Here is a 72,089-nt window from a genome sequence, read left to right on the forward strand (position 1 = left end):
AAGGGCATGTCTTATTTGAAGATATTTATAAAACCACTCCTTGGGGATATTAAATTCCTGCTGCAGGCTTTGAAATGACTTACATGTCTTGTCCTTAATTAATTGTCCAATTCTCGTCACTCCATAAGTTTCCCAGTTCCTAAGTCCTGGTATGGCCAATAGTTCTGGCAACAAGTGGTTCTTTCCAATAGGTGAAAGTTCACTAATACCTCCCACTCCTCTTAGCAGCTTCACTTTTGCCCAAACTTTTTTCATGAGTTCAATCAGAGGAAGTTTTTCCCTCCCTGCATGCATTCCTAAACCTTCCAGAATGCCCATGAGGTCACGACTGCCCAGCCAATGCTGCAATATCTGCCCAGTCATATCCGGTGCTTGTAGATCAATCCATCCCTTAAAATGCTGACATTGGGAAGCCAAAAAATAAATCCATGCGTTAGGGACAGCTAAGCCCCCTTCCGACTTAGAATACTGCAATGTCTCCAGTTTGATCCTAGCCTGTCCATACTTCCAAGTAAGATCTCTAAATATAGAGTGAATTTTCTTAAATCTATCCAGAGGGATCCAAACTGGAGCATTATTCAGTATATATAACAGTTGGGGCATCATAACCATTTTTAAAAGGTTAACTCTACCTACCACCGAAAGAAAGAGCCTACACCATGACCTCACTTTAAGCCTAAAAGTAGCTAGCAAAGGGGATAGATTTAGTTCTTCAAAATCCGCTAGTCTCGGTGTTATATGTAATCCCAGATATTTAAATTTATCCACCCAGGGCACCAAACTATCTACTTGTCTGCCTACCAGGGCCTGCCCGTCAATTGGCATCAAAGAGGATTTCTGCCAGTTTATCCGTAGTCCGGAAAAGCTACCAAATCTGTCAATCAATGCCATGGCCGCATCCAGGGACGCACCAGTATCGCCCAAGAAAAGTAGGGTATCATCAGCGTACATAGCCACTTTATTATGCAGTTCACCATATCTAAACCCCTCTATACTTGTAGATAAGCGAATATGCGCCGCCAACGGCTCTATTGCAAGAGCAAACAATAAGGGCGACAGTGGGCATCCCTGTCTGGAACCCCTGGCGAGGGGGAAAACAGTCTGATAATCCTCCATTAGCTCTAATTCTCGCCTTAGGGCTAGAATACAGAACCTGTACCCACTGAATGAACCGTTCACCAAAGCCCATAATTCTCAGGACCCCCCACAAATACCTCCATTCCACACTATCAAACGCCTTAGCGGCGTCAAGCGCAAGCAAGGCCCTGTCACCACCATTATCCGCCGGAATATTTAAGCTAGTGTACAGCCTACGAAGGTTAATAGCCGTTGATTTTCCTGGCATAAATCCCGTCTGATCCGGATGTACTATGGTCAGAATTACCTTGGACAGCCTGTTCGCAAGGAGTTGACTTTTTGAGGTTTTTTCGGCAACTCCCCCCCCCCTCCTGGGCAGACCTACATAATACTTACCTGCTTCAGGGTCCTGGCTACTTTGCTGCCCGGCCTCGGCTGTCTCCCTCCGATCCCTTGCTGTCAACATCCGCTTTAACACCACTGCAGCCAAAGACTGGCTGCAGAAGTGACCTGGTTCCCCTTGCGTCACGTGACCAGTCGGCGTGACCCAAGGGAAGTGGGTCACCGCTGCTGCCAGTCATTGGCTGCAGGGGCATCAAAGCGGATGTTGACAGCAGTGTAACCGAGGCCAGTGAGCAAATAAGAATTCTTCCCTTTGCAGGTCTGGCCACACACACAAAAAGGTGGCCTATCCCTTTAGAGGAGTAATCCCATGGCATAAAATGATGTCACATCAATTGGACCACTGGGAACCACCACAGCGGTGGTCCGGCCTCTGGGAACCCAATGCAGTATGGCATCACTTCTGGTGCAAAAAGGAAAAAAACTGCCATAAAAATGACCCTGGAGTCTGATCACATGACCAGAAATCTGATGGATCGGCAGTGGACACCTTACCTCTAGGCACCGATTCTCTCCGCCTACACATACCCTATAGACACCTGCAGGTGGATCCACTATAGCACTACAAGTCCCAGCATCACTAGGAGGCCCGTACCTTGTCATCCCAGGCTGCGTCTGCCCGCAATGCTTTGCTCCAGGGAGACTGTTTCACCTTCACACCCCCATTGGACACCGGGTGCTCGTCTTTCCGCTTCGCGCTGCTCATTCTCCGGGCCCTGTGGGGTGCACCCCGTGCTGGGGCCTGTTACTCGGGTCACACTGCTGGGAGATCCTAGGACCTCACACTACTTCGGATGACGAGCTCGTCCTCAGCTTCACCCGGAAGTGACGACACGGACAGACCGGAAGTGTACCCCGTGGCTAGGGTGTAAACGTCATGCGCTGGATAGACTTGGAAGCCATTTTCCTGGAGACTGCTTATACCGACGACGTGCGAGCTCCAGCTCAGGGGTGTGCAGCATGGCCTTGTACTACAACTCCCAGTATTCTCTGCCGCCTGCGCAGAGGACAGCGAGGCCTGGGAGTTGTAGTTTTACAATCTCCACCGATTGCGGCCTATAGTCGCGGTGTATGATTGCTATGTAAAAACACGCATGTACTACTATTTTGCGGTGTGGAGATAAACGCCAGGGAAGCACTCCGTAGTGCGTCTGTGGGGTTCCTTCCACACTGGACATTGCGGAGCCCTCGTGGTATTTCATAATATATATCACACTCCCGAAGTATAAAATATATTGGGGCACATTTACTAATGGACTTATGACACTTTTAGATGTAAAAAGTGTGGCGTGTGACACGATTTTGGGCCTTGCACGCCAGTTGGGCGTGATAAGTAGGGATGATCGAATTTCATATTTTGAACTTCGAGTTCGTGTTTTGGTATCAGCTGAATTGCATTATGGATTCCGTTACCACGGACCGTAACGGAATGCCTTTAGAGGCATTCCGTTATTCATTCCGTCATAAAAGAAGTCTACGGCCTGCAAAACGGATCCGTCCGGTTTCCGTTATGACAAGGCAGGGGCATGTCACATGTATGCTAAAAAGTGCGCCAGCCAGGGTCTGGCGTAGTGTTTACTCCAGGCGCACAGACTGCCACAGATGCGCCTAATTTATGACGAGGAGCATGCTTCGCCTAAATAAGACGTGTCTATCGGCAGTGCAGCGTAAAAAAAATGGCCTTAGTAAATGTGCCCTATCAAGTTCTTCATAGGGTTATGAGTAGAAACATACAGTTGCAAGAAAAAGTATTTGAACCCTTTGGAATAATACGGATTTCTGCACAAATTGGTCCTAAAATGTGATCTGATCTTCATCTAAGTCACAACAATAGACAATCACAGTCTGCTTAAACTAATAACACACAAAGAATTAAATGTTACCATGTCTTTATTGAACACACCATGTAAACATTCACAGTGCAGGTGGAAAAAGTATGTGAACCCTTGGATTAAATAACTGGTTGAACCTCCTTTGGCAGCAATAACTTCAACCAAATGTTTCTTGTAGTTGCAGATCAGACGTGCACAACGGTCAGGAGTAATTCTTGACCATTCTTCTTTACTGAACTGTTTCAGTTCAGGAATATTCTTGGGATGTCTGGTGTGAATCGCTTTCTTGAGGTCATGCCACAGCATCTCAATCGGGTTGAGGTTAGGTCTCTGACTGGGCCACTCCAGAAGGCGTATTTTCTTCTGTTTAAGCCATTCTGTTGTTGATTTACTTCTATGCTTTGGGTCATTGTCCTGTTGCAACACCCATCTTCTGTTGAGCTTCAGCTGGTGGACAGATGGCCTTAAGTTCTCCTGCAAAATGTCTTGATAAACTTGGGAATTCATTTTTCCTTCGATGATAGCAATCCGTCCAGGCCCTGACGCAGCAAAGCAGCCCCAAACCATGATGCCCCCACCACCATACTTCACAGTTGGGATGAGGTTTTGATGTTGGTGTGCTGTGCCTCTTTTTCTCCACACATAGTGTTGTGTGTTTCTTCCAAACAACTCAACTCTGGTTTCATCTGTCCACAGAATATTTTGCCAGTACTGCTGTGGAACATCCAGATGCTCTTGTGCAAACTGTAATCGTGCAGCAATGTTTTTTTTGGACAGCAATGACTTCCTCTGTGGTATCCTCCCATGAAATCCATTCTTGTTTAGTGTTTTACGTATCGTAGAGTCGCTAACAGGGATGTTAGCATATGCCAGAGACTTTTGTAAGTCTTTAGCTGACACTCTAGGATTCTTCTTCACCTCATTGAGCAGTCTGCGCTGTGATCTTGCAGTCATCTTTACAGGACGGCCACTCCTAGAGATAGTAGCAGCAGTGCTGAACTTTCTCCATTTATAGACAATTTGTCTTACCGTGGACTGATGAACAGCAAGGCTTTTGGAGATACTTTTATAACCCTTTCCACAAGTCAACAATTCTTAATCGTAGGTCTTCTGAGAGCTCTTTTGTGTGAGGCATCATTCACATCAGGCAATGCTTCTTGTGAAAAAGCAAACCCAGAACTGGTGTGTGTTTTTTATAGGGCAGGGCAGCTGTAACCAACACCTCCAATCTCATCTCATTGATTGGACTCCAGTTGGCTGACACCTCACTCCAATTAGCTCTTGGAGATGTCATTAGTCTAGGGGTTCACATACTTTTCCACCTGCACTGTGAATGTTTACATGGTGTGTTCAATAAAAACATGGTAACATTTAATTCTTTGTGTGTTATTAGTTTAAGCAGACTGTGATTGTCTATTGTTGTGACTTAGATGAAGATCAGATCACATTTTATGACCAATTTGTGCAGAAATCCATATAATTCCAAAGGGTTCACATACTTTTTCTTGCAACTGTATATCCAGTTGATGTAGTGATGTAATTGATTGAAATTAGATATACTTCCTTTGACCGTTAGGCCTCATGCACACGAGCGTTTTTTTTTTGCGGTCTGCAAAAACGGGTCCCGTTTTTCCGTGATCCGTGACCGTTTTTTCGTCCGTGGGTCTTCCTTGATTTTTGAATGGGTCCGTGAACCGTTGTCAGTCAAAAAAATAGGACAGGTCATATTTTTTTGACGGACAGGAAACACGGATCACGGATGCGGCTGCAAAACGGTTCATTTTCCGATTTTTCCACAGACCCATTGAAAGTCAATGGGTCAGCGAAAAAAAAACGGAAAACAGCACAACGGCCACGGATGCACACAACGGTCGTGTGCATGAGGCCTTAGAATAAGAAAAATTGCGAATTCGCAAAACATGGATACCGACAGTGTTCATTGTGCAATTTGGGGGACGGAATGGCAGGCCTCTATTAGAACAGTCCTATCCTTGTCCGTAAAACAGACTAGAATAGGACATGTTCTGTTTTTTGCGGGGCCGGAGAACGGACATACAGATGCGGACAGCACACGGTATGCTGTCTGCATCTTTTGTGGCCCCATTGAAGTGAATTGGTTTGCATCAGACCCGCAAAAAAACAGATGTGGACCAAAATACGTTTTGTGTGCATGAGACCTTAGGGTGCATTCACACAACATACATACATAAAATACATACGGTCGTGTGAATGACCCCTTAATCCAGTTTCCACAAATGTCTTATCAGACATCACTTGGATATAATGGGGGTCATTTATGATGAGCGCTATGCCTGTTTTTGGTGTAAAAAAAAGGTCCCTTTTTGCGACTTTTTAAACGCATGGGCGTTTTTACGCTGTCCTCACAACTTGGGAGTTGCAAGGGAGTGATGGGTGAATGGCAGGGGCTAGGACATCGGGTCAGACACATTTACAAATTTTTACGCATTTATCAAGCTCACCTTTTTTTTGGAGTAAAAAAAAACATACGTATTGGCAATACTTTTCTTTAAATTGTAACTAATTTATTATCCCTTAATAAGGGCACATGCACACGGTAGCATTTTTTGGCCGTGTCCATTTCAGTTTTTTTGCGGCCCGTATTCAGAACCATTTGTTTCAATGGTGCCGCAAAAAAATGGAAATGAGTGTGCATTGAGTATCCATATGTCCACAAGTCCGTTCGGCAAAAATAAATAGAACGTCCTATTCCTGTCCGTTTTTCGGACAAGGACAGGCATTGTTACAATAGATCTGCAAAAAAGCAGAATGGATCCGTGTTTTGCAGACCACAAAATACACACGGTCGTGTGCATGAGCCCCAAGGGTACTTTCACACTAGCGTGTAGCACTGAGTTCCGTCCTAGGGGCTCTATACCGGAAAATAACTGATCAGGTATATCCCCATGCATTCTGAATGGAGAGAAATCCGTTCAGGATGTCTTCAGTTCAGTCACTGAACAGCGTTTTGGACGGAGGAAATACCGCAGCATGCTGCGGTATTATCTCCATCCAAAATTCCGGATCATTTGTAATGTATTAGTGAAATGTAATACCGCAATGTCGGATCCGTCCTTCCGGTCTGCGAATGCGCACACCGGTAAAAATGTAAAATGAAATCCGGAGAGACGGATCCGTTCTTGCAATGCATTTGTAAGACGTATCCGTCTACAAATGCTGTCCGTTTGCATGCAGATTGCCGGATCTGGCAGGCAGTTCCAACGACGGAACTGCTTGCCGGATCACTCTGCTGCAAGTGTGAAAGTAGCCTTCGGCCTCATGCACAAGACCGTTCCGTTTTTTGCAGTCCGCAAACCGCGGATCCACAAAAACCGGAAGCCGTCCGTGTGCCTTCCGCAATTTGCGGAACGGAACGGGCGGCCCATTGTAGACATGCCTATTCTTGTCTGCAAAACGGACAAGAATAGGACATGCTATATTTTTTTTGCTGAGCCTCGGAACGGAGCAACGGATGCGGACAGCACACGGAGTGCTGTCCGCATCTTTTGCGGCCCCATTGAAGTGAATGGGTCCGCACCCGAGCCGCAAAAACTGCGGCTCGGATGCGGACCTGAAAAACGGTCGTGTGCATAAGGCCTAAATCAGGTTTTTCTTTTTTGACTTAAGTGGGACATCTAGTGGTCGTTTTCTTGTAAGACAGGTTCATAATCACTAAGGCCTCTTGCACACGGCCGTTGTGGTTCCGTTCCGTGCATTGGGGACCGCAATTTGTGGTCCCCAATGCACGGGCAACGTCCGTGCGGCGGCATGGATGGATCCAGACTCATTCAACTTGAATGGGTCCGTGATCCATCCGTTCCGCAAAAAGATAGAACAAGTTATATTTTTTTGCGGAATGGAAGCACTCCCCAGTGCTTCCATGCGGTTCCGTGCTTCCGTTCCGCACCACATCTCCAGATTTGTGGACCCTTTCAAGTGAATGGGTCCGCATCCGTGATGTGGAATGCACACGGCTGGTGCCCCGTGTACTGCGGAACCGCCGTATGCGGCCCGCAATACGGCCACGGGAGCACAACGGCCATGTGCAAGAGGCATAAAACTGGTCTAATTAGTATGCACATGAAAATGTGGCGCCAGTGAGCTGAACCTCTCCATGAAAGTAGGCAAAATGTGCCGCAACTCACCACTCAAAACAGAGACAGAAAAGTACACCAGCTCTGGGGCGGCATAGAAATTAGACGGTTTTTTAGACAAAATCTGGCACGACATAAGGCGCACCTACATAAATAGGACAGAAATTAGGCGCGAAAGTTAGAAAACTTCAGAATTTGTCTTAAGACTCAAAATAAACGCACAGGCGCAAATGTCTTCAAAACAGGCGAAAAAAAACTGTTGGTAAATGAGACTTAAAAAATAAGACAGTCGTAAACAGGCTTTTTTCTAATGAAAACAGGCGCAGACACTATAGTAAGTGGGCTTGTCATAAGGCCTCATGCACATGGCCGTTGGGCCGTGTGATACACGCATCACGGATGTGGACCCATTCACTTGAAAGAGTGCGCAATTCCGGAGATGCGGAACGGAGTCACGGAACGGTCTTTCTTTCCGTTGTTCCGCACCGCAAATAAATATGACATGTCATATTTTTTGTGGTGCGGACAGACCACGGACCCATTCAAGTTGAATGGGTCCGGCTTGCTGCATGGATGTTGCAATTGCGGTCCCCAATGCACGGAACGGCCGCACAATGGCCTAGTGCATGCGGCCTAAATCAGAAGAATCCTCTGGCAGGGCAGAGGGGAAACAAAGACTGGAATAAAAAGACTGATTTCCAGCTGCTTGTTCGATTGTACATATGGAGGAGATTTATCAAAAAAGGTGTAAAGGAAAACTGGCTTAGGCCTCATGCACACGAACGCAGGCCGTCTGTGCCCGTATTGCAGTCCGCAAATAGCATTCCGCAGTGCACAGGCACCGTACATGTGCACGCTGTTTGCGGATGCGGACCCATTGACTTAAATGGGTCCATGATCTGCAAGATATGGTCCTCGCCGCACAAAAAATAGGACTTTTTTTTGCGGTGCGAAGGCACAGACCGAAATCCCACAGAAGCGGTTCACAGTGGATGTAGTGCATAGAACATGTCCGATTCTTTTGCGTTGCCAACCGTATCTTGCGGATAGCGGACTCATTCCAGTTAATGGGTCCGTATCTGTGATACGGAGTGCACTCGGCCAGTGCCTGTATATTGTGGACCGGCCGCTTGCAGTCCACAATATGGGCACGGATGGCCTGCGTTTGTGTGCATGAGGTCTAAGTTGCAGGTGGAATCTTTAGAAAATTGTAAAGAGGGACAAGATGTCTTTTTTTTCATACTAGGCCACGCCTCTAACTCCGCCCAAACTGTACACACAGTCCCCTAAAAGTCCTCACATAGTAATTATTCCCTCTTTGTGCCAGCACACAGTAGTAATGCCTACACTGTGCCCCTTTCACAGTTGTCATGCCCATATGCATACTTACCAACATTTGAGTTGATAAAATCGGGGCATATAAGCCCACACCCCAGAACCGCCCAGAAACAAACAATTGTGGGCAGGGGTTGCATTAGCCCTGCTCCATTTTTTGGTCCGGGACAGCGCAAATTTACCGGGACTGTCTCTGAAAATCAGAACAGCCCCCGACACATTCCCACCACTGTCAAGCCCAATTGGCGTACAAGGTCCAAAACCAGCCGTGCGCCAAAATTGTGTCGGACAGAAAAAGGTACTTGCAACACTTTTTACGTCTAAAAGTGTCACCAATCCATTAGTAAATGTGCCCCAATGAATCAGAATGAGCATCCTGTTCGCAAAGGCTTACAATCACATTTATGATGTCACAGCAGTTACAGTAACACAGCTGTGATGTCACAAAATCTCACGGGAACCCACTTGTAATGTCACAACAGCTTTCCTGAGGGAAACAGACTTGTGATGTCACAGCGGATTACTGGACAGAAACACATTTGTGATGTCATAAGAGTATACTGCGAGTCTCCCACCCCCATAGCACAACGTGTCATACATTGCAAGTCTAAACAGGCTGCAAATGTCAATACATTAAAAGGCTACATGTGGGGGTGCTGATATCACATAATAACACACTGTTCGTCCCATGAAAACTGTTTATTAACAAAATAGTGCTATAAAATAAAGCACTGAACGGACTACTGTTATACTAACATAGCAGTGGATTACAAATGTGTAGGTGATAGTGCATCAAACAATCAATATCGCAGTTGAATTATGCTGCTGCTAAGTGTGCTGTTACATGCGCACTGATTGTACACTCTGCTCGCTCACATATGCTATGTGGATTGGGATTTCAAGCACTGAGCGGATTGGTCACATACACAGATCACTACACACACAACACACTATCCATCTGACAAGATCTCACAGAAATGCTTCGTAATGCTTCCGCTCCACACCGTATCTTGCGGAGAGCTAACCTATTCAAGTTTGCGGTCCGCACACATTCGTGTGCATGAGCCCTAATGGAGATATGAACGTAGCCTTACTTGTTCTGCTACATTGTTTGTGTAGATTTTGTTCCCTTTCACTACAATGGGAGTTACAGAAACATTGGCGCTTAGTACCATCTCAATGGGGAGATGAGACAACCCCTTTAAAGGGGTTGTCTGGGTTCAGAGCTGAACCCGGACAAACCTCTATTTTCACCCAGACAGCCCCCCTGACTCGAGCATCGGAACAGTTCATGCTCCGATGCTCTCCTTTGCGCTGCGCTAAATCACGCAGGGCAAAGGCTCTTTTGTTTACAATAACACACTGCCGGGCGGAGGCTTCCACCCGGCAGTGTGTTCGGTGACGTGACCGGCTCTGATGGGCGGGCTTTAGCGCTGCCCTAGCTGTTTTACTGGCTAGAGCAGCGTTAAAGCCCGCCCATCAGAGCCGGTCACGTCACCGGGCTCCCTGAGCAGCCGGAAGAAGAGGCTTCAGCGCTCCTGCAAGGGACCAGGTACGTCACTGAGTCTAAGAAAACTTCCCTTCCGGTGAAGAATTTCCTATAAGAAAACAGGTTTCAGAAACATTTGGAAAGGGTAGGACATGGATGTATGTTATATGTATGTCTGTCTTGTACTAATGGAACAGGGTCCTCAATCCCGGACAACCCCTTTAAGTGGCTCTGTCACCAGGATCAACCCTATTAAACCAGATATACTGGCCGGTAGGGCTCATCATGCTGATTACAACTGTATCTTTCTTTTGTCTGTATGCTGTATGCCAGCTCCAGATCAACGTGGGCAAAACCAAGGAGCTGGTGGTTGGTTTCCGCAGACACAGGCCCTCTGCTTTGGTTCTGGTGAACATGCAGGGAACGGACATTGAGGTGGTGGACTCTTATAAGTAGGGTTGTCCCGATACCGATACTAGTATCGGTATCGGGACCGATTCCGAGTTTTCTCGGCGGTACTCAGCCGCCGATACCCCGCCCCGATACATAAATAGAATACTATGGGCGTAACTATGGGCGGGGCCCGGTGCAGTCACTGTACTCTTACACCGGGCCCCGCCGCTCACCGAAGTATTTATAAACGTGAATCCTTATCCTGTTGTTAAGTTGAACTAACGCTGCCCTCTCCCATGTTCCCCTGTATCCCCACAGCACTTACTTAAGCTTCCATAGCAGGCAGAGCGGACGGCAGCAGTAACGTCACTCACTGACGTAGAGCGCCTGCTCCGCCCACTTTATGAGTGAAGCAGGCGGAGCAGGCGCGCGACGTCAGTGAGTGACGTTACTGGTGCCGTCCGCTCTGCCTGCTATGGAAGCTTAAGTAAGTGCTATGGGGATACAGGGGAACATGGGAACATGGGAGAGGGCAGCGTTAGTTCAACTTAACAACAGGATAAGGATTCACGTTTATAAATACTTCGGTGAGCGGCGGGGCCCGGTGTATTGGGGGACACTGTTATGAGGGGGATCTGTGGATGACATATAGCAGTGTCATCCACAGATCCTCCCCATAACAGTTCCATCCACAGATCCCCTATAACAGCACCATCCACAGATCCCCCACCAAATAACAATGCCATCCTCAGATCCCCCCACCCCATAACAATGCCATCCACAGATATCCCACCCCATAGCAGTACCATCCACAGATCCCCCATAACAGTGCCATCCACAGATCCCCCATAACAGTGCCATCCACAGATCCCCCATAACAGTGCCATCCACAGATCCCCCATAACAGTGCCATCCACAGATCCCCATAACAGTGCCATCCACAGATCCCCCATAACAGCACCATCCACAGATCCCCCATAACAGTGCCATCCACAGATCCCCCATAACAGTGCCATCCACAGATCCCCATAACAGTGCCATCCACAGATCCCCATAACAGTGCCATCCACAGATCCCCATAACAGTGCCATCCACAGATCCCCATAACAGCGCCATCCACAGATCCCCCATAACAGTGCCATCCACAGATCCCCCATAACAGTGCCATCCACAGATCCCCCATAACAGTGCCATCCACAGATCCCCCATAACAGTGCCATCCACAGATCCCCCATAACAGTGCCATCCACAGATCCCCCATAACAGTGCCATCCACAGATCCCCCATAACAGTGCCATCCACAGATCCCCCATAACAGTGCCATCCACAGATCCCCCATAACAGTGCCATCCACAGGTCCCCCATAACAGTGCCATCCACAGATCCCCCACATGACAGTGCGTCATCCACAGATCCCCCAAAACGGTCACATGACATTTAAAAAAAGTATCGGTATTCGGTATCGGTGACTACTTGAAAAAAAGTATCGGTACTTGTACTCGGTCCTAAAAAAGTGGTATCGGGACAACCCTACTTATAAGTACCTGGGTGTTCACCTGAACAACAAACTGGACTGGAGCCATAACACTGATGCTCTTTTCAAAAAGGGTCAGAGCAGACTCTATCTATTGAGGAGACTGAGGTCCTTTGGAGTGCAGGGGACGCTCCTAAAGACCTTCTTAGACTCAGTGGTGGCATCAGCCATATTCTATGGTGTGGTTTGTTGAGGGAGCAGCTTATCTGTGGCTGAGAGACAGAGGTTAGATAAGCTCATTAAGAAGGCCAGCTCTGTCCTAGGTTGTCCCCTTCATCCAGTGCAGGAGGTGGGTGACAGAAGAACTGTAGCAAAATTAACATCATTGTTAGACAATGTCTCCGACCCCATGCACAAAGCTGTTGTGGAGCTGGAGAGCTCCTTCAGTGACAGACTGCTACATCCTAGGTGCACGAAGGAACCTTATCGGAGGTCCTTCCTCCCAGCAGTGGTTAGGATTTATAACCACCACTGTTCCCGGAAACCCAGTAGTGAATTTTTAAAGTAAATTCTGTGTTATGTTTTTCTTGTATTTTACTCTTATTTTTGCTCCTGTTGGGTAATGTGATTGCTGCTTTTATGTCAAAATTTCCCTACTGAGGGACAATAAAGGGATTTTCTTCTTCTTCTTCTAAACAGTTGCAGAGGAATCAGCGTTTTTATTCATATGCAAATGAGAAGTTTGAGCTCTCAAAGGCAGGGCTGAATATTCTGAGCACTGCTTGTAACACCTCTTGTGCTCTGCACACGCCCGCCTTTCATTGATTGACAGGGCTAGACATGCTGAGGGCAGAGCAGTGTGATCTGCTCAGAAGGTTACTCTACATATTACTGCTTTATTCACAGGCAAATATATTATTATTAAAGGGGTTCTCCAGGAATTAAAAAAATGAAAATACCTAAATATTACTTTATCATTAATATCAGGGAACAGCGGATGTGAACCCACTGTGCCACTGACTAGCAATACTCCAGAGGGGCGTGACTAAGCAACTACCCGGATTTCACTAGAGCCTCTGATGGTGAGGATAGGCTTGACCATCAGTAGTTGCCAGGGGCTACTCTGGAACGTAAACCAGTCAGTGACAGCTGGTCCAGGCAGACCAGGAGATACCTGCGAAGGTACCGACAGTACAGACGTAGTAAACCAGGCAGGGTCGTGACCAGGAGCAACAAGACAGGAACCGGAGGATGACGCAGAGACGTAGTCAGGACAAGCAAAGGGTCAAGGCAGGCGGTACAGGAGCAAGGTCAGACAATCCGGGTCGGCAACAGGAGAGGCGATGCAACCAGGCTGGGATAGGAGATAAACGAAGTCCAGGAATGAAGCGCGAAGTCAGGAACACAAGTGGTAAGCAAGCTCTTTAGCACAAGATTTGGACCTTGACACTGAGGCGTCTGGCTAGAGGGGTGAGCTGCTAAAGTACCTGCAGGAGAGCCAGGATAGATTAACGAGATCACCTGACACAACTCAGCCCCGCCCAGGGAGTGATGCGTACTGCCACAACCGAAGCCGAGTTCAAGCAGTGTTCAGGTTGAATGGGAGTTGTGGGGCGGAATCTTCAAAGGTAATATTAACCACACAGGCAGAACCCAAAGCTGCAGCAGAGACAGGGAAGCACAGACCACGATCACAGATGAGCACGTTGCCCGGAACCGCGGCAGTAAGCAGGGGGACAGCGTCGCACAGAGGATGCTGTTACAGGACCTCTTTTCTGGACCAAATCCTTTCTAGTCCACAAGATAATAGGTCTTCCTGCCCCGCTTCTTGACATCCAGGATGTCCTTGACTTCAAAGACCTCGTCAGTATTTTCAGACACTGGAGTAGGAGTAGAAGGAGCCTTTGAGAAACGGTTAAAGGGGTTCTGCACTTTGTTTAAACTGATCGGCGGGGGTCCGACACCCGGGACCCCTGCCAATCAGCTGTTTGAGAAGGCAGCGGCGCTCCAGCAGCGCCACGGCCTTCTCAATGTTTACCGTTGGCCCAGTGACTAGTATCAACTTGCCTGGGCGGGGCTAAGCTCCGTTCAAGTGAAACCACGCATGCGGCTCCTTGCCTTTTTATATGCGTCTCGCAGGGGAGCGGTCCGGCCAGCTCTTGCTCTCCTCTGTCTACATATGCGGCTCGTAGGGGAGCGGGCCAGCTATTCCTCTACTTTGTGCTTCTCTCAGCAGCGCTCTGCAGTGGTGTGCCAGGGGGTGGGGGTGGTCTGTCCTGGGTGCCGCTCTCAGGAGGTGCCCGAACACAGAAGCAATGAGCGCTTCCATCAATACAGATGAAAGCGCTCATTGCTGGAGCGCAGGGAGCTGTAGTCCTGTCACTCACCGCTCTGCTCCCTGCGCTCCTCCCCTCCTTCAGGCCGGCGTTGCTGTGAATGGTGGAGCAGGAAGACTTCTCCCCGCTCCACCATTCAGCCTGCAGACATGGATCGCGCTGCTGTCTTGTGTGGGCGGAGCCTGTAGCCCAGTAATCTGCATAAGCTCCACCTACACATTGCTGCAGAGCGATCTGTGCCTGCAGGGGAGAGAGGACTGTGAGCTTCAGGAGCGGGACAAGGTGAGTAGTTATGTGTTTTTGTTTTTAATACAGAGGGGGCACAGAGGACTTTATTACTATGGAGGGAGCACAGAGGGCATTACTAATGTAAAGGGGGCACAATTAGCATTTCTACTATGGAGGGGGCACATAGCCAGAGGGCATTATTACTGTGAAGGGGGCACAGAGGGCATTATTACTGTGAAGGGGGCACAGTGGGCATTATTACTGTGAAGGGGCACAGTGGGCATTATTACTGTGAAGGGGGCACAATGGGGATTTCTACTATGGAGGGGGCACAGAGGGCATTACTAGCACAGTGGGCATTACAACTATTAAGGGGGCACAATGGGCATTATTACAATGAAGGGGGCACAATGGGGATTATTACTGTGAAGGGGGCACAAAGAGGGCATTACAACTGTGAAAGTGGCACACAGGGCATAACTACTATATGTGGGTATAATTACTGTGAGGGGGCACACATCTATACAAAACTACTGTGAAGGTTGTACAATCAGGGCAATACTAAAATGATGGGGTACAATTTTTTTTACAGTATGGGGGGTGCCAGTTCAGATAAGACCCCCAAATCCTCATCAGACCCCCAAAATAACCCCCCCCCCCCCCGTGCTCACATAAGACACCTAAAATCAGACCCCCTATGCTCACATCTCCGCTATGTCAAATCACACATGATCTCAGGATGGGGGTGAGAGGGTCATTCGAGCATGAGGGTGTCATCTGTGCATGAGGGTGTCATCTGTGCATGGGGCGGACTGAATACAAGCCATTGTGAAAAACAAAGAAGTCTCACTAAAGCTGTCTACATTACAGATAGGAAAGGTGGTTTAAATACACTTTTAAATGTTTGAAAACTCATTTGCGGTAATACTGTCGTGTGCATGCATATTTGTGTAAATGTATAGCTTGTGGCTCCTGGCAGTCATACTTTTTTTTTTCTGGCTCTTTGTGTCTGTAAGGTTGGCCACACCTGTAGTAGACTCACTACTGTGGTTGTTGTAGGAGAATTCTGCCCAAGGTAGCAGTGATACCCAGTTGTCGTGTTGCATAGAAACAAAATGTCGAAGATAGTTCTCCAAAATCTGATTGACCCGCTCTACTTGCCGGTTGGTTTGAGGGTGATAACCGGAAGAGAAGTCCAGGTCTATTTCCAGCAGACGACAGAGGGCTCTCCAGAGCTTGGATGTAAACTGGACTCCTCGATCGCAAACAATATGCCCAGGCAAACCATGTAGTAGTCGAAATATATGTTTTATGAACAGCTTGGCAAGTTCCACAGCCGAGGGCAATCCATGGAATAGAACGAAGTGCACCATCTTAGAGAAGCGGTCCACCACTACCCAAATCACGGTACATTCAGCTGAAGAAGGCAGATCCGTAATAAAGTCCATTGCAATGTGTTGCCATGGAACATCAGGAACAGGCAGGGGTAGCAACAGGCTGTAATCGGGCGGCCAAGGCAGGTTCTAGCGAAGTGCGCCGGCCGGCGAAATGCGCACTTCGCATAACGAGGCCGCTGCCAGGATTGAACGACGAACTGAGGTAGGCGGCTCTAATGGAAGGGAGGGTGGAGATTTCAATTCAGAAGGCGGCGCTGGGCACCAAAAGGAGATGGCTGCAGCCGGGCACCCTGCATCGTGAGACGTCCCCTTGGACACATTTTGACGTGAGTGACAGGTTATATAAACCTGTTTTATATGATAATAGAGCCACAGGCGCATTTGATAAGGTCACTTTAGGATTCTGTGTATTAGTAGGGACCTCGCCATATGTTTAGGTTATAGGCCTAAATTCTGATGACAGAATCCCTTTAAAAGGTGAAACTAACATATGAGATAGACTCATTACATGCAAAGCGAGATATTTCAAGCCTTTATTTGTTATAATTTGGATGATTATGGCTTACAGTTTATGAAACCCCAAAGTCACAATCTCAGGTCCCCTTTGCTCAGGGGGTATGGATTAATTAGCTGACTAGAGTGTGACACTCTGAGTCTAGAATATTGAACCTTTTCACTAAATTCTAATTTTAAGTTGCATTACTGAAATAAATGAACTTTTGCACAATATTCAAATTTTTTGAGTTTCAACCGGTAATACCTGACAAGCAGAGCAGAAAGGAGGATGAGGCAGCTCTTTAGCTCAGTGTTGTGAAGTAACTTGTCCTCCTGTGTGATTAGGACAGGTTTTGTGTGTACTAGGACAGCGTCCATTTTGTTTCCCCTGATGATTGCTTCCCAGACAAAATGAGCCATTAACGCTTTGTTCACATCACCGTTCAGCCTTTCCGTTCTCCTGCTCCGTTTAGAAGCAGGAGAATGGAAAGGACGGAGAAGGCACATAACTGAGCCAAACGGAGCCCTTAGGACCCCATAGGCTATAATGGGGTCCGTTATGTTTCCGCTCAGAAGATGATTTTGAAGCGGAGACAAAAGTCCTGCGCGCACAACTTTTGTCTGCGCTCCAAAATCATCTTCTAAGCGGAAACATAACGGACACATTAGAGTCTATGGGGTCCTTAGGCTCCGTTTGGCTCAGTTTTGTGCCTTCTCCGTTCTTTCCGTTCTCCTGCTCCTAAACGGAGCAGGAGAACGGAAAGGCTGAACAGTGATGTGAATGAAGCCTAACTAATGTAAGGTATTTGGGAATATATTTATAATTTTCATTTTTTCTTAATTCCCGGAGAACCCCTTTAAGGCTTCGTTCATATCACCGTTTTCCGCTCTCCTGCTCCGTTTAGGAGCAGGAGAACGGATAGTACGGATTCGGCACATAACTGAGCAGAACGGAACCTAAGGACCCCATAGACTATAATGGGGTCCGTTAGGTTTCCGCTCAGAAGATGATTTTGGAGCGGAGACAAAAGTCGTGCATGCAGGACTTTTGTCTCTGCTTCAAAAATCTTCCTTTGAGCGGAAACCTAACGGACCCCATTATAATCGATGGGGTCTTTAGGTTCCGTTCTGCTCAGTTATGTGCCGAATCCGTCATTTCCGTTCTCGCATAACTTCATAAATTAATTTCTACTGTAAAAAAAACATTTCCCGAGCTCGGGTTCGGTTCCAAGGTACCACTTGGAACTGAACCCAAATTCGGGAAAAGGTTTTTAACAGTAGAAATCTATTTTTGAAATTATTACCCAAAGTCTCGCGAGACTTCGCGAAGTAATAACTTCAGCTCATCGGAGCCAATAGATTTTAATACTGTTTGGATTGCTCACTCCGTACAGTATTCAAACAAAGTATTATGTGAATGGACTTCGGATATTTCATCCGAAGTCGATTCGCTCATCCATACTCATAAGCATCGAAAAGACATAAATCTTTATGTGGTAATGTTATACCTTGATGGTTAAGTGATTCATTTTGTATGTAGAGATCCCAGGTCTAAATCTTGGGAGAGGTGTCAAATTTTTTTTCTTCTGATATTTTTTCTTCTTCCTCATTTATCCCATAAGAAAAGTCTATGTCCTTATTATAATGAAAATAATGTTGTTTTTTTTAAAGCTAATAAATATTAATGGTTGGTTTCTTTATAGCCATAAATTATGTCTGTGAATTAGGCCTCATGCACACGACCGTATGTATTTTGCTGTCCGCTAAAAACGGATCCGCAAAAAATACGGATGACGTCTGTGTGCATTCCGTTTTTTGCGGAACGGAACAGCTGGCCCCTAAAAGAACATTACTATCCTTGTCCATAATGCGGACAATAATAGGACATGTTCTATTATTTTGGAGAACGGAAATACGAACATACGGAAACGAAATGCACACAGAGTTCTGTTTTTTTTTGTGGACCCATTGAAATGAATGGTTCCGCATATGGTCCGCAAAAAAAAAACTGAACTGACACGGAAAGAAAATACGTTCATGTGCATGAGGCCTAAAGCAGTAATAGGTTTTAGCAAAAAAAAACAAAAAACACTATTCTCAATATATTAAGGCCTTATATTATGATATATTATTTATTATAGTATAGCCTTTTAATATGGTTTTGAATCAAAGGGAAAAAAATAAGGGCTCATGCACAAGAACGTATTTTCTTTCCGCTTCCGTTCCGGGTTTTTTGCGGACCGTATGCGGAACCATTCACTTTAATGGGTCCACAAAAACAACGGAAGGTACTCCGTGTGCATTCCGATTCCTTATTCCCGTATTTCCGTTCTGCAAAAAAGTAGTGCATGTCCTATTATTGTCCGCAAATCACGGTCCGAGGCCCCATTCAAGTCAATGGGTCCGCAAAAAATCTGTATGTCACACGTATTTGATCCGTATTTTTGCGGATCCATACTGTAGAAATGCTATGCCCAGCCTATATTGCTCATGTGTTTGGTGATTAATAAGTTACTGTTTCTGTTTACGATCCACAAAAAACGGATCGCATACAGAAAACATACCGATATGTTTTGTGGAATAACGGAACGGATAAGGGCTTAAATCAGAGAAAAATAAACCTCAGATACAGAACAACGGATCCTTGAAAAACAGACTGCAAAACAACAACGGTCATGTGCATGGGCCCTAACAGAAAGAAAAATTATATATTTTCTGGGATGTGAATCTAGGATCTCTATATATAATGCAGACCATTATAGCACTAACCTATAGCATTACCACATAGAAATGCATGTCTTTTCCATACACCTCCCCAACGGCACTAAGCAGGAGGATACCCCGCCTCCCAGTGACAGGAAAGTGGAGAACAATCATTTAAAAGCCTCCTACCCTTTACCTTCTACAGTTGTTTCCTGTCCCTCCGGGGATGAAGTGGAGACTAGAACAGGGGTTCCCTCCTGCTTTGGAAGATGTTGCGCAGCCTTTTTTTGGGGGTCCGTCCGTTCCCCTGGCTAAATAGTCAGGAGGGCTGCAGCAGGGCACCGGGGCCCGGGGCAAGATACAGGCCCTTCCGGCATCTAGGCATAAGTCCTGCGAATCGCAGGCAACCCCGGGCGATACCGCGCCTCCATGCGGGGCAGCTAAGGGAGGAAGTGGCATTACGAGACTCTGGGCCGGAGTCTCGCGAGAATAGGTCACATGGACGCACGCGTGTCGGCATGCGCACCGTGCCATGTGACCCGGAAGTAGTACTGAAAATGCCGGCCGGATAAAGAATGGTGTTCCTCATCAGCGTGGAAGCATTGGTGTGTTGGAGCAGCCATGTCCCTGCCTGCTGATATGGCCGCAGACCCTCCAAAGGCCCTAAGCCCGGTAAGCCTCCTCCTTAGTGATGCGTCTTTTTTTTTTGCTAAGTTTCTTTTGTACACCATTGGGGTTTTCATGGTGAAAGTTCCCACTTAAATTAATCACTCTAAAGCTCTTCCTGAAAGGGGTTATTTTTATTGCAGGGCAGAGCCAGCAAAAGTGGGGAACCTTCATTAAAGAAAAAATGTGCCATCTGTAAAAAACAGCTTGCCGGCCACATAAAGAAACCCCTTTGCCAGAGATGTACAGATAAGATTATGGCTGAAGAGACCCCATCTTTAATGGACAGCCTGAAATCTATCATTAAAGAGGAAGTCAGCTCCGCCATTGAAGCTAAAATGGCGGTGATTCCTCAGAGACCCTCTACCTCCAGATCTATTCCTAACGCACCTCTGGATGTTGATTTTGACTTTGATGAAGGAGAAGTCTCCTCCGATTCCGACTCGGTTTCTTCAGATGATGAATCGGGTAGACCTATGTGTTCTATTGAAGACACCGATTCACTCCTAAAAAAAATCAGGGCTACCATGAACATTGAGCAGTCAAAAGAGCCCCAGTCAATTCAGGACCAGATGTTTAAAGGTCTAGATCTAGAATCTCTAGGGTATTCAAACGAAAATACCCTTTTAGTGAGGGGGATTCGGCCCATTGGGATAAAACTCCCAGGGTAGACGCCCCAGTAGCCAGAATATCTAAGAAGTCCTCCCTCCACTTAGAGGATGTAGGCCTCTTACGGGACTGTATGGATAAAAAAATGTGAGTCTATTCTGAAGAAGTCTTGGGAAACATGTACCTCCATGTTAAGGCCCAGTATTGCTGCTACCTACCAGTGGTGTGCCTAGGGTTTTGGCACCCGGGGCGGGTCCTTTCTCTGGCACCCCCCACCAATACTTTAAAAAAATTGTACCCCCTTACAGTAGTATCGCCCTCATTGTACATCTTTCACAGTAGTTTTGTCCAGATGTGTGCCCTCTCATGGTTGTTATGCCCATATTGTGCCCCTTCAAGGTAGTTATGATTTCACTGTACAACTTTCACAGTAGTTATGCCCACATTGTGCCCCTTTAAAGTACTTATCCCTTCATTGTGCCCCCTTCACAGTTGTAATGCCCTCTTTGTGCCTCCCTCACAGTAGTTATGCCCTCTCTGTGCCCATTTCAAAGTAGTAATGCCCTATATGTGCACCCTTCACAGTTGTAATGCCGTTTCTGTGCCCCTTCAGAGTAGTTATGCCCTCACTGTGCCCCCATACCAGTAATAATGCCATTTGTGCCCCTTCATAGTAATAGTGCCCCATAACAGTTATGCCCACCCACTTTACAAGAGTAAGGCTTTCTGTGCCCCCTTCACAGTAGTAATGGAATCTGTGCTCCCTTCATAGTAATGCCCATTGTGCACCTTCATAGTAGTAATGCCCACTGTGCCTCCTTAATAGTAGTAATGCTCATTGTGCCCCCTTCATACTAATAGTGCTCACTGTGCCTCCTTCACAATAGTAATGCCCATTGTGCCCACTTCATAGTTATAATGCCCATTGTATCTTATTTATAGTAGTAACGCCCATTGTGCTGCCTCCATAGTAGTAATGCCCATTGTGCCCCCTAATACTAGTAATGCCCTTTGTAGTAGCAATGCCCTCTGTGTAGTAGTAATGCCCTCTGTGCCCCCACCATGGTAGAAATGCCCTCTGTTAAATAAATTTAAAAAACACAGTAACTTCTCACCTTGTCCCATTCCTGAAGCTCACAGTCCTCTCTCCCCTACAGACACAGATCGCTCTGCAGCACAGTGTGGGCGGAGCTTATGCAGATTACCGGGCTACAGGGTTCGCCCACACATGCCAGCAGCGCGATCCGTGTCTGCAGGCTGAATGGTGGAGCGGGGAGAAGTCTTCCTGCTTCACCATTCAGTGCAAGAGAGACAGAGCACAGGGAGCTGAGTGGCTAAGGTCCTGGTCTGTGGACAACACTTCAAAAAGCAAGCTATGTAGTATTCCCTGTGAGGGGGACAGGCTTTTTGGTTTTGTATTAGATGACATCTTAGACAAGGCATCTGATAGAAAGAAGGGCTTCCCATCAGAATCCAGATTTTTTTCAGCATCGCCGCTCCTTTCGTACCCAAAGAAGGGGCAGGCCTGACCAAAAAAAGAAAGAGAACTCAGGCTCCTGGCAGCCCTCAAGAGGCAGAGGTAGGGGTTTCCTATTGAACCCTGACAAATCCACCAAGCAGCCAAATCAATGATGCCAGGAAACTGGTAGGGGGAAGACGAAAAAAACTTCTTTTAGCTTGGGAAAGGGTTTCAAAATCCCCCTGGGTTCTATATCTGATACGTTACGGTTACAGTATAGAATTCTATTCCCCCCACCCCCTCCAGGAAGGTTCTTATTAAACAGAAAATTTAAAGAAGAAAAGCAATTACTTCTAGAATCCCAGGTTCAGACCCTCCTGTTAAAACAAGCTGTTGTTCCAGTATCACCGGATCAGAAAGGGAAAGGGTTCTATTCACCAATCTTCTTAGTAAAAGAAAACAAACGGCAAACATGTCAAATACAAAAAATTCGAAATGGAAACAGTCAAATCAACAATCAGTCTGTTATTTCAGGACTGTTTCATGATAACTCGTATGCCTATTATCACGTTCCCATTCACAGCGATCATCAGAAATACCTGCGGTTTGCAATTTACCTGGAAGATCGCCTGACCCATCTACAGTTTCAAGTCCTCCCTTTCGGTCTTTCATCTGCTCCCAGAGTTTTTACAAAGATCATGGCAGAAGTTTTGGGGTACTTACATCAGCAAGAGATGCTATTTATCCTATCTAGACGATTTCCTGATTACGTCTCATTCATCAGAGATTCTCCTCAGAAAATTCCAGATAGTCAGAGATGTCATTCAGTCCCTAGGCTGGAAATTAAACCTGGAGAAGTCTGATTTGATCCCCACCAAGAAGAAGATCTTCCTGGGGATACTTCTGGATTCCCGCCTTATGACGGCCTCTCTCCCAGAACAGAAGATCCATAATATAATAACAAAAATCTCGGTTTTCAGGTCCCACCCAAGGGTGTCCTTCAGAGAAATTATGGTAGTCCTGGGCTTAATGACCTCAGCCATCCCAGCAGTCAGCTGGGCACAGTTCCGCAGCAGAATACTACAGGCTTTTCTTCTTTCCACCTGGAACAAAAGTTGCTTATCTCTAGACAGGAGGGTGCCTCTTCCTCCTCAGGTGAAAGCCTCTCTACAGTGGTGGCTACGAAAGGAAAATCTAAACCAAGGAGTTCAGGAAAGATCCCCAGACCCAATTGTGATAACAACAGATGCAAGCGAGTCGGGTTGGGGGGCTCACAGCGGAGATCAGCTAGTCCAAGGAGTATGGGGTCAAGAATTACATCCTCTATCCTCAAACTCGAAGGAACTTGCAGTATTCCTAAGCCTTTCGTCCAGCCATCCATCAAAGAGATGTGAAGATTTTGTCCGACAACAGTACAACTGTTGCCTATATAAACAAACAGGGCGGCACAAAAAGCAGAAAACTATGTCAGACAGTGTTCCATTTATTCTCCTGGGCCCAAAATCACATAAACTCAATTTCAGCCGTACATCTGCAGGGAAAAGAAAACGCTCTGGCAGATTTTCTGAGCAGAAAACCTCTAAAATCAGGAGTGTGGTCCTTGAACAAGATGATATTTCAGTCAATATGTGACAGATGGGGATTCCCAGTCCTGGACATCTTTGCCTCCAGAATAAACAGACAGTTGGATCGTTTCTACTCCCTATCTTACGAGGACAGACCACTAAGAGTAGATGCGTTCTCGGGTCCTTGGCCGGAGGGCCTGCTATATGAATTTCCCCCAATATCCCTGATTCCCAGAGTCTTGACAAAAATAATGGAGGACAAATGCCGGGTAATCCTGACAGCCCCATATTGGCCCAAAAGAACATGGTTCCCCCTTCTGCTAAGCCTCTCGAGCGGGAAGTTCTGGTTTCTCCCTCAGATTCCGGATCTTCTTCTTCAGGGCCTGGCCCAACATCCGGATGTGCGACAGTTGAATCTGACAGCATGGATGTTGAACGTTTAATCTAAGAGCCAAAGGACTGTTAGACGCGAATATTAACACCCTACTAAATAGTAGGAAGCCTGTCACGTCTAAGATTTATCTTAGGATCAGGAATGCTTTCCTCCATTTCACAAAAGATGCCTAGAATCCCACTGTCTTGCCAGATGTCAAGATAATTCTTGATTTCCTACAAAGAGGCCTAGAAGACGGATTAAGGGTCAGTACTCTGAAGGTCCAGGTAGCGGCCCCAGTGCTTTCCTGGAAGTTAAGTTAGCTGATGAAGCTTTAATCAGGCGTTTCTTTAAAGGTGCCCATAGATTAAACCCAGCAGTTAGATCCACGGTGCCTCCCTGGGACCTTAATCTTTTACTTTCTGTACTTATGGATCCTCCTTTTGAGCCTCTAAGTGAGATCCCTCTTAGGTTACTCTCCCTAAAGACGGCCTATTTAATTGTGATTACCTCGGCCAGGAGGGTGGGAGAGATCCAGGCCTTATCTTGCCGTCCACCATATTTAACTATTCTGGATGACAGAATAATTTTAAAAGCATGAGCCTTCTTATTTACCTAAAGTATTTACAAAATTCCATTGTCAGCAGGAAATTTCATTACCTACCTTCTGTCCACAGGCCAGGTCCGACAAGGAGGTTCAGTACCACAATCTAAACGTCAGGAGATGCGTCTTGGCTTACCTAGACGCCACTAAGGACATAAGAAAATCAAATCGCCTACTAGTCCAGTATGCAGGAAGAAACAAAGGTCAAGGAGCTTCAAAAATAACTATTTCCCGCTGGATTAAGAAAACCATTGCCAGGGCATATAGAGAGAAGGGTGCTATTCCTCCCCTGGAGTTAAAAGCCCATTTGACTAGAGCAATTTCTACCTCCTGGCCGGAAGGTGCCTCGGCTTGCCTGGCCCAAATATGCCAGACTGCGACAAAAAATAGGCTCGGGCATTTTTGACTGAGCAGCCCAATCACATGACCCCCAACAGGCCCCACCCCCTTGCAGTCTAGGGGCGGAGCCAAAACCGGAAGCACAATTGAGAGGCAGGGCCAGCCACCAGTAAGATAGGAAGGCTTCAGCCAACACACAAGCTTCTTTGGGGGTCCCCAGGTGACATTAGGGGTCTTAGTACGATCCGGCCACCTAATCCGGCAGAAAATGCAAGGAATCGACTGGACACAAAGCACAGCATGCAGTGGTTTATGTCCCGCTGATTCTCTGCATTTTTCCCAGATTGTGGCCGGATCTCTGCTGTACCCCATTATAGTTAATGGGGCTGGCGGGCATTCTGTCTGCATCCAGCAGTGCAGGTCCAGTGAATTCTCAGCTGGAACAGCGTGCCAGGATCACTAACGCAGATGTGAAAGTAGCCTAATACAGCGCCCCATACCTCTTATATCCAATGACCTCTCCTCTGATGTAGATGTTCTCTTTCTTCATCTTCTCCATTCAGACCAGACTACCGTGATAATTTCTTTCAGCCATCTCTCATCTCTGCAGAGTTTGACAGACATCTTAGTTTCCTACTTTTCCATCATCCTCCAATTAACATCCCATCATGCACCCCCAATACTGAGAAGCTGTGCTCCCCAAAACTATACTGCAAAAAAGAACTGTGCTAAGCTGATGCTGTGCCAGGGTGCCCCCAAAGTAATGGTGCTCCCAAAGTCCCAACAATAGTAATTATTTCTTTGCCAGAGTGCATTTAGTAGTAATAGTGCTCCTACAGTGCCCCCAACATTAATTGTGTCCCACAAGTAATAATGCTCCCATAGTCCCCCAGTTGTAATAAAGCCCACCATAATGCCCCGATAGTAATAATTCTCTTTATAATGTGTGACAGTAGAACCCCCCCCCTTATAATGTGCACCAGTACCAAAAATGCCCCGTTGTGTGGCAGTAAAAAAAGAAATACCTCCTCTTAGTGCCCCCAGTAGAGCCAATGTCCCCAGAGTGCCCTCATGTGTTCCAATGACCCGTACTGTGTGCCACTACAAAAAACACTTAATGCCACCAGTTGATCTTAGGTGCCCATAGTGACCTTATAATTTGTGCCAATATAAAATACTCCTATATAGTCCCCCCAGAAGATGCCCCCATAGTGCTCCTTCCCCATCTCCATAGTGCCCTCCATAATGTGGCACTATAAAATGCCCCTATAGACTGCCCCACATAGATACCCCCATAATGCTCCTTTCCTCCCTTCCCCATAGTGGCATCAAAATGGGTGCCAGTATTAAATGCCCCTATATAATGCCCTCATAGTGCTCTTGTCCCCCACTTCTCCATAGTGCCCACCTATAATGCGTACCAGTATATAGGGCCCCCAGTAGATGCCCCCATAGTGCTCCTTCCCCTCTTCTCCATAGTGCCCCCCATAATGTGCCAGTATATAGGGCCCCCATAGTGCTTCCCCTCTTCTCCATAGTGCCCCCGTATTGTGCCAGTATATAGGCCCCCATAGTGCTTCCCTTCTTGTGCATAGTGTCCCCCCATATTGTGCCAGTATATAGGGTCCCATAGTGCCCCCCATATTGTGCCAATATATAGGGCCCCATAGTGCTTCCCCTCTTCTCCATAGTGCCCCCATAATGTGCCTGTATATAGGGCCCCCATAGTGCCGACCCGCCCATATTGTGCCAGTATATAGGGCCCCATAGTGCTTCCCCTCTTCTGCATAGTGTCCCCCCCATATTGTGCCAGTATATAGGGCCCCATAGTGCCCCCCCCATATTGTGCCAGTATATAGGGCCCCATAGTGCTTCCCCTCTTCTGCATAGTGTCCCCCCCATATTGTGCCAGTATATAGGGCCCCATAGTGCCCCCCCCATATTGTGCCAGTATATAGGGCCCCATAGTGCTTCCCCTCTTCTCCATAGTGCCCCCCCATGTTGTGCCAGTATATAGGCCCCCCATATTGTGCCAGTATATATGGCCCCATAGTGCTTCCCCTCTTCTCCATAGTGCCGACCCCCCCTATATTGTGCCAGTATATAGGGCCCCCACCCCCCTTCTTGCCACAGTATAGTAAAAAATTTCATAATAAAAACAATAAACTCATATACTTACCTCCATGCTGCTGTCAGCGATGCGATGCAGGCCTCTTCCGGCCTGTGTCCCGCGCTGTACGGCTCGGGTGGCGCGCGCAATGACGTCATCGCTCCGCCTGCACCGGCCTCTGATAGGCTACAGGCCTAGTGCCTGTAGCCTATCAGAGGAAGGGGCAAGGGAGACGCCTCTCCCCTGCTCCATTCATCTGTATCCCTGTCCTGAGGACGGCGATACAGATGAATATGGAGATGAGCGCTTCCACAATGGAAGCGCTCATCTCCACTCCTGCCCGGCTGCTGCCACATTAATAAAAAAATAAAAAAACTCAGCCGGCGGCCCGGCTGATTGTGTTCGGCCCAGCCCACCGGGCAAATGCCCGGTCTGCCCTATGGCCAGTCCGCTGTGGTCCCTCCCTAAATATTTGTTTACTCTGTTAATCCTCCTGCTTAGCCGTTGGGGAGGCGTATGGAAAAGATGATAATTACACTTAGCGGTAATTGGATTTTCCATTTAGCCTCCCCAACGGCACTGGGATTTCCCGCCCAAACTTATGTTGTTTCGTTAATAAATTCTTTGTTGCCTTTTTTCTTACTATGTTCTACACCTTTTCATCAGATGAAGGAAGTTTAAATAAATATACCTATTCAGCATCATCTTGAGTTCTCGGACGCTGCTTGCTGCGGTTTGCTCTCCGATATGGGAACCCAACCAAACGGAACAGAATGCATTCTCCGTTCTGTTCAGTTTTGTCCCCGTTGACAATGAATGGGGACAAAACTAAAGCGTTTTCCCCCGGTATTGAGATCCATCATAGGAAAAAGTAAAACGCAAATATGAAAGTAGCCTTAGGCGCAATGAGTTAGATCCTCCAGATAACGAGCGCTCCGACTTGCTTTACATAAGGAAATAATGGGGCTGATTGGTTGCTATGGGCAACTAAGGCAGTTTTCCTTGACACCAGTTTAGATTTTTTTGCTGGAATTTGTAGGACTGAGGGTGTGGCCTTACTGTATACGCCAAAGCAAAGACAAATCTGCTGTTTGTGAATGGTGCCTTATTAGCAAAGTATCTAATGCAGCTGGAGTTCTGTGAGTTTGGACACCAAATAAAAAGCAGGTCACCCCAGGGGGCATCCAGGGTTCTTTACTTCAGGGTGGGTCATACTTATGTTATATTAACACGCAAATTGCGTCAGACGGGGGTAACGCCATACCACGTGACATAAAGCTTTATTTTTTCCACATTTCTGGACGTTATAAACACAGACACATGGCCGTGTACGCACTTCCTTTTTAAATAAAGCTTTACAGTGATACACTTGGGGCGTGGCCATCCCCCGTAAGCACATCCAGCCCCTCCCCTCCTACATCCAGTCACATGGTTGCCCTATACTGGCGGCGGTTGGCGCTGGTTTAAGTTTGCCCTGCCCAGAGTTACAGAAGTCACGTGGTCCCCGGAGAGCCAGTCAGCCTATAGGACTGGGTTCTCACATCGCCAACGGCTCCGCCTCCTCCCGGGCCCTGAAACTGTCGAGTGAGGGGAACGGAGAGGCCCTGACACCGGTTGTCGGTGAGTGTTCTCGGTGAGGGCTTTGTTATTGGGGACCCCAGGCGGCGGGCGTCTGCTTTAGGGACGGAGGTCTGTCATACATATGGTGGGGGAGGTTCGATAGTCCTTAAAATGGGGGAGGGGGGCTGGACAGCAGTGCAGTCATGTGTGGGCTGTATGCGTATGTTAGTGGAGGGGAGTGAAGAGTTAATAACATTTCCACCCTAGGGGGCGCTGTCCTCAGGAGTGTGTCAGTGGAAGTTACATGGAGCTTCATATAATGTGTAAACCTAAAGATGAGGTGGGCGGGCTGCTTTACGTGTACGCCAGGCGGTTACGTAACTTGTTTGACTCCGACGTAAAAATACGTGCGACTTGTCGCGGGACTGTTTTAAAACTGTGAAAACACGGCCAAGTTGCGCGCAACGTACGTTAAAGTCCATAGAGTAAAAAGTGGCAGCGCAAGAGCCGCCATGTCTGGATTTTTTTTGCGACGCCGTTGACAAACATTACACGGTGTCGCCGTACGCCGTCCATCGCGTACGGATGGGATCCATTGCTGGGATCTTCGTATTCCCTGATGTTTAATGCGACTTGGGTCAGGTGACGGTCGGATCCCTTGCATTTCTAGTGACCGAAAGCATGTGCTTGAGCTCGTGCCACCATGTTGTCCCTTCAGCCAGGATTTGGGCCCTTCCCCCGTCCCGAGAGATGGCGACTGTACAGAGTGACTCACATCCCGGTGACTAAAGGGCCTTTCACCTGATTATTCCGCCACTGCCCGGCGTAAACGTGATGAGCGGTAATCTGTACTGATGTAAAAATCACTGGCGGCAGTTTATCTGCCCGTGTAAAAGGCGCAATGACTTAGATCCTCCAGAAAACGAGCGGTCCGACCTGTGTTTTACATATGAAAATAATGGGTCTTGTACATCGGTCCATATGACCAGAGCTGGGTCCTAGGGTATGTCCCCACCCTGGTATCCCCCGTAGATTGCCTCAGAGATGCTGTTCTGGAACTACAACTCCCAGAATCCTCCTTTCACTTGTATGGTACTTACGAGCACCGTATAGTAAATGTGCATGCTGGGAGTTATAGTTCTTTCATCCTTTATACATGTATTTCTCTGTACAGCATCCACATGGGCCTGGACATACTCTATGGCAGGGACGCCCAACTGGCAGCCCTCCAGCTGTTGCCAGATTACAACTCCCAGCATGCCTGAACAGCCTACAGCTATTGGGAGTTGTAGTTTTGCAAAAGCTGGAGGGCCGCAGGTTGGGCGTCCCTGCCGTATGGGAATTCGCCGGACCGCCGCTCTGTCCCCATTGACTATAATGGGGAGGGGGGCGGAGCTCAGGCGCAGCACAGCAGTGCACGACGAATAGCCGCCGGACTAAAAGTACTGCATGTCCGAATTTTTAGTCTGGTGGCCTCTCACCGCGAACTGCCGTGCTGCGCTGGAGCTCCGCCCCCGTCCTCATTATAGTCAATGGGGACGGAGCGGCGGTCTGGCGGCACGGCGAAATAGCGGCAGGACGGATCCGACAGGGTGAACAGCCTGTCGGATCCATCCTGCCGCTAGTGTGAAAGTACCCTAAGGCCTCCTGCACACGAATGTATGCGCCCCGTGGCCGTGCTGCAGGCTGCAATGCACGAACACCGACCGTGGGACAGCAGATTGCGGACCCATTCACTTTAGTGGGTCTGCGATCCGCCCGTTCCGCAAAAGGATAGGACATGTTCTATCTTTTTGCGGACCGGAAGTACAGGACGAAAGCGCTCCATTGTGCTTCCGTTCCGCATCTCTGGATTTGCAGAATGCCCACGGAACGGCACCAGTGTATTGCGGATCTGCAAATGCGGTCCGCAATACGGCAACGGGGCTCACACGTTTGTGTGCAAGAGGCCCAAGGCCCACATTTGCAACCATCTTTATATTGTTTCAGTGCATCTAAAATAAAATAAAAATAAGCAACTTTGCAAATAGTTTGAGAGAGAACTTGTCAAATAAATAAATAACGTGAACTACTATAATGTATGGATAGTAGAAGAGTGTCCAACCCCGGACTCCTAGGTGCTTAACATACAGAGCACACAGGGGGGTCCTTTATTATTATGGTGTATATCTGTCACCGATTCGGTTGCAGGGGGGCTTTGCGGCAGTTTCTGCCACTTTTCCCTTGGTCTCAAATAAGGCATGGCATCGGTGGGAACGCCCGTCTTATTATCATTTTCTTCGCCTGTTTTAGGCCTAGGGGCCAGTGCATCATGTGCCAACGCAAAGGGTTTAATATGCCGGTCTTAATAAATGACCCCATATATCCTTGAAATCTGCTGCCAGTTAACACATTTTAGTAGTTCAGGGCAGTTTTTCATGGGGACAAATTCACTTTATAAACGCAAAGTTACTTACTGGTTTGGATGATTAGTCAGGGGGAGTTCTCTAGAACATTGGTCAGCATCCGTGATGCGGAATTCCCACAGAACGGCGCCCGTGTATTGTGGATCCGCATATGTGGTCCGCAATACAGCCACGGGGCGCAGGAGGCCTAAGGCTGGGTTCACATCTGTGTGGACTTTTCCTTTCTGTTCCATCAGAGGAACATGGGAAAAAAAACTGATTCGTTAAACGGATTGAATAACCATTATAAACGGGGCACCCTCCGCTTCTGTCCGTCATCGCGCTGAGCATCGTACTGACGACTGCTGCTAATATTACACTGATAAAATTAACAGTGCTAACTGCGGAAACAGGTTTCTTGCCATTTTTCCGTACTTTGATGAAACAGAACAGTGGAAACCATTAGCACTGCAGTGATCTTGGGCTCATTTGGTAATGCTGTGGACGGGGATTTCTAGCCCGAAATGTAGAGTCACTGGTAAGATCAACGCGTTTATTTTACGGACTGGGAGGTCTGGATTTTTCTGTATTCTTGCAGTGCTCACGTTGGTTTCGCGTCTTAGAAATCAATGAAAAATTCAAAAGCTAATGTAAAGTGACCACTAATATGATGGTTCATCGCGCGCATCACTTTTTGGCTGCTGCAAAAATACAGGAAAGTGATGATTTCACCGAAGCAAATATAACCAAACTCCGACTTCTGATTTACTGTTACAGGGATCAGCTACCTTCGGAACTCCAGCTGTTGTGAAACTACAACTCCCAGCATGCTCCTTCCACTTCTGTGGGAGTTTAGAGAACAGCCAAGCAGGTGTGCATGATGGGAGATGTAGTTTCACAACACCTGGAGTGCTGGAGCTTGCTGACCCCTGCACTGTTAGGCCTCTTGCACACGAACGTGTTTTCTTTGTGGACCGTATGCGGAACCATTCACTTCAATGGGTCCACACAAAAAAACAGAAGTTACTCCGTGTGCATTCTGTTTCCGTATTTCCGTTCCGCAAAAGAATAGAACATGCGCTATTATTGTCCGCTTTACAGAGAAGGATAGGAATGTTCTATGAAGGGCCAGCTGTTCCGTTCCGCAAAATATGGAATGCACACGGACGTAATCTGTATTTTTTGCGGATCCATTTTTTTTGCGGACCGCAAAATACATATGGTCGTGTGCAAGAGGCCTTATATGGCTGATTTGTACCTATCGTATGAATCGTTTTCATACCCAAAGTCCGGAAATGTTGTTTTAAACAGAACTGGTCGCCACACAATGCGGTGCAATCTGCAAGCAGCATGTTATAGAGCAGGAGGAGCGGAGCAGGTAGATGACTTCAGTGTCCGGTCTTATCAGCAACTGACGCCTCCCCTGTACACGTAGCCGTCAATCACTGATAAAACCGCCCCCCCAGGCAACCGAGCTCAGAGATTGCAAGTCTTACAGTATCTTCTCCATTAAGCTATAGAGCTCAGCTCCTCCTGCTCTGTCACAGGCTCCCGCAGATTGCACTGCCTTTGTAGTAACAGCTTCTCTTTAAAGTAATTTGTATAGTTTCTAGTTTTTCATCATTTTTGCTAACCTGCTGCGCTGCTGGAGGCTCTGGACAGAATCCGTCTCTGCCGGGGGGAGGACTTGGCCAGCTGCGCATGTTGGGTAACAGTTGGCGACGTCCATACATCTGCGATTGATCCTATCGCTGACTGATTCAGCCAAGCAGCTCCAGGGCGGTATCGCACACAACTTTTTGTGGCACTTGATGCAGAGTTTTGAGCCAAAGCCAGGAGTGGGTTTGAAGGGAATGAGAAACATGGCAGAAAGAGTAACGTCTCTCTTCTGCTGGATCCAACAGAACGCGGTGTGTGGCGCTGAGGATGGGGTCAGTTATCGTGAAGGACCACCTGACAGATGAGCAGGATGCTTACATGCTTTATATGATACGGGGACAATATGTAAAGTGAATGGGGGATGAGTGATTGCGATAGCTGTGTGAAAGGCCCTTTAAAAGGATTTTCAGACATTTTACTACTGATGACCTCTCAGTATCTGATCGGTGGGGGTCCGACACATGGGCCCCCTGCTGATCAGCTGTTTGAGCGCTGTGCTTGGTATCGCGCTCAGCCCCATTTATTTATGAGGGTAAGCTGCGACTAGGCCATGTGTCCAATGAACTAGTCGTCACTGGTCTAGGGAAAGCTGTGAGAAGGCCGCGGGGGTCCGACTTGTATAGCGTTATTCGGAGCTAGTTATTGACCTGGCATTGGGTCGTGTGAGAGGACCCTCAGACTTCTGTCAGTAGATGAGGAACAGTTGTCCAGATTTACTAATCCTATATATATCAGGGGTAGGAAACCTGCACTCCAGCTGCTGTAAAACTACAACTCCCAGCATGCATACTTACTCTGCACTTCTCCGAACGCTCATAGAAATGGAACATGCTGGGAATTGTAGTCTGACAGTAGCTGGAGTGCTGAAGCTTGTCTAGACCTGCACCAGGTTTATCACAGGGCTGGAGGGTCAATCTGGTCTGACTATCAGTTGGCTTACTTTGAGACAGAATTGTGGCACGATTTTGGTGCATATTTGGTACGGCCCCTTTCTGAGGAGCGCCACTCATCATCAAGATTGTTGGATAAAAGTGTAGAAACCCTGGATGTGCCAGATTGCACCAATTTGCACTTTTTTTAGATAGATTTTTGACTCAGACGCACTAGTAAATCCAGGGCCAGCGTCTGACTTGTTGAAGTCGTGTGAACTCCTCATTGGCGGGGTTAGCCATATTGCACCTAGTATAGAATATGTGGCTTTACGCTCCTAGAAAAGGTAAGTGAACCACTGAAATATTTACTCGTAAGACGTTCTATTTCTGTTCATTAATTGACGATTACTTTTCTGGCATGTCCCAAACTTTACCATGAAGATACCGTTTTTAAATCGCATTAAGGCTACTTTGACACTAGTGTTCGGGTGTCCGCTTGTGAGCTCCGTTTGAAGGCTCTCACAAGCGGCCCCGAACAGATCCGTCCAGCCCTAATGCATTCTGAGTGGACGCGGATCCGCTCAGAATGCATCAGTCTGGCACCGTTTTTCCTCCGCTCCGCTCAGCAGGCGGACACCTGAACGCAGCTTGCAGCGTTCGGGTGTCCGCCTGGCCGTGCGGAGGCAAGCGGATCCGTCCAGACTTACAATGTAAGTCAATGGGGACGGATCCGTTTGAAGTTGACACAGTATGGCTCAATTTTCAAACGGATCCGTCCCCCATTGACTTTCAATGTAAAGTCAAAACTGATCCGTTTGCATTATCATGGTAATGCAAACGGATCCGTTCTGAACGGATCTAAGCGTTTGCATTATAGGTGCGGATCCGCACCGAACACAGGTGTGAAAGTAGCCTTAGCAAGGCCCTGAACCATCTATGGGGGTGCTACAGCTCTCTGGATGGCAGATGCCAGGGGTGGTCAGGATCAGGCAGTTGGATTCCAGGTGCCTGATCCTCTTGGTTTTCCAGCGGTAAACCACTACCAGAGCTACGGCAGCCTTCTCCCTTACAAGCGGCATGTGTATGTATGGTTCGGCAGAGAGACCTCTTGGCCATTTGGCTGACTGCGATCTAATGTGTTTGACTGCTTTAGGTTTTCCCTCAAAGTTTCCAAATGTGGTGTATCTTACTCCAAGACAAAGGGGTCGCGCAGTGGGTAAATTTTGGTGATCGGTCATCAATATCAAATCTGGGGGGGGGGTTCCCCTGCTGATCAGCTGTTTGAAGTGGAGGCGGCACTCGTCCAAATGAGCCGACATGCGGATAATTTAGCATCGGATGTAGTGCTGCCTCCTGTTTGAACTGCCGGGAGTTGGACCTCCACCGATGTGATATTGAGGACCTATTCTACACAACCTCTTTTATACATTTCCTAATTGTGTGTGTGTGTTGTTGTTTTTGCCTGTTCTTGTGATACAAGCATTTATAGTTTAGGCCTAATAGGAGACCCTGTTGCTTTGGCTGCAGAAGCATCATGTTAATGGGCTGGAGGAGCTGTAAGTACAGTTTTAGGTCAGTCTCACCCCTGCTCTAGAGGATGGTCAGTGGACCTGGGCACTCGGCCACACAGCTCCCATAGTGTACTGGTGTCATACAGGCCTCGTCATAAAACGAGTCACCTCACATTAGTCACTGGGCCTGTGGCTTGCTATGGGCTTAAACCTATCAAGAGCAAGCAGGAGCGCTATAGGCTCTCGGATCCGTATACCGGAGTGTGGTCAGTAGGTACTGCTGGACTCTGCCTCCTGCTGTCTGGTACATAGTGTTACTTTGCCAGTTGTCTTACTGTTCATTCAGGTTTGTAGCATCACTGTTAATTTCTATGGCCATGCTGTCGGGTGGAGTAACTTTTTCTGGTCCCCTCCGCCATGCCTCCTTTTTCTTGTTAGCAGGGCCCCCATGTGCACGAATGCCTAATGTCCGCCAGCCCCAATCTGTTCCGCTTCACTCTTTCCTTTTGCCTGTCAGGCTGATTGTGGGTCAGGTTTTCTGCATGCTTCACTACTCCCAGCCCTCCTGCCGCAATCTGATCATGCGCGATGTCATTTATTTATACTGTGGGAGTCCGAGACCAAGGATGGAAAAACACCACCCCCCTCCGTTAACAGGGGACGGTGCGGAGTACTCTGCAGCATCAAGACGGAGAATAACGCATCTGAGGTTTGGTTATTGAAATCCCCTCGTGACGGAGCGCAGTACGCTGGTGCCAGTTTCTCTCTCAATACGGCAGGCCTATGAAATAATCTCCTGGCATGCCTGCCTGTATCGAGAGGCAAGTGCCAGAAAGCGTGAACTTTGGCATTGATGGTAGATGGATATCACCCGTGTTTTCAGCTTCCTTCTAACCTGTTAGAAAAGCATTTTTACAGCAGCAGATGGGAAAGCGACTGTGAACATGATTGAAACAAGCGACCAGTCACACACAATGGTTGTAACAACACGTTCTACTCTCGCCACCTCTGCCAGCCTCTAAGAGTGTGTTCACACTTGTTGGATTTGCATATTGCAGAAATCCAAGGCTTAGCGTGCTTTTACATGGGCCAGCGCTGGACGAATAACAAGCGCCGATCAACGATTTACAAGTTTAAAGTGCCTTTCACACAGTACGATGCCAAGTTATTACGATCATTCATCCCCCATTCACTGTGCATATTGTGAACAGCACATCTCCTGTTTACACAGGGCGGTCTACTGCTGACAAATGATGATATAAGTACCTGATAAATGAGAGTTTTGGCAGGTGATTGGCAGCATCTTTACACGGGGCAATTATCAGGGATATGTGATCATGCAAACACTAATTTGTCTGGTATACTCGGATTTGTACCATGGATGTGCTGAGGGAATGGGGCATATCTGCATGAGGACAGGCTACTTATATTGCGGCAGATGATTCACCGCCCCCCCCCCCCCCCCCCCCAGAAATAGTGGTAAAAATCCACCAGGCACATTTCCTTTCCATGTGAATAGGATTGTGGAAACCTCATTGACTTGCATGGGATGTGGATTGTTGTCTGATACGAAATGGCCTTCAGTGTAGATGCCATGTCGAAACGTATACTGAAAAAGAAAAGAGTCGCCCGATTACCCCCAACTAGTGATAATCAACTATCTAATAAGAGCCCCCTGCCAGATGAGGTTGTGCCCGCAGCAGGCCTGTTTTCAGCTCCCTCCAGTCTGGGCGCCCCACTGGTATTTATCTGAAAGGATCCAGAAGTGCTGACTAACGTAAACAACAGTATGAGAATAAAAAAGGAAACATTGGGAAAAGGTGCCACGTGTTCCGAAGGGGGTTCCCTTTCTTCAGGCAAAACAGTGTAAATAAACATGAAACACGAATAGCATTGACCTGGAAGCCAGAGTCAGGAAAGATGCTTGGTCCTGTCAGTCTAGGAAAGCGGAGTAGATGTGGTGCTTCAGGGGCTCAGGCCAAACCCCACACTGCACCGAAGAGCTAATTTACATAGGAATAAGACGCTATATCACTCCGGAACGACACAGCGGAGACGTGTAATTAACGTATCATTTTTACTCCTAAGGGTCAACCCTGCCAGGCATTGAGAATGGTTAAATAGGGTTGATCCTGCTGATGGATGCTCATCAAAGATGTGCCACATTTATGAATGGCTCAGCCTTACTATTCCTATACATGGAGTGAGCTTAGGCCGGCTGCCTGCAGGATAAGGCTACTTTCACACTACCGTTCAGAGCGGGTCCGTCTGATGTCTGCACAGACGGATCCGCTCCTATAATGCAGACGTTTGGATCCGTTCAGAACGGATCCGTCTGCATTATAGTTTGAAAAAAATTCTAAGTGTGAAAGTAGCCTGAACGGATCCGTCCAGACTTTACATTAAAAGTCAATGGGGGACGGATCCGTTTGAAGATTGAGCCATATAGTGTCATCTTCAAACGGAACCGTCCCCATTGACTTACATTGTAAGTCTGGACGGATCCGCTCGCCTCCGCACGGCCAGGCGGACACCTGAACGCTGCAAGCAGCGTTCAGGTGTCCGCTTGCTGAGCAGAGGCTGAACGCCGCCAGACTGATGCATTCTGAGCGGATCCGTGTCCACTCAGAATTCATTAGGGCAGTACGGATGCGTTCGGGGCCGCTTGTGAGCCCCTTCAAACGGAGCTCACAAGCGGACACCCGAACGCTAGTGTAAAAGTAGCCTAAATCTTACCAGGAAAGATTAAAGGACCTTAACATGTATAGCTTGGAAGAAAGACGAGACAGAGGGGATATGATAGAAACTTTTAAATACATAAAGGGAATCAACAAGGTAAAAGAGGAGAGAATATTTAAAAGAAGAAAAACTGCTACAAGAGGACATAGTTTTAAATTAGAGGGGCAAAAGTTTAAAAGTAATATCAGGAAGTATTACTTTACTGAGAGAGTAGTGGATGCATGGAATAGCCTTCCTGCAGAAGTGGCAGCTGCAAATACAGTGAAGGAGTTTAAGCATGCATGGGATAGGCATAAGGCCATCCTTCATATAAGATAGGGCCAGGGGCTATTCATAGTATTCAGTATATTGGGCAGACTAGATGGGCCAAATGGTTCTTATCTGCGGACACATTCTATGTTTCTATGTCTGGAGTTGGACCTTCAGCAGGATGGGCGCTTTTCTCTGACTCTATGCCGACTATTGTTGGCGTATTTTGGCACAGGTTTCAATGCCAGAATTGTGGCGCCAAACTTAGCATAGGCCTTGCCCCCTTTCCTGTGAAGCTCCGCCTCCCTTTTGGGCACGTCGGAGTACTAGTTGGGCCAAAGTGTGGCACTTCTTAGACAAATTGTAGACATTAATAAATCTGGGCAACGGTGTGCTATTTTGGTGCAAAAATATGTCGCTGCGGGACCCTGGCCTAAAGAGGGCCCTACACGGTGAGATGTGCGGTCGGGTAGACGCTCTCATCCTTAGGCCTTTTACAGATTCATTCTTTCTTCATGAAGGGAGAAGGATTGTGTAATTGGAAATATTCCTAATATGTTTGGGGGCCCTCTGAGCGTTCTCGTCCTATCCTGCCTTCAGACTCCGGTTTGTTCTGTTTTTTTTCCCTCCCTGAACTGATTGTGTAGGAGATGTCCGCAAAGCACATTTCACACCTCCCTCAACTGTGCCGAATGTACAATTTAACATGGGGGATGGGGCGAGCAGCGGCCTCGCACATCTTTACAGCGTGAGCAGGAAAAGCTTGTCAGATCCAGAAGAACTAATGCATCTCTGCTCCAGTAAGGTGGTGGGCGCCCCCTACAGATCAGCGGAACCTGCGCCCTCCCGGGTTCATGTGTGTATGCCGAATTGCTGCGTCACTGCACGTGGATCCTGATGTCGGCTTTGTCTCTGCGCAGTATTTTTCCATGACTGAACCCAGCAACCAAGTCTGCAGACGGCAGAACACGCTGTTCTGGTGTTACTTGGCCAAGTGTCAATCTCTTTCCATTCTGGCCACTGCAGGCATATCGGGGGCTTTTTGTTATATAATCGGGGCGCCTGTGACTGCACGGAAATGCTGATGGCGGTTATTTAGTGTTCGTGCTTTGCTGGGACCCGACTTGTTTTTCTTAGGGAACAAAAAGGAACATTTCCATGATAATTCTGTTTCTTCTCCGCACATTAGATTTGGAGAGTGTTTGGGATTTTTACAAGATTTAGAGCAGAATATAAGACAGGAGAGGACGTCCCATTTATTATTTATATAGTAGCCATGTACTCATGTCATTGTGCTCACACTATGCTCTCCCTTTTTCTAGGTGGTGGACTCAGTAAGGCTGGCTTTACACGATACAACCATTTTCAGGATCCTCCTGCGACTGCTGACGATCTGATTACAACTAATTGTACGTGGTAACTCTTACTTTGTAAAATCACTCACTGAACTATCCTGAAAAATCATGCACATTGTGGTCTTCTCTATGGACAATATGGCCCCATTCACACGGCCGCAATTTAGTTCCGCATTTTGCGGAACGGAATTGCGGACCCATTAATTTTTATGGGGCCGCACGACGTGTGGTCCGGCTCCAGAAATGCGGACCCGCACTTCCGTGTCCACGTTTCCGGTCCTGAAAAAAAATAAATAGAATATGTCCTATTCTTGTCCGCAATTGCGGACAAGAATGGGCATATTCTATTAGTGCCGGTGATGTGCAGTCCGCAAAATGCGGAACGCACATTGCCATGTCCATGTTTTGTGGATCCGCAAAACACGTTACGAACGTGTGAATGGACCCTATCTCTGTACTGTGAAAGTGAAGCCTGGCGAGCTCACCGGAAAACCAAAAGTTATCCCCTATTCACTGGATGAGAGATAACGACTGATCTCGGGAACAGGAGTCCTGGAGGTGCAGTCGTGTGCCCTGCCGCTCATTCTCTATAGGACTAATATAGAAAAAAAACGGGAACGCCTTGTATTTGTTGTGCATACACGTTAATCACAGGCTGTATGTAGTTTGTATCCCGCATGGCGTGGGGTGAGTACTGTACTTGGCTATCTCCAGCAGAGTCCTATAGAGAATGCGGCAGGGTGCGTTCTCACGATTGGGGGCGGTTGTACCCCAGTAGTCAGTTGTACACTACTTTTAGTTACCAGAGTACCTGTTTTGGATTAAAAAAAATGAAAATAAAAAAGCATGACTTGCCTAAACTGATCTGCTGCTGTTCTGTCGCTGCTCTGGTCTGCGTTGCGTCAGAAATGCTTGGAAAGGTATGTTGAGCTAATCACTGGCTGAGGCGGGTCACCACTATGACCAGTAATAGGCGGAGTGGTACTTTGCCAGCATTCTGGCCTACTGAAGTGGGGAGCACAGTTTTTATTCTTTACGTTTTTGAATTTTAAATTCTGCCTGAAGATAGCCTGATGGTAGGAAAAAGTGGGGCACGGGCAGGGGATGGTGTGAAACAATCTTAAAGGGAGTCTGTCACCACATTTGAGCATATTCGACTGATCAAATAGCGTTATATGTGCCGCCCAGAACTTTAAAAAACGGTACCTTTGTTGTATCTAATGGAGTTTTCTTTCAGCCAAAAATGAACTTTTAAGATTCTGTAAATGCGCCCTCTCAAGTGCCCAGGGCGGCGTCTCAATCGTCCGAGCCCCAGGCAGCACCTCCTCAACGGCTCATAACCCGCCCTCCGTGTGCCTCTGCCCGCCCGTTTACTCTCCTCCTCTCTCCTTTTTCCACTGCGCTACGAATTTGACCGCGCAGCCGCAGTGGAAAAGGAGAGAGGAGGAGAGGCACATGGAGGGCGGGGTTATGAGCCGTTGAGGAGGTGCTGCCTGGGGCTCGGACGATTGAGACGCCGCCCTGGGCACTTGAGAGGGCACATTTACAGAATCTTAAAAGTTCATTTTTGGCTGAAAGAAAACTCCATTAGATACAACAAAGGTACCGTTTTTAAGTTCTGGGTGGCACATATAACGCTATTTGATCAGTCGAATATGCTCAAATGTGGTGACAGACTCCCTTTAAGTGTTACTTACCTGCTGAATCTCTCTCCCATCACACTGACAATGTGTGACCGCTGCAGCCAATCATTGGCCTCAGGAGCGCAGCTTTGCTGTAGCATTCATGTGTTTCAACGTGTCGGCACTGCAGCCGGGTCTGAACGCCCTCATACACATTAGATCTGGACCTACTGGAATGGGTGGGTTTGACGATAATATAATGTGTATGGGGTTTTTTAGGTTCTAAACCCCCCTGCCTCACTGTTGTGTCTATGCTGGTGCAGGCTCCCCACTATATTTCTGAGAGATGCAGGTTCATACACATCCTCCTTTTATTTAATCATTTTTAGGCCATCCTAAAACATTTTCCCAGCCCCACTATTTTGAACGTACTATGTACGTACTACGTCCGTAATTTGGGTCCGCGTTCGTTCCGCAATTTGTGGACCCATTCACTTTCAATGGGGCTGGAACGGATCCGCATCCGCAATTCCATTCCTGAACAATATAGAACATGTCCTATTCTTGTCCGCAATTGCCGACCAGAAAAGGCATTTTCTATTATAGTGTTTGTGATGTGCGGATCGCACATTGCAGGTGTCTGTGTTTTGCAGATCCGCAAAACGCTTACGGATGTGTGAATGGACCCTTAAAGGGGTTTTCCAGGGAATAGGATAGATCATTAATATTGATTGATGGGGATCCGACTCCCTCACCGATCAGCTGTTTCCACTAAGTGAATGGGAGCTGAGCCAGCCTCGAGTTTCTGAACTAGATTCCACAGCAAAAATACACATCAGACTTATCCACCATGTGTGGTCCGCTTTTTGAACATGCCTTAAGGGTGTATTCACATGCAGCAGATTAGTTTCAGAAATGTTTGTGTCCATACATTGGATATAGAGGTTTCTGCAGCAAGCACATGGATTTCTGAGGCCCTGTTCACATTAGTGGGACAGTATTAAAGTGCTGCAGCACCTCTGCCGCATGTGAATATGCTCTAATTTGCCAAATAGTTGTGATTTATTTCACCGCATTAGCATAACGATCTTCTATAGATGGGTGAATGTCTCACCAATGAGGTGTGAGGCACTTGCCGTCCTGCTGAGGAGACCTTCAGATTTGCTCACCGGTGAATGAGCCATGAACAGCCTCGGTAACAGCGACTATATATAAGCACTTTCCAACAAGGGGTGTTTTTTATTTATTTATTTTTTTTAATTTTTTTTTTTAAACAGATCTGGCTGTGACAGAGTAACGTGAATGCGTGATGTGAACGCGTTGCGCCCGCACTGAAACCGGACCCATTCGTCTCAATGGGTCTGTGTACATGAGCGTTGGTTTTCACGCATCAGTTCTGCGTCGCGTCAAAATCGCAGCTTGTTCTATACTCTGCATTTTTCACGCAGCCCTGGCCCCATAGAAGTGAATGGGGCTGCGTGAAAATTGCATCGCATCTGCAAGCAATCACGGATGGTTGCTAAGAGATGTTTGTAAACCTTCCGTTTTTTTTTATCACGCGCATGAAAAATGCATTAAATCGCATTGCACCCGCACGGAAAAAGCTGAACTGAATGCAATCGCAGACAAAACTGAATGAACTTGCTTGCGAAAGCGGGCATTTTTCACTGAATGCATCCGGACCTAATCCGCTCACGCTCGTCTGCAAGGGGTCTTAGGTGAAATGCACACGATCAGGATTGCGTGCGGATTTGCGTGTAAATTGTATTCTATGAGAATTTGAAATTCACAATTCACACGATGCAGATTTATTTATTTTTTTCGCGCAGATTTTGACCTGCGGTGCGGATTTTAAAATCCGCAGCATGTCAATTTATTTTATATTTCCTGACTGAATTTTCTTCATTCACTTAGTAAAATCCAGTTGATGCGGATTGACCGCACAGATTTGCCTGCGAACACCTGCGGATTTCAGTGTGGATTCTCCGCACATGAATCCTGAACGCGTGCGTGTACCCTAAGAGGAAAGTCAGCCGAACCTGCCAATATAAGCGGGAGTGGCCGACTGTCTTGCGTGTATTGGGGGAGTGGGGGTTGGTTCTGATTCTTGATGACCGATGTTGACGGAAAGATGGACCACACATGTTGGGATACTGTGGGATTCTTTCTTCTAACAGGAGATAATGCGCTGCTGGAGCTCTCCCCGTTAAGAACACATGCACGCTCGGCTGAGCATGCATGCATATAGGAGAGTGGGAAAGTTCAGCTGAAAGCTAATGAAGGTGCATGAGCACCAAAGTGTTAACTAATATGACAGGGTGCAGCTCAGAGGTTGCAATAATGCTTCATTGACAACTGAACGGCCACGTTTAAGCTTTGCAAAAAGTCTCCTATCTATTACTAGGCATGAGACTTGTTTTTTTTGCCCTGAAGTGCTCTATCAGCCCTGCCTATGTAAAGTCTGTTCAGTCACTACCCGCCTGCAGCATTAATCCTGGCACGGGCGGCAGGAACTAAATAGAGCCCACAGCGGCTATGCTGATACACCGCAGGAGACCAGCACTGGCTGAAGCCGTGCTCCTGCTGTAGCGGCCAGTATTGGAGAACTCCGATCCTGGCTGATTAACGCCTAGATGCTGTGGTCAGTAGTGTGTGGCATCTATGCAGTTAGACAGAGGAAGGGGCCTTATTTTTATTTTTTAAGGGGGGATAAAAAAACACTTCTATTTTATTTATGTTCACAGGATGTTTTAAAGGAAATCTGACACCAGGATAATCGCTATTGAAGTAAAGCCATGGCCGAATAGCACTTAGTACCTTATTTCAAGATGTGCCTTTGTTCCAGCAATAGACGTTTTTTTCCCTCTGAAAATCCAGTTTATTTGGTATGCAAATGAGCCAGTAAGGTGCCCAGAGGGGCGTCACTCTTGCAGGAAGGAGCCCAGACACGAACCCTGCCACAATGTGTCCACCCACCGATCCTACATCACATTAAAGAGGACCTTTCACTACAGTAAAAATGTAAACTAAGTATACAGACATGGAGAGCGGCGCCCAGGGATCTCCCTGCACTTACTATTATCCCTGGGCGCTGGTCCGTTCTCCCGGTATAGGCTCCGGTATCTTCAGATTTTTGGCTCAACTGGGAGGAGCCTGCCGGCGTCTCCTTCTCCCAGGCTCTAGCACTGGCCAATCGCAGTGCTCAGCTCATAGCCTGAGAGGTTTTTTTTCTCTCAGGCTATGAGCTGAGCGCTGCGATTGCTCATATACCGCCTCTCTTGGGCTTAATCTAAGCCTACATTTTTAGGGCAGTGTAGGACCAGCTACATTTATACTCTGCTCAGAAGCCCCAGGCAGATGGGTGTTGCTCAGTCTAAGAGGCACTACCCTCATTATATACTACAAGAAAATGTAGACTGGCACATTCATATACATTATCACAGGTGCTTATCCATCAAGCAAACATGGTTGATAATAAAATGGCTGCACAACTTTACACTTACAAACAACCATGTTTGCTTGATGGATATGCACCTGTGACTATGTATATGAATGTGCCAGTCTACATTTTCTTTAATGTTATCTTTATTATACAGGTTACAACAAACATGGAGACATGCTATTATTATGTAAAAAGTAGTTACCAAATATGTATAATTTTTTATTTATTTTTATCTGAGCACAGTGAACACTGTAAATTTAAGGGCTCTTTCACACTTGCGTTGTTCTTTTCCGGCATAGAGTTCCGTCGTCAGGGCTCTATGCCGGAAGAATCCTGATCAGGATTATCCCCATGCATTCTGAATGGAGAGAAATCCGTTCAGGATGCACCAGGATATCTTCAGTTCCGGACCGGAACGTTTTTTGGCCGGAGAAAATACTGCAGCATGCTGCGCTTTTTGCTCCGGTCAAAAATCCTGAACACTTGCCCATTGAAAAGCATTAATCCGGATCCGGCCTTAAGCTAAACGTTGTTTCGGCGCATTACCGGATCCGACGTTTAGCTTTTTCTGAATGGTTACCATGGCTTCCAGGACACTAAAGTCCTGGCTGCCATGGTAAAGTGTAGTGGGGAGTGGGGGAGCAGTATACTTACCGTCCGTGCGGCTCCCTGGGCGCTTCAGAGTGACGTCAGGGCGCCCCACGCGCATGGATGACGTGATCACATGGATCACGTCATCCATGTGCATGGGGCGCTCTGACGTCATTCTGGAGCGCCCCGGGAGCCGCACGGACGGTAAGTATACTGCTCCCCCGCTCCCCACTACTACTATGGCAACTAGGACTTTAATAGCGTCCTGGGTGCCATAGTAACACTGAACGCATTTTAAAGACGGATCAGTCTTCAAATGCTTTCAGTTCACTTGCGTTGTTACGGATCCGGCGGGCACCTCCGGCAAATGGAGTACACAACAGATTCCGAGAACGCAAGTGTGAAAGAGCCCTTAGGTGTAAAAAAAACTATGGCGGAATTGCTTTATTTTCTATGACCACAATGTTATCACAAAAAACAAGATGTCAAGTTCTACATTGACATAAAAAAAAAACAGCCGTCCAGCAGCATCTTAACTCATACTTTTCCTTGGCTAAAAACGCTTCTCAAAAAAAGCCCGAAATAAAACCTAGTGCGACCTCTGGAGCAGATATTGCTGTTTGCAGTTGCTCCACAAGCCTGGTTTCTCCTTCGTCAGGATATCTGTGAGATCCACACCGGCTCAGAATTCTCCTTTGAAAAAAAAATGAATGGCTTTGTCCAACCCTTTACAAGTGATGGCTTATCCACTGTTTGGCAGGGGTCTGACACCCCACTGATCTGCGGTTCTGCAGTAGCTCCTGCTCCAGACCTCCACAGCTCCATCCTTTGTACAGAGGACGGAGGAAGTTGCTGCAGCGCTTCTCTTGTTGAAGTGAATGGAAGTAGTGCTGCGGTAACTGTCTCTGTCCAATGCACGGCGGATGGAGCTGTGGAGGTCTGGCTTCTGAGATACTGCAGTACAACTGATCAGCAGGTGGTGTCAGACCCCTGCCGATCAGCTAGTGATGGCCTATCTTGAGAGTAGGCCATCACTTGCAAAGGATTGGACAACCACTTTAGGGTATAAATCTAGAATTGCATATGTTTTGCTAATATATGAACGTAACAATTCAGCAGATTATAAAATGTCAAGTAATCTGTATATTTCCTCTTCTTTTTTTTTTTTTAGGTCTAGAAGTCATCTTGGTCCAAGTGTAATGCCTCGCAAACCATCCACCTGACTTTGGTAGATAACTAGTTTACCTTCTTATATTGGTTTTGTGGAACAAGAAATTGACACTATGGCCAGCAAAAGAAAGTCTACCACCCCTTGTATGATACCCATCAAGACCTTAGCGGTGGAGGGTAACACTGATATATCCGAAGAAATCTCCAAAGATGAACCCCAGGAAATATTACCAGATGCAGATCTTATGGACGGTGAAACTGATATTCTAGCGAATGGGCATGAAAACGTTGACGGCATGAGCTATTTCTGCAAATACTGCAACTACGGCTCTAATGAGACCAGTCCATTTGTTGAACACATGAATACTAAGCACCTTGACTTTAGAGAAGATCCCTCATATGTTTGTATCGCATGCAGCTTTCTAGTAAAAGACCCTGAGGAACTAGAATCTCACAACTCTGATAGTCATTTGGGGAACTCTGATCTCTCCTGGACTGTGGCCAAGCACGAGAATTACACTGTGGTGGAGCAAAGTATTGGTCCCACTAACACCACTCAAGATGTGGTTGTAGAGAGGCATGCTGATGATTACTCCGAATTATCAATTACTAAAACGCCCATCATGAAGATTATGAAAAACAAGCAAGAGAAGAGATTACTCAACCACGTAGGTGACGAGTTTGAGAAAAAAAGCCGCACAACCCTTAGAAACGGCTCAGTTTCCACAAGTGGCGTCAACAACCTTGTCAATTCTACCATCTTGAATGGATCCATAATAGGAACTGTTCCTGTACTGCAACCCGGGGTGACTCAGCTAGTATCCTTGAACTCTCCCCAAACTGTGATCCAGCCCAAACTTTCCACAACTATTATTACACCAGTTTTACCCAAGCAATCCTCTGTCCAGAAAAGTCAACAACTTCCCACTGCGAAATCCCTCCCGAAAGTAATGATTCCTCTGAGTAGCATTCCAACATACAATTCATCCATGGACTCCAACTGTTTCCTGAAGAACTCTTTTAATAAATTCCCTTACCCTACAAAGGCCGAGCTTTGCTATCTAACCGTAGTGACGAAATACCCCGAAGAGCAGATCAAAATCTGGTTCACAGCACAAAGACTTAAACAGGGCATTAGTTGGTCACCTGAGGAGATTGAAGACTCGAGAAAGAAAATGTTTAATACTGTAATCCAGTCCATTCCCCAGCCTGTGCCGCAGCCGACTATAACTGTTTTGAATGCACCACTCGTAGCAAATGCAACTAATGTTCATCAGCTCATCCAGGCCGCTCTTCCAGGCCAGATTGTCAGTCAGCCACAAGGGGCAGGGGGTCTGCTTGTTACTCAGCCCATTCTAACCAATGGCATTCAAGGAACTACTTCAGTGCCCATCACCACATCCTCCGTAGCCTCTGATGAGGCCAGTACAGGATCCTTATCTGGGCTAGATTTTGATTATCATACAATCTCGCCTGGTATGCCGTCACCAAATGCGTACGATCCCAGTTCACGGTGCAAAAAGTCCCGACAGCAGCTCGGCGCGCTCAAAGGCAGCTTTTGCAAAAGCCAGTTTCCTTCACATAGTGAAGTTGCGAGACTGACGAGAATTACCGGCTTGGCAACCAGAGATGTTAGGAAATGGTTTAGCGACAAAAGGTATCATTTCCGCAACAAGCCAGCCTCTTATGGGATAGGAGCAAGTGACCATGACCCCACCTCTGACATGATGTATGCCATGTTAAAAGACGCAGATACAGATTTTGCACTCCCAGCAAGTCACACGCCATCTCATACGCCAAGGAGACAGTCGTGGCATCAGTCGCCAGACTTCACAGTCACAAGATACAAGGAGAGGGCACCGGAGCAGCTGAGAGCTTTGGAAAGTAGTTTTGCACAAAATAATGAACCTTCTGACGAGGAGGTGAACAGGCTACGGACTGAGACTAAAATGACAAGGCGTGAAATAGACACCTGGTTCTCAGAAAAACGCAAGAAGGTAGCTGAAGAACTCAAGAGAAAGCAAGCTCGGTATGAAGAGGAGGAGGATGTTTCTGCTGAAGAGATGGAGGTCTCTGATAAAGTTTTTGATGACTCTGTGTCATCTCTAGTAGATTCCTCGGTGTCGGAGAGGAAAGTAAACCCAATAAAAATCAATTTGAAAGCTCTTCGTGTGACTGAATCGGGGGACAACCTTGAGAGCTCAAAAGATTATACCGTACCTAGTAATGGCAGTAGTAGGCCGTCAACGCCACAAAGATATAGACCGTCTACTAAGAAAACTGCCAAGCAGCGAGATTCCTTAAAGCAGATGTTTGTTAGAACCCAGTGGCCGTCGACTGACGAGTACGATATCTTGGTGGAGCACACAGGGCTGACCCGATCAGAAATTGTGCGCTGGTTTGGGGACGCCAGGTACTCCTACAAGAATGGCAACCTAAAGTGGTATGACAACTATAAGAAAGTTTTTGCAAACAATAAGCCTATGTACGTAAAGCCACTTTTGGATTACTACAGGAAGTGGCATGCATTGAACGAGGAACATCTTGAAGATTTGTGTGAGAAGACCAGCATGACTGCGGAGGAGATAAGGTCTTGGATTGCACTAAAATTAGAAGAGGACATGCAGCCTCCATTGGAGGAGGCTGGTGAGGAGCCACAGTCTGTCTGTGAAGAGACACCCGAGGTGCAGATAAAAATGCAGGAGGGCTGGTTAGAGCCATCTGAAAACAGCGAGTCTTGGGAGCCTGCATCTCAGGAGATGCCTGCCGACTTGGTGTCATCTCAGCCGTCGGTTGTCCAGCTAGGTAAGGAAATGATGTGGTTTCTAACTTGTAAAATGCCTCTCGAGCAAGATTTTTCTATCCGCCCTTGATGATCTTTAGAAATTGCAGATTTAATTTTCTGTCTCTCTGTCTCTCTCTGCCTCTCTGTCTCTCTCCCTCTCTTTTCTGTGCATTTAAAATAATCAATATACTCCTAAACATATTTCACCCGGTTTGTGAGGTCTTAGTAGAGCAGCAGTGTCCTTTTTCTTAGCAGTCACCCTATACATTTCACCACCAGCCCCTCACTGGTCAGTTCTGCTGTGACTGAGAGGGGGTCATTGCTGTGATTTGACCTTTGGGAGAGAGGATGATTGGGGGTCCTGTTTGGCAGCTGAGAAAGCGGTAGCCTGCTGTGACTGTTTGCGAAGTTAGGAGGAAATGGGAGAGTCACTTAGTACAGGAGAAGAATCGAGCAGAATATTTACCGCTAGAGAGACTAGGCACTGCAGCCACCTGAGATCTGCTCTGACTGCTGGTGGGCCAAGGGGTTTGTAAGACCACATTTGCTAAAATGCCTGGTTGCATTGCAATGACTGGATTTTTATTTTTTTTAAAGGGCATCTGTCAGCAGGTTTGTACCTATGACACTGGCTGACCTGTTACATGTGCACTTGGCAGCTGAAGACATCTGTGTTGGTCCCATGTTCATATGTGCCCGCATTGCTGAGAAAAACTATGTTTTAATATATGCAAATGAGCCTCTAGGAGCAACAGGGGCGTTGCCATTACACCTAGAGGCTCTGCTCTCTCTGCAACTGCCGCGTCTTCTGCACTTTGACAGGGCCAAGCAGTGAAAACATAATCACGTCTGGTCCTGTTAGAGTGGCAGCTGCAGATAAAGCAGAGCCTCTAGGTCTAACAGCAACGCCCCCATTGCTCCTGGAGGCTAATTTGCATATATTAAAAAATAATTTTTCTCAACAATGCGGGCACATATGAACATGGGACCAACACAGATGCCTTCAGCTGCCAAGTGCACATGTAACAGGTACAAATCTGCTGACAGATGCCCTTTAATGAATCACTCCTCAGCTGGGTTGCATGAACTTGACCCCACAGTGATGCTGCCGCCTACCAGGCTGGCTGCGATTTGTCCAGGACTGCTTGGGTTGATGTCCAGTCTAAGTTTTGGTACAATCTGGGTCTAGTAGTAGAACAAATTGGAGCAGATTGTTATGATTAATTTTTTTTTTTTTTTTATGTGTTAATGCCTTCTAAATCTTGTCTTTCAGAAGCTGACTGAACAAAAGGAAACCCCTCCGTTAACCAAGGGGAACATGATCTCCAGCCAACTCCACAGGGATTCACTTGGCTATGAAATGTATGCATTGTGCCCCCCCATAAGACACGATGAGCACAATGCCAATGCATAGGAAATAAAGGGACCCTAATGCCAGGAGCCAAACTCTGTCCATTGTACATACCATAATCCAGACTGTGCATCCTTCATTCTGTTTCAGGCTTTGTGCTGCCCTATAGTGCTTTGTATTTTTATATGCCCTGTTCAGTTCATTGGTTTGTGTATTGGTACAGATGCTTATTTATATTACAGAATAATATAACCATTTAGTATTCTTGAAATGATTTAATACAGAACTTTCTAGCGAGAAGCTTGTTTGGACTAACTGGTTGTAAATAAAGTTTTGTTTCTCTCCCTTTACTCATTGCTAGCGCCCGGGACAGAGAGCACTGATATAGGATTTAGTGTTGGACATGTTTCTGTGTCGTAAGGGCACAATATTAGGTAAGGGTTAGTGGTCGGGAAGTTATTTAGTTTATGAAAATGTCTGTCTACTTTACTTATTTTCAAATTTGGTATAAAAAAAATCAAGCTGATTAGTTCAAGAATAAATAATTTTTAGGTGTTGGAGTTCCAACTTTCTGGTATGGAGTTCCAAGCCTCCTGCTTCTCAAAGTACTGCCATAAAGGTACATTTTGGCTACCTGTGGGGGGGGCGGCATTGTGCTTCAAAATCTGTGGTTAGACCCACTTCTCCCTCTAATTGTCCTAATTACCAGAATGTTGTAATTTAAAGGGCATCTGTCAGCAGATTTGTACCTGTTACATGTGCACTTGGCAGCTGCAGACATCCGCGTTGGTCCCATGTTCATATGTGTCCACATTGCTGAAAATAATGAAGTTTTAATATATGCAAATGAGCCTCTAGAAGCAACGGGGATGTTGCCGTTACACCTAGAGGCTCTGCTCTCTCTGCAACTGCCACGCCCTCTGCACTTTTGACTGACAGGGCCCGGCAGTGAGAACTTTTGAAAATTGCCATACTTGCCTAACTGAATCTCTACCACTCCCATTCTGACAATTCTTCACCCTGTTAGAATGAGAGTGATGGGGACAGTGACTTTTTTTTTTTTTTTTTTCATCCTACCCCTTTAACTATGTGTGCAGGAAAGCAGGGGCCTAGAATTTTGGATCTTCCCTCTCTTAGGTGACATGCCTGGAACGTAAGGAGGTGGAGTTTTACCCGGGTAAGGGACTTGCAGGGGAATGTTTAAACAGTGCAGTGAGGTTTGTAGAGGCAAGACTGTCCCAATATATGAAGCTTTAGGCACTCAACATATGACACTAATATTGTAGACTTTAGTTCTACCACTCCAGGAGCTTGTTTGAGTTGTTTCCTTAATGTTTTCTCGTTGTCTGCCACCAAAGAACACCCATAGGTATGTGTAGAAAACAGCCCTGAGAGGGAAGGTTCTTAATGAATGTGCTTTTTCTTATAGCTCCAGTATCTCTTGCCAGGGTAAGGCCTCTTGCACACGACCATATGTATTTTGCAGTCCGCAAAAAATTGATCAGCAAAAAAATACGGATGCGTCCGTGTGCATTCTGTATTTTACGGAACAGCTGGTCCCTAATAGAACAGTCCTATCCTTGTCTGTAATGCGGACAATAATAGGACATGTTCTATTTCTTTGTGGAATGGAAATACGGAAACGGAATGCACACGGAGTACCTTCTGTGTTTTTTGCGGACCCATTGAAATGAGTGGTTCCGTATACGGTCCATAAAAAAACTGAATGGACACTGAATGAAAATCCGTTTGTGTGCAGGAGGCCTAACTGATACAAACCTTGTATATTTTGCTCCTGCAGTTGCACGCTTTTCCAGCTTTCTCCTGCTTCTTACTAGCATCCATTTAGCAGGTTACAAAAAGAATCGGACAGACGCCTGACAATACGACCATGTGTACAGACTATGAAGAGCATGCTTGTAGTCTGTTACCATAGCGACACCCAAGGCTGTAGACACAAAATCCCAATTCAGTGATTATTTGGGTATGTATGTGTGTATATGCTGGAGAACTCCCAATGAGGAATCCAGCAAAAAAATTTTTTTACTTTATGATGCACTTTTTTTTTTTTGTATAAGGCCTCCTGCACACGAACGTGTGCGCCCTGTGGTTGTGCTGCAGGCTGCAATGCACGAACACCTTCCTTGGGGTAGCCGCAGCGGTTCGCAGACTCATTCACTTTAGTGGGTCTGCGATCCGGCCGTTCCGCAAAAAGATAGGACATGTTCTATCTTTTTATGGACCGGAAGTACGGGACGAAACCCCACGGAAGCACTCCGCAGTGCTCCCGTATGGTTCCGTTCCGTGCTTCCGTCCCGCACCATTCCGCATCTCTGGATTTGCGGACCCATTGAAGTGAATGGGTCCGCATCCGTGATGCAGAATGGCTACGGCAACGGGGCTTAGAACGCTGCCAGACTGATGCATTCTGAGCGGATCCGCGTCCACTCAGAATGCATTAGGGCTGGACGGCTGCGTTCAGGGCCGCTTGTGAGAGCCTTCAAACGGAACTCACGAGCGGACACCCGAACGCAGGTGTGAAAGTAGCCTTACACGTTTGTGTGCAGGAGGCCTAAGGCCCACATTTGCAACCATCTTTATATTGTTTCAGTGCATCTAAAATAAAATAAGCAACTTTGCAAATAGTTTGAGAGAGAACTTGTCAAAAAAATAAATAAATAAATAACGTGAACTACTATAATGTATGGATAGTAGAAGAATCTCCAACTCCGGACTCCTAGGTGCTTAACATACAGAGCACACAGGGGGGTCCTTTATTATTATGGTGTATATCTGTCACAGATTCGGTTGCAGAGGGGCTTTGCGGCAGTTTCTGCCACTTTTCCCTTCTCACGTCAGGTCTAAAATAAGGCATGGCATCGGTGGGAACGCCCGTCTTATCATTTTCTACGCCTGTTTTAGGCTTAGGGGCCAGTGCATCATGTGCCAACGCAAAGGGTTTAATATGCCGGTCTTAATAAATGACCCCATATATCCTTGAAATCTGCTGCCAGTTAACACATTTTAGTAGTTCAGGGCAGTTTTTCATGGTGACAAATTCACTTTATAAATGCAAAGTTACTTCTTTTTTTTTTTTTTTTTTAATATCCAGTGCATTGAAACAACTCAAAATGGTTGCAGTTGTGAAAAAACGGAAGCCATCAGAAATAGTGGTTTGGCTGATTAGTCGGGGGGGGGGGGGGGGGGGGGGGGGGGGAGAGTTCTCTAGAACATTGGTTATGTGGCCTCACATATATTGGTCTTGCTTCTTGGTCAAAGACCCAAATCACTGACTAGGCTCAATGCCATGGAGTAGATGCATTGTTGAAGTCTTGCAGGTAGGTCTCATTTAACAACATAAGTGGTCGTCTTGTCATCTGTATACCTGACGGGATAGCCGGTAGACATTGTGGTTACTCTGTGATGGGCTCTGTCTAGTCTGTTTGTCTAATAGGTTTGCAGGTTGGGGTCTGGCCATCTGTAACATGAAGTTTACGTTATAAAATATGGATTGGTAGTGATTTCGACTAATCTCATGTGATTATATTATTTATTTTTTTAGAGAAATACCCTACCACCTCCACACACTATTTTGGTTTATATGTGAACACTGTTGGGCCTCATGCACAGGAACGTGTGCCAGTTGTTCCATACACTGGGGGCAGCAATTTGTGGTCCACAACGCATGGGCACCATCTGTGCGGTTGCTGCAGACAGATGCAGACCCCTTCAACTTGAATGGGTCAGTGATCGATCCGTCCGTACCGCAAAAAAATAAAATAAAAATAGAACATTATCTATTATTTTCAGGTGCTGAGGCACGGAGAAAAACCCAATGGATGCACTGCTTCTGCCGGATTGCGGAACCGTTCAAGTGAATGGGTCCGCGTCCGTGATATGGTGTGCCCATATAGTCCAGACCCGCTGTTTGCAGGCTGCAATACAGACGCGGCCAGGCAACGGCTGTCTGCATGAGGCCTTAGGCTAAGTTGACACTTAAGTTATTGAGAGCAAAAACACAGAACGGGGGCAGATCTTTCCAGTACACCTGATCTCTGTGGAGGCTTCACTCTCACAATAAGGGCTCATGTACACGACCGTATGGCTTTTTCAGTGTTTTGCAGTCCGTTTTTTTGTTTCAGTTTCCTTTCTGTTTTTCCGTATGCCATATACAGTAATTACATAGAAAAAATTGGGCTGGGCATAACATTTTCAATAGATGGTTCCGCAAAAACGGAACGGATATGGAAGACATACGGATGCATTTCCGTATGCGTTTTTTTTTTTTTTGCGGACCCATTGACTTGAATGGAGCCACAGAACGTGATTTGTGGGCAAGAATAAGACATGTTCTATCTTTTTACGTTATGGAAATACTGAAACGGAATGCACATGGAGACACTTCAGTTTTATTTTTTTTGCTGAACCATTGAAATGAATGGTTCAGTATATGTACCACATACTGAACTAAAAAAAACGGCCAGTATACTGAACGCAAAATACTGTCATGTGCATGAGCCCTAACTGATGGAAATCACTGACCAAATAACTGAAGTGTGAACGCCGCTTTACATTGACATACGACTGTCTCATAACTTTACTTTTCTTGCATTGATTTAGTGCTATACCTTTTCTGTAATATGCGACAAACCTAAATGACTTAAAGCAGCATCACAAGAAAAGCTTCACACATTGCAGAATAGGCGCAGATTCCAGTGCGGAAGTAACGTACTACAGTACCAGCAAATTGTATGAGATGACTCCAATATCATGTACACTGCAGATGTGGAAACTGACCTGCATTGTGGGTTTCTAAATCGGCAGCATGTCAATTAGATTTGCAGCTTTAGCTACGGATTCCTTCCTTTTCAGTGGAAGGGTGAAATCTGCGGCAAAACTGCATCAAATCCCACCCCAAAATCAGCTGTTAGACGTTGTGAATATTGGTGTGCATATGGTGCAAAACGCACATGAATGTGTGAAAAAAAAAAAAACACTATAGAAACCTGCATTTTTTCTCTCTCTCCATATAACGTGTTTTATTTATAGCATTTTCTTGTGGTTTTTGTTCTGGTGGCTTTTCTTATAGACAAGGGGATGATAAAAAAAACCACAAAACCTCAACATGCTGCTTTTTAAATAAAAACAAACAAACACCTTTCTGCCCTGCATTTCATAGAAGTCTTTAAGTTAGCATCTGGAGCGGGCATGTTAACCACAAAAAAATAAAAATAAATTACAGGTGTGTTTTCAGCCTTAAGCCCCATGGGGCCGCCATAGCCGTGTTGCAGACTGAAAACCCCCATGTCTGCAAAACGCGGGCACTGGCCTTGTGCACTCTGCACCACTGACTATAATGGGTTCACGATCCGCAAGATGGGACATGGGTCTAGTACTGTGATGTGGAGTGCACTCGGCTCGGTGCCTGTGTTTAACGGACTCGAGGTCCACTACTCTGGCACCGCGGCCCCACAGCCTTTGAAAGAGTCTTCACATCTAGATGCAGTTCTCATCTATTTCCAGAGGATGAATGCAGTGGGCCGCTCTCATTGACTTCTTGTTTGGACTATGGAGGTGGACGTATAATGGGTCACCATCTGGAACACCATTGTATTGCGTTTGTTTTAGAAGTTCTCCTGCATTTCCTTGACACTACTAGTACTGGTGGGGAATGTGTCTTTACTCCACAGTAACATTAGCTTTTTGTCATGAATATTTTGGGAGTTTTGTCTTTAAGCATATTTTTGTGTTTAACTAGAAAATGTTATTTCATGGGAACAGGAGCACTTTCAGATGACTACGTGTATATAGTGTAATGTGTAAACTATAGGGATGGTTTTTGCTGTTTTTTTTTTTTTTTCGTTTTGTATTTTATTTGGAAACATTGAAATAAACGGTTTGTTGTTTTTTTTAGTATTTTACAAGTGATCTGTAGTAAATGTTTATTGGACACAGGCTGCAGCAGGACTTGGGCCTCTTTCACGCTATCGAGTTTTCTGTGTGGATATGATGTGTGTTGTCAACGGATAGCACGTGAGCATCATTTATTACTGATTATGGGCTCATGCACACGACCGTGGTTTGGGTCTGCCTCCGACCTGCAAAAAAAAAAAAAAGGATCTGATGCGGACCCATTGACTTCAATGGGGCCGCCGCAAAAGATGCGGACAGCACACCGTGTGCTGCCCACAGCCACATGTCCATTCCGTGCTGTCCGCAAAATTATAGAACATTTCCTATTCTTGTCCACATTATGGACAAGGATAGGATAGTTCTATTAGGGGCTGGTTGTTTCGTTCTGCAGAATGCACACAGCCGTCATCCATGTTTTGCAGATCCGCAATTTACGGACCGAAAAACAGCCAACAGTTGTGTGCATGAGCCCTATCTCTGCGTTCAGGAAAAATCGCAACATGTTCTATATTTTATGTGTTTTTCCCATAGAAGTGAATGAAGCTTGCGTGAAAAACAGCGGGTTTCCGGATGCAATGGTGTTGGCTGTTAGGAGATGTTGAGAGAGATTTTTTTTCACAAGCGTAAAAAAAAGCATCAAAAACTGCAGCCGTGTGGAAACACTGCACACAATTGCCAAGAAAACTGATTGAGCTTGCGTGCAAAACCATCAGCTTTTTTTTTTCCTGAACAGATTTTTGCTCATACCATATCCCTGGTGTGAAAGAGGCCTTACAAGGTAAGGCCACCCAGTCCTGCTGGCCACATGTAGAGGTCACACCCACCAGCGGCAGGCAATAGCCGAATGAGTTTGCGTCAAAATCGCATGTCCACTGGCTGGACGCGGCATGTAATGGAGGGACTGTTTGGCCTTAGGGCTCATGCACATGAGTCTGTGTGCCCCATGTCTGTATTGCGGACCACAAACTGGATCCGTAATAGACGAGCACCGGTCGTGTGCACTCCGTATCACGAATGCGGACCCGTTGATGTGAATGGGTCAGCAATCCTCAAGATATGGAGTGGAAGCACTATGGAGTTCTTCAGTGGAATTTTGGCCTGTGCCTCCACACTGCAAAAAATAGAATGTCCTACTTTTTTGTTGTTGTGCGGACTGTCTCTTACGGATCGCAGACCAATTCAAGTCAATGGGCGCAGTCAGATGGTACCTGTGCATTGTAGTCTCTGGCACTGGGCACATATACTTATGTGCATGCGCCCTTGCCCACTGAGGGAAGATCGTGATCTCTTTCCTTGCAGGTGTTGAGGGTGTAAGGCTCCAAACCATCATAGAAAAGAGGTTGTGTAATTAAAGGGGTATTCCAATCTTGGACATTGTGGGCATATAGCTAGGATATGCCTCTAATGTCTGATAGGTGCGGGTCACACCTCTGGGACCGGCACCTATACTTAGAACGGAGCCCATAAAGTGCGCAGCTGCCCTCCATTCATTTCTGTGGGACTGCTGAAAATAGCTGAGTGCAACCACAGGCACTTTGCAGACTCCGTTCTAGCGATATACCTCCAATATCCAAGATGGTCCAGCCCCCTTTAAGGTCACGTTTAGACGTGATCACATCATATTGACCGTACAGCCAGCAAATGTAAAGTCTAACATCTTTGTAATATTTGTTACATCATATATTGCTATAGTCAGCAGGTTGCTATTGACTGATTTATACATATTTGACTCTAAAGCTAGTTTCACACGAGCGAGTTCAATGCGTTGAACTCGCAGCGTGTCTGCGAGAGCTCCTGTCCTGACCTACGTAGCACTGATAGGATCGCATAGCATTATATTGATTTATGATGCTATGTAACCCCTAGAGTTCTGGAATGTATTTAACACTGACAGCATTATGTCAGTGTTATACAATACATTCCAGAAGAGTTACATAGCATCATAATATAATGCTATGCGATCCTCTCAGTGCTGGGAGGTCAGGACAGGAGCTCTCACTGACACACGCTGCAAGTTCAACACATTGAACTTGCTCGTGTGAAACCAGCCGAATAACTACTCGCTGCAGCCCTGCTCAGTAAACCGTAGATAACAAATGCAAGCCATAGGTTTTTATATGTAAATTATACAAGAATTCTTCTCATATGTTAATGAGCACCACTTATTTGTGTGCTGGGGAGCAGGGCTGACTCGGCATTGGCTTGAGTATGGCTGCTGTTTGCTTACCAGGGAAGGAGCAGCCTGGTTTGATGCTAATCATCCACCTTGGCATAGTGGCCATGTATATCTTTTATATGCTCTGAAAATGCAGTATGTGTTCACACACCACAGCCAAATTTCATTAATTTAAAAAATGATTTTTGGCTCAAAATGAGTAGAATGCAATGGTAATAAAAAACAATTGCCCCACAAGTGTGAAACTTGTGACAGATATCTACAACATAAATTGACATGCTTCGGATTTAAAATTCACACTGCATTTCGTTATGTGCAGATATTTAATAAACTTTTCCACAGCATGCAAATTACATTTTTTTAAAATCTCATCTTCGCTGCCTCTATATGCTGGAATTCTGCTGAGGAAAATCTGCAGCGCTTATGCAATGTGTGGCGATACCCTAAGGGTGCCTGCGCTATTTATTGCAGTTTTGGTGCGTTTTTTATGTGTGTTAACAACCCCATTTATGGGGAAACCACTCAACAGAAGGTGCGGAATCACACAAACCATTGACATGCTATGGATTTTAAAATCTGCACGGCAGGTCAAATTCTGCACCTGACGGGAAAAAAGCAAGGTGTACATGAGATTTGTCAAATCTCTTTCGCTTTGCTGTATTCTGTGTGTACTCTTGTACAGCTACCCTTAGGCCTCTTGCAGACGAGCATTTGTCACGCTGTGAGTCTGCAGCGCAGCTACCTGCCTGACCTCCCTAACTCTTACAGTTCTGGAATGTATTGGATAACACTGTCAGCATTATGTCAGTGTCACACTGCATCATAAATCATTATAATGCTATGTGACCCCTGCAGTGCTGGGAGGTCAGGACGGGAGCTGCGCTGCGGACGTGTAGCGTGACACACGCTCGTCTGCAAGGGGCCTTAGGGTGCATTGGTATACAGGCTTTTAGTGGTGTTTTCAGTATTTTTGTGTTTTTTGCATGTCTTTTGATTGTTTTTGGTTCAAAAACAATGAAAAATAGTTCCAGATGTTGGCTGAAAATCAATGAGAAAGTGGTGGCATTTTTCTGTCTTTTTTTTTTTTTTTTAATGTAGCATGTTGAAAACAAAACAAATTTGCATGTGAAGGAAGCCTTTGGCGGGATTTGTCCTTACTGTAGTAACAGGGTGAGTAGAACTTAAGAGTATTACATTATTTTGGAGTATCTAAGGCTAGGATCACATCTACATTTGGTAAATCTGGCTGAGGAACCGACCACTGGAAAACCGCATCCCTACTCATTAAAATCCGGCAAGAATTACAGCTTTCTGTCAGAAACCCAATGAATCCTATTTTAGTGTTTGAGGATCTGCCGAGCCACTGTGGTGTCTGGCTATGCTGGATACTGTAATTCCGTTAGTCTGCTCTGTGGCAGGCGCAGCACTATGAAAGTGCCTTTTGCGCTGTCATTAGAAGAATTTTGATATCTCTGACCAGACTCTGTTACTCTGTAATTCCTCTAGCGCTGTTCTATGGAAACAGCAGGTTTAAAGAGCACACCAAATGCTTGAAATAACTTCTTTAACTTCAACTTTTCTATATATATAACACTGCCGCCTCCGCAGCAGATAGTTCATGTACAAAACACGTGTTGAAAAGATATCACAAAATGGCGGCATGCATAAGATGGTGGTTCAACTGTTCAATCTTGTCATTCGACATAAAATGGTGGATATATTTCTCTCTTCAGTATCTGTACTGTCACTTTAAGTTATTTAAGCACTTTATGATCTCTCTGAGAGGTATATCTGAGATTTAACAGTTCTACTGGATAAACTGGGTTTGCAGTAACTATTTGCATATTGGTTGAGTATGATCTGGTATGGTTGTATGCAATTTGGATTGCAATATGGAATTTGAATTTGGATTGTGAACTTTGTGTAATTTGCAATTTGTAGCTTGCAATTTGTATTTGGTGGCACTGTAAGTAAACACATATATAACTGGTTCAATATACAGTTCTAATCACAATATGAACATTATATAAGTGTTCTAAATACCTAATTTTGGCCTCTTGTTCCCATAAAACTGGACTGTGACTGGAACTGTGTGTCTGTTCAGCTCCTCTCTCTGGTGAGTAATGATTCCAGCAGCTCCTGCTAGGGGAATTCCCAGACAGGCAATGTGTGAGAAGCTGGCTGTGATTGGTCTAGACTTCTGCCCAGCAACAACAGATTAACACTATGCTTTCTGTTGTTTTTGCTGTGTCACTGAGCTTAACTTACATTACAAAATGAATCTTAAAGGCATATTATCTTTTTCTGCTTCTGTGAACACAAAATATAACAGTTATATGACATCCAAAACATGTCACCGTAAATAACTCTGCTTTTGTCTTTAACACATAAACATAGGAACTGTATTAAGGTTATTAGCAGGTTTAGCTGTATACACATTGCAGGGTTTAGCTGTATAACTATACATTTCTGACATTCAAAAACAAAACAAAAACAAATCAGTGACCAATATAGCCACCTTTCTTTGCAAGGACACTCAAAAGCCTGCCATCCATGGATTCTGTCAGTGTTTTGATCTGTTCACCATCAACATTGCGTGCAGCAGCAACCACAGCCTCCCAGACACTGTTCAGAGAGGTGTACTGTTTTCCCTCCTTGTAAATCTCACATTTGATGATGGACCACAGGTTCTCAATGGGGTTCAGATCAGGTGAACAAGGAGGCCATGTCATTAGATTTTCTTCTTTTATACCCTTTCTTGCCAGCCACGCTGTGGAGTACTTGGACGCGTGTGATGGAGCATTGTCCTGCATGAAAATCATGTTTTTCTTGAAGGATGCAGACTTCTTCCTGTACCACTGCTTGAAGAAGGTGTCTTCCAGAAACTGGCAGTAGGACTGGGAGTTGAGCTTGACTCCATCCTCAACCCGAAAAGGCCCCACAAGCTCATCTTTGATGATACCAGCCCAAACCAGTACTCCACCTCCACCTTGCTGGCGTCTGAGTCGGACTGGAGCTCTCTGCCCTTTACCAATCCAGCCACGGGCCCATCCATCTGGCCCATAAAGACTCACTCTCATTTCATCAGTCCATAAAACCTTAGAAAAATCAGTCTTGACGTTTCAGCTTGTGTGTCTTGTTCAGTGGTGGTCGTCTTTCAGCCTTTCTTACCTTGGCCATGTCTCTGAGTATTGCACACCTTGTGCTTTTAGGCACTCCAGTGATGTTGCAGCTCTGAAATATGGCCAAACTGGTGGCAAGTGGCATCTTGGCAGCTGCACGCTTGACTTTTCTCAGTTCATGGGCAGTTATTTTGCGCCTTGGTTTTTCCACACGCTTCTTGCGACCCTGTTGTATAAGCTATACTAGCAACCTAGGCTAGCTACATGCTCCTCTACCTGAACAGACTACAGGATTTACCGAATACAGATGTGAACCTAGCCTTAGGACAGGCCATCGTGTTATTCAGCTCCAGAGACCAATGGCCTAAGTCCACACCGGACGGATACGCCGCGGGTTTGCAAGCCGCCAATCTGCAATACAGTATCAGAAGCCAGTGCATAATGGTCATGCTTGTATAGAGAAAATTGAACTGCCATGCGTATTGTAAATGCTGCAGATGTCCACTGAGGATTTCACCCTTTTCCATGCATAGGTTGAAATCAATGTTATATAATGGAAACTGTAATTCATGGTAGCATCACAGTCAAATGATGAATTACTACAGTGCATCCGCCTATTGAGAAATTTCAGTTGCAGTTGGATGGAACATGTGGTTTTGTCATCTGGGACTGGTTGGTGATGTCATAAGATGAAGAGGCTTATACCACATTTCTGAGTGGATAGTGATGCCAAATGTATCACAGTTACATATATCCAAAAGGGTCGACACTGCTCCTTGGCGGTGCACGTGTCAGCGGGCAGGTATCCCAGTAGACGTTATATAAAGGAGAGACCGACACTCGCACTGTAGATATATTTGTATGCTGAATTTATTCTGTCACATATTACAGCATACTATGGCTTACTTTACACCATTATGGTAATAACTGACTTGGAGCAATGTACAGCTTCAATAGCCAATGGCCACTTTTCGGCCAAAAAATGGGCAAGAATGGCACAGAGTCTTTCTTTTAGAAGTAAATACATACTAAGGCTCCATTCACACGTCCGCATTTTCGTTCCGCTTTTTGCGGAACGGAATTGCGGACCCATTCATTTCTATGGGACCTGGAATTGCGGATCCGCACTTCCGGGTCCGCATTTCCGTTCCCGAAAAATATAGAACATGTCCTATTCTTGTCCGCATTTGCGGACAAGAATAGGCATTTTCTATTAAGTGCTGGCGATGTGCGGACCGCAAAATGCGGAATGCACATCGCCGATGTCCGTTTTTTGCGGATCCACACACACGGACGTGTGAATGCAGCCTTACTGTGCGCCTGTTATTTTTAAACCGTTCATCCTTGGCTCAGAGAATGCAACAAAGTTTTTCCTTCACCACAATTCGCAACATCTTAATTTTCCTGCGGTCTAAGCTGATTGTAAGAGGCTTTCAGGACCCTGCTGTTGTGATCCTAATGGCCAAAAACATGGATCAGATTAGTTTTTCAGTGGGTTTGGGGGGTGTCGGGTTAGGTTTACTTAGTAGTGCTTCCCTGGGGAGTTTATGGAGGGAAATGTGTTACATATTGTAAAAGGCGAAAGTGTTTCCAAAAATGACACACTATGGGGCAAGTCCACCAGATGTGCAGTAATGCCACAGATCTTTTAGCTATTGGCTGATGACGCCACACTTTCTTGTAGCATATTCCTGTAGCTGTTTCGCTCTTCTTCAGGCCACCAACGTCATCACGCTCTTGCGTGCTTTATTTTATACAGCGTGCAGCGGGGTTGCCATAGTAACTAATGACAATACCCCGTCCCGACGTATTTTAAAATATACATACAATCAAAAAACAAACCCCACATACATGGATAAATATAAATATGAAAATATAAATATGAAAATATAAAATAATTTAAGAATACACTTAAATTATTTTTGTCATTTAGGCCTAATCGGCCATCGCTTTACTTTTGAACAGATAATCCATCTCGCTTCCTTTTGCAACAGTAACATGTCTATCGCCCCCTTGTGGGGGGTGGGGAACATATTCAATGCCTGCAAAACTCAGAAATCTTGGATCCCCTCCATGTATCTCCCTCATATGTTCTATTAATCTGAGCATCCTTTTCCTGATTTAATATAATTTACATGTTCACCTAAACCTACATGCTTCTGATTGTTTTTCCTACATAGCAACAGCTCACAATGACATATGACCAAATACACACATATGTACTTCTACATGTTATCAAACTTGTTACTCTGTGACAAATCCCACCCCCCCCCCCTTCCCCCAATTCAGGACCTTACCCTGAGAGTTATAGTTACAAAAGTGCAAATTTCCCATCTGCGAATTACCCTTAGGTCTACTACCCTGCAGCCCAATTGCTGTTCCTTTCTTCTACATACTGGCTCCTCACCAATCTATTTTTATGGTATGGCTTCTTCTTAAAAGTCACTAGTGCTTTGTTCTTCATATATTCCATTAAACTACTCTTTAAATATCCCAATTATTATAAACAATAAAAGAATTGTCAACCTGTGCCATACCAAAATGAGCAGGGGCGTGAATAAAGCTCAAAATCCTTCTAATAGCTTCTATTTCCATACACACAAATACAAACAATGCAAATTCGTGTTGTTCCTCTAAAAAAAAATTGAAGAAAAGTGAATTAGGACGTTCAAAAAAAATAGCAAGTGTTTGTTTCTTCTTTAGAAACTCAAACTATCACTATATAATACTGAAAAATGTTGAAGATTTAGCTTTCCTTTAAATCACTTACTAATATTTAGTTGTATAACCCACTGTTTCTGGAAACGGCTGCACATCTGTGTTGCCTGGAGTCAACCGACTTCTGGTTACTTCCAGCCCAGGATGATTGGACTACATTTCAACAGTTCTTCTCTATTTCTTGGTTTTGCTTCAGAAAACTGCATTTTTTGATTGCAAACCCACAAGTTTTCTATTGGATTTAAGATCCGGGGATTGGGCTGGCCACTCCATATTGTCAATCTGTGGTCTGAACCAAGAAGTTGCAACGTTTCCCTCTTCAAGGCAATAGGGTAGCATGACCTCTTCAAGTATTCTGATGGATTCAAACTGATCCTTGATCCCTGGTATGCGATAAATAGGCACTAACAACCGTAGTATTGAGAAACATCCCCAGTAATCATGATGCTTGTTGCCCCATGTTTCACAGACTTCACAGTGTACTGTGGCTGAATTCCGGTCATGTTTAGGGGCTCGTCTGACAAACTGTCTCTGGCCCACTAGACCCTAAAAAGAATCAATCTTACTTTCATCTGTCCACAAAATGTCTCTATAGGCCAGACAATGTGCTCTTTGGCAAATTATAACCTCTTCAGTCTTTTTTTCAAAAGTGGGACTTTGCGGGGTCTTCTTGCAGATAGCTTGCTTCACATAGGCGTCTTCTAACTGTAACAGTACTCACATGTAACTTTAGACCTTCTTTGATCTTCCTGGAGCTGATTGTGTCTGAGTCCCTGCCATTTTGGCTATTCTTCTATCCATTTGAATGGTATTTGTTTTCCTTCTTCCTAGTCTTTCAGGGTTTTAGTTGCCATTTTAAAGCATTTTGCGATCATTTTAGCTGAGCATCCTATCATTTCTGCACTTCTTTAGTTTTCCCTCTCCAATAAACTTTTTAATCAAGGTTCGCTGTTCTTCTGAACAATGTCTGAATGTACCCATTTTCCTCAGAATTTCAGAGAGAATGCACTGTAACCAGCATGTACATCCATTTTGCTGCCTTCCTTCCTTAAATAAGGGCAATAATTGCCACCCTGTTTTTTCAAAGAATGAATGACCTCACTCATTGAACTCAACACTGCTATTATTTTGAACATGCCCCTTTCAATAAGTGATTGACTTACAGAGAATCAGCAGCATGCATGTCATGATTGTTGGGTTTCTATTACTCATTACACCTGCTAGTAAATTATTTGCCATGTAGAAATATCATTTCTACCAGGAAAACAGTGATTGATCAGGTTAGTGATGTCTGACTGCTATTATTTTTAAACACAACTGTACCTCCACCACCACCAGCATGATCCGCCACATGGCATCAAAGCACCCTAATAGGTGGGCTGAACGCCTGGGTCCACAAACCAGTGTCTGCCGGTTCACACCACTGCCTCCTTCTCTGTCTATGGTCACTTGCTGGCCATCCCCTGTCCAAGACGCAGGCCCGGATGCCTCCCGGCCCAAGCACCATCAGCCTAGCAGCATCCACTTCTGTGTCCCAGCGCAGTGTACAGATGTCTATACCCCCAGGCCTTTGAACGAAAGCGCAAATACCCAGCCATCCACCCAAAGACAGACAACGGCACTAAATGCGCACCTTTCAAATTGGTGGCCCTGGAAGTGTTGCCATTTAGGCTTGTGGACACTGAGGCTTCCCCGCAACCTGATGGCGGCGGGCTGTCTCTCCGGTTACTCTGTCCCCAGCCGCCAATATTTTTTGCGGTGCGCCGGCCTGCCTTACACCAACATGTGTCCCGTAACATCACACGTGCCCTGACCAACACAGTTACTGGGAAGGTCCACTTAACCACGGACACATGGACAAGTGCATTCGGCCAGGGACGCTACATTTCCCTGACGGCAACACTGGGTGAACGTTGTGGAGGCCGGGAGCGAGGTCGTACCCTGGGATGGCACAGGTGCTACCGATTGCAAGGATTGCAGGCCCTACTTCCATCAGGGTTTCCGCCACCACCTACGTTAGTGGCTGCAAACCCCCCTTCTCCACTTCCACCTCTGAATTATTCATCTTGCAGCATCAGTCAGTAGCTGGGAAGCAGTGTAGCACTGCATTGGGGAAGCGGCAACAGGCCGTGCTTAAACTGATCTACTTAGGTGACAAACAGCAACTGCCGCAGAGCTGTGGCAGGTGATAAGGGACCAGACTGAGCTGTGGCTCTCGCCACTCAACCTAGAACTAGGCATGGTTGGTCTGATAATGGCCGTAACTTGGTGGCGCTTTTGGAGCTCAGGCAAGCGCACACACATACCATGCCTAGCCCACGTGTTCAAACCTAGTGGTTCTGCGGTTCCTCAAAACCTACCCCAATTTGCCTGAGCTATTCTGGTGAAGGTGCGCCGCATTGTGCCTATTTTCCGCAAGTCATCGACCGAGCTTCCGCCGTCTGGCAAAGCTGCTGCAGCGCTTGCTATTGCCAGCTCATCCTGACTGTTGTGCGACGTGAGCACATGCTGGAACTCTCCATGTTCCACATGTTGGCCAGGCTTTGTTGAGCAGCAGAGGGGCAAGTATGGAATAGCAGCTGCAACATGGTCGTCGCCTTTCCAGTCAGCTTTCGACTTCGTTACAAAGCTGACGAGTGGGCATTGCATGGTCTGACCTCTGTGAGGTTTTACGCACTTTGAGGAATCAACACAAATGGTGAGCGCCGATAGCACTATTATCAGTGTAACCATCCCACTTCTGTGTCTACTCAAATGCTCGCTGCTCACAATTAAGGCGGACGCTTTGCATGTGGAAATGGGGGAAGACAGTACACAGGGTGATAGCCAGACCACCCTCAGTTCGTCTTCTCAGCGCAAATTGGATGATGAGGAGGAGTAGCAGGAGAGAGGTTGCCTCCGCTACAGAGGGTAGCACCCATGGAAGTTTTATTCCATCTGTTCAGCGTGGATGGGTAGAAGAGGAAAAAGAGGATGAGGAGATTGAGAGTCATCCTACTGATGAGGACAGCAAAGTCTTTTCTGTTGGGACTCTGGCACACATGGCTGACTTCATGTTAGGCTGCCTTTCCCGTGACCCCCGCGTTGTATGCATTTTGGCCAACACCGATTAATGGTTGTTCACCCTTCTCGACCCCCACTACAAAGAGAACTTCTCATCTCTCATTCCTGTGGTGGAGAGGACTAGCAAAATGGTGCAGTACCAGAAGTTCTGTGTGGAAAAATTGCTTCAAAAATTTCCAGCTGACTAAGCTGGCGGCAGAGTACGTAGTTCCTTGGCCAACCAAGGAGGGGAGACGAGGGGAACACACAGCAGTTCCAACAGAGGCAGGGCAACACTCTCCAAGGCCTGGGACAGTTTCATGACACCCCGCCAGCACCCTTAACCTGATGCGCGGCCTAGTGTCACAAGGAGGGAAACATTTTGGAAGATGGTGATGGAGTACTTAGCAGATCGTGTCAGAGTTCTTAGTGATCCCTCTGTGCCTTAAGTCTGGCGAACTGGCGCTTAACGCCTTGGAGGTGCTGGCCTGCCCCGCCGCCAGCGTTTTGGCAGAGCGTGTATTTAGTGCTGCTGGGGGCATAAATACTGATAAGCGCATCCACCTGTCAACTGAAAATGCTGAACGGTTGACTCTTATAAAAATGAACAAGGCCTGGATTGCCCCTGACTTCTCTACTCTTCCACCAGAGGAAAGCAGCTGAACAGAAAGGGCACTCTAAATGTGGCTTTATGGTGTATTGAATACACTCGTGGGGGCCCAAAAGTTTTGAGAATGACACAAAGTATTTGTTTTCACAAAGTTTGCTGCTAAACTGCTTTTAGATCTTTGTTTCAATTGTTTCTTGTGATGTAGTGAAATATAATTACAACGGCACTTCATACATTTCAAAGGCTTTTATCGACAATTACATGACATTTATGGCAAAGAGTCAGTATTTGCAGTGTTGGCCCTTCTTTTTCAGGACCTCTGCAATTCGACTGGGCATGCTCTCAATCAACTTCTGGGGCCAATTCCTGACTGATAGCAACCATTCTTTCCTAATCACTTCTTGGAGTTTGTCAGAATTAGGTGTTTTTTTGTTTGTCACCCGCCTCTTGAGGATTGACCACAAGTTCTCAATGGGATTAAGATCTGGGGAGTTTTCCAGGCCATGGACCCAAAATGTCAACGTTTTGGTCCCTGAGCCACTTAGTTATCACTTTTGCCTTATGGCACGGGGCTCCATCGTGCTGGAAAATGTATTGTTCTTCACCAAACTTTCTGCAGAAGATCAATCTGTCCCTGATGTTTTTTTTTGGAGAGAAGTGGCTTCTTTGCTGCCCTTCTTGACACCAGGCCATCTTCCAAAAGTCTTCGCCTCACTGTGCGTGCAGATGCGCTCACACCTGCCTGCTGCCATTCCTGAGCAAGCTCTGCACTGCTGGCACTCCGATCCCGCAGCTGAATCCTCTTTAGGAGACGATCCTGGCGCTTGCTGGACTTTCTTGGACGCCCTGAAGCCTTCTTAACAAGATTTGAACCTCTTTCCTTGAAGTTCTTGATGATCCTATAAATTGTTGATTGAGGTGCAATCTTAGTAGCCACAATATCCTTGCCTGTGAAGCCATTTTTATGCAACGCAATGATGGCTGCACGCGTTTCTTTGCAGGTCACCATGGTTAACAATGGAAGAACAATGATTTCAAGCATCACCCTCCTTTTAACATGTCAAGTCTGCCATTTTAACCCAATCAGCCTGACATAATGATCTCCAGCCTTGTGCTCGTCAACATTCTCACCTGAGTTAACAAGACGATTACTGAAATGATCTCAGCAGGTCCTTTTAATGACAGCAATGAAATGCAGTGGAAAGTTTTTTTTGGGATTAAGTTAATTTTCATAGCAAAGAAGGACTATGCAATTCATCTGATCACTCTTCATAACATTCTGGAGTATATGCAAATTGCTATTATAAAAACTTAAGCAGCAACTTTTCCAATTTCCAATATTTATGTAATTCTCAAAACTTTTGGCCACGACTGTACACTGTATTCCCATGCACCCCTTCCACCACTAAAAAGGGTATATGGTTCAATCTCCCTTTTCTCCTCCTCCTCCTCCATCATATCAACATGCTTACTAGGCTGCCCTCGCTCCTAATGTTTTAGAGGGTCAGCTCAGCAGCAGGCCGTCACCCATAATGTTTTAGAGGGTCGCCAGCAGCCCCTTGCCTATAATATTTTTGAGGGTCACCAGCAGGCCTTCGCCCATAATGTTTTAGAGGGTCACCAGCAGGCCCTCGCCCCTAATGTTTTAGAGGGTCAGCTCAGCAGCAGGCCCTCACCCCTAATGTTTTAGATGGTCAGATCAGCAGCAAGCACTCACCCCTAATGTTTTAGAGGGTCAGCTCAGCAGCAGACCCTCATCCCTAATGTTTTAGAGGGTCAGCTCAGCAGCAGACCCTCACCCCTAATGTGTTAGATGGTCAGATCAGCAGCAGGCCCTCGCCCCTAATATTTTAGATGGTCAGATCAGTAGCAGGCACTCGCCCCTAATGTTTTAGAGGGTCAGCTCAGCAGCAGGCCCTCGCCCCTAATGTTTTAGATGGTCAGATCAGCAACAGGCTCTCGCCCCTAATGTATTAGATGGTCAGATCAGCAGCAGGCCCTCTCCACTAATGTTTTAGAAGGTCAGATCAGCAGCAAGCCCTCTCCACTAATGTTTTAGAAGGTCAGATCAGCAGCAGGCACTCGCCCCTAATGTTTTAGATCAGGCATGCTCAACCTGCGGCCCTCCAGCTGTTGCAAAACTACAACTCCCAGCATTCTCAGAAAGCCTACAGCTATCAACCTACAGCAGGGCACTGTGGGAGTTGTAGTTTTACAACAGCTGGAGGGCCGCAGGTTGAGCATCCCTGTTTTAGATGGTCAGCTCAGCAGCAGGCCCTCACCTCTAATGTTTTAGGGGGTCAGCTCAGCAGCAGGCCCTTGCTCCTAATGTTTTAGAAGGTCAGATCAGCAGCAGGCACTCACCCCTAATATTTTAGAGGGTCAGCTCAGCAGCAGGTCCTTGCTCCTAATGTTTTAGAGGGTCAGCTCAGCAGCAGACCCTCACCCCTAATTTTTTAGATGGTCACATCAGCAGCAGGCCCTCACCCCTATAGTTTTTGATGGTCACCAGCAGGCCATCAATCATAATTTTTCAAGGGTGTATATGATGCTCTCCTTTGTGTGTACTAAATGGTGTATTGTAGTGCCGGTTCCTTGTAATTTTTGGCAGCCCATTCACTTTATGGGTGTAGGTGTCCCACTACCTGAACAATTGTACCACAATGTGAATGAGGCCCTCCTTTATGTGAAATACAGGTTGTATCGGAGTGCCTCTTCCTTGTAATTTTTGGCAGCACTTGCACTTTATATACAAGTAAATATACAGGAAAGAATGTTTCCTAACAATTTTTCCTCTAAAAAATTGCCGTACTACTCGGACAACATCGTTCCCAGCAGCGACCTGGGAGTCCAAGATGCATCCAGACATCCTCCCCATGCTGTTCCCGAACCATTTCAATGGTGTTTCCATCAATTTCTGACCTTTTCCTATGAACCAGACATCCTCCCCTCTTCAGAGCAGGGGGTGCCTGGTTTAATGCTCGGGTTCTCCCATTGACTTCCATTGTGCTCGGGTGCTCCCGAGCATCCTGAGGTGTTCTACTCGAGCACCCGAGCACTTTGGTGCTCGACTAACACTAATAAAGAGGTCCGGCTGTTTTGGACAGTGAATTTCTTGAAGTCCTACAAAGAAAGTGGGAGAGTCCCTAGAGGACTCCGAATATACAATGACATAATGCAATATGAGAATGATAGTGCATTCGTGGCAGAATGGCAACAATTACATGCAGATTTTTCCTTACAGATTTTGGAAACAGTGCTGAAAAGGAATGAACTTGAATACACCATAATTAAAGAGGAATTGACAAAAGCAAGAGAGGAATTACGGAGCAGATTGACTGAGAATTGCAAGCTTTTGAGAAGAAATTAAATAAAACATTGGTAATTGTAAAAGCAGAAATAAAAGAAAGAAAAAGAGGCAAATTCCTAAGAGATAAACAGAATTATGACATAGGGAGAATGTTTGATTGGAACAAAAAAAAAACAGCACAAGAAGCGGTATCAACGTCATACAAAAAGTGAATATTGGACCACAGATTCGGATTCAAGCATATCGGATGATCCAAATAATCATAGCGACCAATCTAATTTACTACAAAATAAGGGACCTTTTAAAAGAGGGATTAGAAGGTGCCAAAGGAAGAACCAGGATGGTCAGAAACTCTATTTGCAAGAAGAAGCAAGTTTCATGGAGACAATGATCCCACTGGGAACCCCAAATTAAAGGAGAACACTGTTGTGAATCCCACTGGTTATGAGTTGTCACCGGACTGTGTTTCTACTGGGATACAGTCTGGTAGAACAATTCGATCCATTGGGTTTTAAAATTGACCTATACAAGTCTATACATAAGATGTATTTACATACTGTAAGATGTTTAGTGGTGTATCCCGAGTAGGAGTAGAGAGAAAACAGGCTGAGGTACCAGTAAGGGTGGGTCCTTTAAGTTTTAATATCTCAACTAGATTTGATGAAATGGAAATCTCCTGTCTGGAATTTTTGACAAATGTGGATTTTGATGAAAAGGATGATAATGAAGATGTGAGTGAAAGGTTTGATGGAGGGGTGAAAATCCACTTTTTGTCCCCCCTTGTCTGCTGGGGATGTATCGATATCTTTTACCACCAGGTACTGAAAGATATTAGAGCATTAATATATCCAACAGTTTGTGATAATATAAGCAAAAAAGAAAAGGAATCTTTGCAGTGGATTCGATCTCA

General features: G+C 46.1%; 2 protein-coding genes across 2 annotated transcripts in view; one reads left to right on the plus strand and one right to left on the minus strand.

Annotated features, from left to right (window-relative positions):
• Positions 1-2,332, minus strand: part of RAB5IF (RAB5 interacting factor) — an 11,446-nt gene extending 9,114 nt beyond the window's left edge. Inside the window, exon 1 of the mRNA XM_040436848.1 lies at positions 2,075-2,332. Coding sequence (XP_040292782.1) covers positions 2,075-2,185 — 111 coding nt within the window. The 5' untranslated portion in view covers positions 2,186-2,332. The remainder of the gene's footprint in view (positions 1-2,074) is intronic.
• A 26,159-nt stretch (positions 2,333-28,491) lies between these two features.
• Positions 28,492-50,632, plus strand: ZHX3 (zinc fingers and homeoboxes 3). Its single transcript, XM_040435126.1, has 4 exons — positions 28,492-28,618; positions 39,295-39,381; positions 46,154-48,957; positions 50,211-50,632. Exons 3-4 carry the CDS (start codon positions 46,266-46,268, stop codon positions 50,219-50,221), a joined length of 2,703 nt encoding a protein of 900 aa, XP_040291060.1. The 5' UTR covers positions 28,492-28,618; positions 39,295-39,381; positions 46,154-46,265; the 3' UTR covers positions 50,222-50,632.
• Positions 50,633-72,089: the final 21,457 nt, after the last annotated feature.

This window comes from Bufo bufo, chromosome 6 (assembly GCF_905171765.1).
Source record: "Bufo bufo chromosome 6, aBufBuf1.1, whole genome shotgun sequence".
Lineage (NCBI taxonomy): Eukaryota > Metazoa > Chordata > Amphibia > Anura > Bufonidae > Bufo > Bufo bufo.

Coding starts and splice junctions, on each gene's coding strand:
- ZHX3 (XM_040435126.1), top strand. CDS start 46,266: ATGGCCAGCAAAAGAAAGTCTACCACCCCTTGTATGATACCCATCAAG.